The following is a 72,089-nucleotide window of genomic DNA, read 5'->3' on the forward strand; positions in this document are numbered from 1 at the left end:
TGTAGACGACAAATCATAGGTAGGGTAAACTGGGTACGGTTGTGCCAGGGTACGGTAGTGACAGTCGCAGTTGTAACGAAACTATACGTAAAACGGGGGAGGTTGTGAGGGAGAAAGACGTGGCTCACAAGCCTAAACACGTTCCCCAGTATTGCGTTAGCCGGCGCACGACGTTGACGTAAGCAGGAGCCCACATTGCTTTTCAACAATCAAAAGTAAGTATTTTTGTTCGATTTCGTTTCCTAATTACTGTTATTTTTATACAGATAGATTATCTTGTTATTTTTTTCTTTAAAAGTTGAATATTAATATTTAATTACAAGTGATTTCTTTTTACGTAAAGTATTTGGCAAAATCATGGCGATTTTTTGTTTTCAAAATGATGCGTTGGGTACGGTTGTGTCAATTTTTTTGGGTACGGTTGTGACGAATATCTTTACATATAATAAATCTCATATTATTGTTTTTTGCTTTTAGATGTCCAGGATACGTTTGCGGAAGACCGAAAGAGCGCAGTGTGATATCAAAAAATAAAAAGATGCCGATGAAGAAGTGAAACAAGGGATTTCGTACGTGTAGCTCAAGCTACAAGCCTTTCTACAGCTACAAGTTTGAACAGAGCAAATGTTGTTTTGTTGATTGTTATAGTAAGTTCAACTCAGTCTTGCGCGCGGCCTTATGTGTGGGTAACCCTTGTACATACACAGTGACTTTGTGTGCGTGACAAGAGGTACAGTCGGGTACAAATACAGTTATTTAGGGGTTACGGCTGTTTAAAGAAAAACAGTTATTACGTAATTTAATGTTTATTTATTTATAATGATTCTGAATCGCTACTTGAAAAATCAAATGATGAATTTTCGGATTCGCTACTCTCACCGAGGTAAATTATAAATTTTGACTCCATGTCAAAATGTCTATAGTATTTTTCTTTTGTACATGTCGACAAGTATTACCCAACATCCCATCATCAATATGACTTAAACGTTCATTTATGAGTTTCATTATTTCCGTCTTATTTTGGTCGACATTATGCGAAGCAATATTATTTTTTAAAATTCCTCACACATTTTGTTTACATTATTATACTAGATTATACGTCTTTTTACATTCTTAGTCCACACTTTTATTTATTGTCCGCGTACCCCGAGATCTAGAAAATATGTAAGGAGTATTTAATTCATCTTAGATATTTCACCTCATTTATTTCTTAGATACTGTCAACGTCAATTTGAAAAAACTTATGAGAAAATAATGAAAAACTGTAAAATGTAATAATAAAAAGCTTTGAATGTTGTTTCATTTTTTGAAACGCTACCTGACTCCTTAAACATTTTCTCCGTGAAGAACTAGACATTTTCGTAAACGACTGTACCCATAACAAAAAGCGATAAGAACACGTCATGCTCGGACGACGTCACTGTCACACGAATGAAAGTTGTATATTTACAAGCCGACGCACACATAGGGCCGCGCGCAAATCTGAGTTGAACTATCTATAAAACTATGTTTGTAAGCTTATTATGTTAAACATTTCTACAATAAAAGATATTATAGACCATTTTGATATATGTTTATGCATGTCACAACCGCCCTTGGTATGTGGCCGGTTGTGACACTTTCCCATTTTTTTTTAAATTGATCTTATGAGTAATACATTGTATTAAGGAACAATATATGAGTGTTTTTACGTACACAAATGTACAAATTGCGATACAAGTTCCTTTTCTGCGAGCTAATTAGTCAAATATCAAAATTATTGGTGATCAAACGAAAATTGGCACAACTGTACCCAGTCTACCCTACTAATGCATACATATTTTTAATATTGTAGGTATTATAAGGATATTAATTTAGCTATTCAAACGCTTGCATAATTTCTAAGTTTATCTAACTTTAAACGACTCAAGAATTAAAAAGTCTTGTAATATTTGTACCTAAATGCCGTGTCACTGAAGCAATATTATATTTAACTTGAAATGCCTTTTCCAAAATACATAGTATCTGAAGCACCAGCTTTATTAGTACAATAAACTGCTAACTTCACCAAAACATAGGTAATTCTTCACTAAAATTCCCTTCCGAAATCGAGTCAACGTTTATTTGCCTCCCTACACGCCAATCCTTACAATAGCTGAACACAACTTCAGATCAACCACTGAAATCTACGTAAACAACGAACGAACTTCATTGCATGACATACATTGCGTGTTTACAACTGACATGCTTAGTATACTCCCTTACAAAATACGCAATGTATAGGTTAAAGACGTGACGCCGATCGATCCGTGGCACTATGCCAATAGGGAACAAAATATGTGGGCAAGGTCAGATGACGAATTATTACGTCTGTAGTAGGTATGTTTAATAGAAATTATTTCTATTTGGGCGCTGTTTTTGAGAACAGATTTTTATGGATACTAGTGAATGTCTGTCTAGGTATGTCTTGTTCTTACGTGTTTTGGCAGACAGGTTAAAATGGGTCTCGTATGCAATTTGGACTAACTAAGAAAATTCAACGCAGTTCGGAACGTTCGATCATAAGGTTAAGCAACGCTTGGAACGTTCGGTCCGTGGATGGGTTACCATCTTGTCATGTCGTGTTCCTCCGAGTTATGAAAGGCACGTTTAAATGGTGGCTCTCGCTCGGCTGCCATTTGAACATCTTTGGCAGTCGTAAACGAGTGGTCAGGAGAAAAAAAAGTCTCACTATAATGGGTTTCGGATTTCTTGGGTTACTGGTTGAGGACAGATAGACAGGGCTGCGGGTTGTTGGGCTGCGGGTTGTTCGAAAGAGATACCGCGGCCCTGGTACATAAAAGGCCTATGACGGAACACGACGATTTTAGTCAGTAAAAGTCTGACACTCCCTCACCGCTGCTAACCCACAGCGGGAGGGGTCATTTGATGATTTTACGTCGATAAAAAAAAAAAAAAAAAAAAAAAAAAAAAAAAAAAGGACAGATAGACAGTCGCTACATGGAAAACATTAGTTGGGTACAATACAACTAAATAACAAGACTTGATGTTGTCCTAAATACTTCGCTTAATAGGTCAATCGATGGGCGGTAGACATACAGTCTAGCCACTGTATTTTGACATTACAGTGGGTTATTGCCAAGATTTGGTAATTCCAAGAAAAGTTTGAAGACATCTTAGAAGGCCTTAAACCTTTTTAAACAATATTTTTTCTTCTACTAATCTAATGATTGACGCGAAACAAGTCTTTGTTTGTGTTAACGAGTAAAGCTCAAGAACTACTGAAACGATTTGAAAAATTCTGACAGTTTTAAATAGCTAGTTATAGAAAAGGGCTATGAGCTGGGAGTAGTTCACAAGGATGCGAGTGGAACCTCTGGTAGAAGCTAGTACCTACATCATATCTGACTTCTCCATCTGCCTATACTTTCATTATTTTTTTAAAATAACTTGATAAAAAGACAATTATTAAGTACAATTTTGCATTCGCATTTCCGTGAATTTTACGTCATTTATTTAAATACTAGCTTCTGCCCGCGACTTCGTACGCGGATCCTGTCCCTTATGCCAGCGACTACGGGGTCAGCAAAATCAAATATCTGAATAGTCTAATATTGAATTTTAAGGGCCCGTTGACTTGGAAACAACGGAATACGCATAACCATTAGAAACGTTCCATATATTTAATTTTTATACTTTAACGGCAAAAGCACAGCAGACTAAACAAAACGCTGAGAACTAAACCGCAATATACGTGACAATAGGGATAAAAGTGGTGATTCTAATTAGTCCGCATTTAAGTTGTGAGTGGCAAAAATATTAGGTACACGTATTATTACGTAAAAAAACATTAAATAGATGACAAAGTCGTGGTGACTTAGTGGAAGTCGTGGTGGTTTAGTGGGTAGAGAACCAATCTCTCAAGTATGAGCGTGCGGCTTTGATTCCAGGTCTGGCAAGTGTCTGCCAATGCAACTTTTCTAAGTTCGTATGTACTTTCTACGTATATTTTGGATACCAATGACCGTTTTTTGGAGGGGATGTTAAACTGTAGGTTCCGGCTGTCATTGAACATTCTTGGCAGTCGTTATGGGTAGTCAGAAGCCAGTAAGTCTTACCAAGGGGTGTTGGGTTGAGCGGGTAACCGGGTTGTGGAGGTCAGATAGGCAGTCGCTCCTTGTAAAACACTGGTACTCAGTTGCATCGTGACTGGAAGTCGACCCTAACATAATTGGGACAAAGGCTCTGGAGATAATAACGACAATAATTATGAGATACAGGCACCGCAAGACATCTGAGGCTGATGACGGGGAGTAGCGACCCCGCGGGGCTATATATACTGAGTTCTCCAGGGAGAGTATACTGTCCCCCATCTCCGGCCGGTCGGAGTGAACCATGACGGGGGTAGGTCTCACGCCTCTGGCTTGGCTTGGCCGTCCAGAGTGGAGTCGCTAGAGCAGGATTAGTAGCCCTGCTCGGAGGGTAGGTGCCTCATGGTAAGCACAGGGAGCGCGTAATCAGCGTTTAAAGTCCACCGAGGTATCCTCACCCTACAGCCGCTCATGTACCTGTTGCCCTCTTGTTGCTATTCAGTGACTGGTTCCCGGGGGCCCAGTAAGTGAGGTGGCAAGTCTCCACCTGCTATTTTTACATGTACCTAATACATTGTCATCCACTAACATCCCATCACAATAGCCCAAGTACTTTTCCTCCATAGTTAGCAATAGTTTAGCACAGAACCGGGGATTGTCTTTTTTTAACGACGTCCACCGGGGATTGTCCTTGGGTTCATTTCTATAGTGTATAAAGGGATAATCGTCGGTTTTGTGTCACCATTTCATTAAAGTTGTCTCAAAAGGGCTTCGGCGTGTTGGCTTCGGCTCCACGTTTACCTCCCAAAAATTCGGAACTCTGTAGTCCCGAGGTCTGGAAGAGACATACAAAATAATAATGAGATATAACGCAACAAAGTCGGAGAGTGGGGGATCGTGACGCCACGTCTAGGTATGTAAAATTTGTACTAAGCAGTGACTTAACACAAAATTCAAGCGTGTTGTATCTTCGTTATTATTTGTTTGTGAGAGAGAGAAAAGAAAAATACGTGTCCATTATTTTAGGGTTATCTAAAAGACGGACTAATTACTTTTTTTTGATTCGCCATACCTATTTCATAACATTCATTTCTATACATTTCAAGTGTAGTATTGCTCTTGAAGTTCCACATCAGGTGTTCCAGATCTTCGATGTTTATACGTCAATAGAGAGTGCTTATCAGATTGAACCACTTTTGCTAAAACGTCATATCTTCATATGCTATAGTCTAGCAGGGCCCCTGGAGTTCCACATCAGGTGTTTTAGATCTTCAATTTGTATAAGTCAATAGAAAGTGCTTATCAAATTGAACAACTTTTGCTAAAACATCATACCTGTATATGGTACAGAGAAGCTGGGCTCTTGGGGTTCCACATCAGGTGTTCCAGATCTTCAAATTTATTATCTCAGCTGAAAATGCTTATCACATGAAACAATTTTTGCCATGGCACCATTTTTGTATCTCTTATAGTTTTGTTGGTCTGTTGGAGTTCTGCATCAGGTCTTCAAGTTTCGAAGATAAATTATAGCCTATATGTTGACCAGGCTTAATACTGATACAACAAAGAAAAAATCATTGAAATCCGTTCAGTAGTTCGGAAGATTAGCGTGTACAAACAAACAGACATACAGACATACAGACATACAGACATACAGACATACAGACAGAATTTTTTTTTTTGGATTTGTGCTCCATTACTGTTTCTAAACCCCACCCAATTATTATTTTTTTAATATATTCAATGTACAGACACAGTTTTTTTACAGATTTATTATATGTATAGATAATATAATTGGTATAAGTGCATAATTAAGTTTGACTGACAGGTATTGCGATGGCATTTACTGCATTTTATCTTACTGATCAATCTTTTGTAAGACAGTATTTAATACATACATACACTATATGCATATAATAATATAATTACATTCTCACATTATTAAATTGGTCATTTACCCTTTAGGGCCATCAAAGCATTAAGCATCTAATTTTAGAAAAGTTAAGCAGATTTGAATTCACCAGCCATTTTTACTGTCTCACTGCAGGGCACAGGCCTCTTCTCACGCAGGGAAAGAATGAGTGTTAATCACCACGCTTGCTCAATGCAATTGGTGATTTCAGACTTTTTAAGTCCCGATTGCCTCAAAAGTCTATTATCTTAAGTTTGGGGAACTCGAAATCCGATTTTGGTCATTTAATAAAGTTTAGTGAAATGGCAAGTAATTCAAGGCTAGGCTTTCAAACATAATTTTATGGAATTTTGAAAATTAATTGAATTTCAGATTGCATTCTATTTCATACGTCTGTGCCTATGCGTAATTTGCAGATACGTAGGTGCGCTCCTTTTCTGGTGCCGGCAAAACCTTCAGTAAGATAAAATCAAATTACAAACAAAATATTTGTTTATTTTTAATTAATTACACTGCAATTAACGGATTTAAAAGTTGCTTCCTTTATCTATGGATCGATCTGAAATTATGCCACAAGGATAGGCACTATTCCCTCTCACAAGACAACAGTTTTGCCTATTAGTTCATAAACTATCAATTGTGAACATTAATAACTGTCAAGACAATGATACAACACATGGGGATTAATTAACTTGTTTTTCTTCAGTAATTAAACCTCAGGGGAACTCCTTTCAATTGTTGACTTGTGTTTGTGTTAGCAGAAAGGGTCGTATGTGCCATTCTTTTAATAGCACATCATCTATTTCTTTAGTCGTAACTTTCTTCTATCTACATATATCCATCCACTAGGATAGGTACTCAAGACTGATCGTCAATCCATCATCTCATCACATGCTGATACCAAGACAGCCAATTGCCACGAGTTAGTTATTAAGACAAAATAAGTAATCTATGTGTAGGTATGTACAACAAAATGAGTAGGGTACCTACTGTGCATACCTAAATGCCAATATAGCGATATATAGCGATAAATCAGATATTATGTGGAAGATGAAAAAAATCTAAATATTTGCACGGCAGAAATGCCGAATATAGTGAAACCCTTAGATGTTAAGAACTGATGTTAACTACCTAAGTATATTCTTGCAAATAAATATATCATTCATTCATTAATAAATATGTATGATATAAGTAGGTACCTATCAGGGATAGTTTAAACACTATTGTAATAAATTGTTTATGGAGTTTCTTGCTGATTCTTATACATGAGACCCACTCCTTGGAACCGTGAAACAAGCTTGACATTTCTGATGTGCTTAATTACTCATCATTTTAGAGTTACCTTTGGCATAGGTAGGTAGATACCCATTTGGACGATAAATTCACTTTTTTCGGAGAAGACCCTTCTTAAATACAAGACTACAAATCCATTGAAAAAGGACTCCTGTGAATCTTACGCACTAGCTTGCTTTCTAGCGACTTATTGCCATGACTATTTTGTCAGGCGTTTATAGTTACGAACAGAGGGTAAACGAAACGCCCTGTTCACATTCTGGGTAATCACTTACAATTTACATATTACAAATTAAAACGTTTAATAAGTTGATTAATAAATTAACATGAATGATGAACAAATAATAATGCCATCTTATACTTCTATGTAGGTATATATCGGCCGTTCATTTCGCCCTTCTCAATACCCTATCTATATATTATGCTAACTTGCTGATTAGAGGTAGCTTTTTAATAATCCCCGTACAATAATTCCTAAACCACATGTACTTAGATAGAATATGGGGACGTGATGGAGTGCCTAGATCGGTACTAAATGTTACACGTGTTGGTCATATCAATGAATATAATTACCAACCTACATTTAGAGACAATTAGAGTACATGATACAATGTACAATAGTGATTACTTAATAAATATTGAAGCAACAATGAAATATGGCGAAATCCAATGTATGAATAAATATTTATTTCATTTACAGCCAGTTTCTTCATCAAAAGTTAAAGCCAAAGTAAAAGTCAAAGTAATGTCTTTAGACAGTAGTAGTAGTACGAATGGTAGTAGATAAGTTATGCTAATTCAATTCAGTGTGATAGTACGCCGTATTATATAATAATAAGTACCTGTCTGTCGCGTTAATTCAGAGTTTGAAAATAAAATTACCTAGTATGTACCAAAAAAAGAGTCCTGATTAATAATTTTGTCTTTGCTGCCGCCAACGTCCATACCACGTTGAATACACCGGTTCTCGTCCGATCACCGAAGTTAAGCAACATCGGGCGCGGTCAGTACTTGGATGGGTGACCGCCTGGGAACACCGCGTGACGTTGGCTTTTTGTTGCCCAAACAAATAATTTTAACAGCAATTTTTAAACTGTATCCGTCTTACCACAAAAACTTTTGAACGTCAGTTTATGACTTGTCTAAAAAAATGTCAGATCATGACGTTGACATATGGTTCATTTTGCAGCCACAATTTTTTTAGACAAGTGTATAACAGATGTTTAAGTTTTTGTAGTAAGGCCATATTATGTTTATATACTTGAAAACTAACTTTAAAAAACCGAATCCACGCACACAGCTTTGCCTTTAAAGTCATCTTTTTAGAAGTCGGATTTTTTATTGTAAAATGTTTATTTTTTTATTTTAGTTTTTCAGTGAAAAGTGACAAGCATAGTTGTCACTATCCGCATTATAAAAGTTCTCGTCAATACGAATAATATAAGCCCAAACACAAGATTAGTTAATATTTGCCGAGTTCCCTCGACCTTCCCTCGTCTCCATCACGTTTACGGGTTAGAGATTCTCTTTTGCATTCTAAATAATTCTCATCCATCATCTTCCGAGCCTTTTTCCCAACTATGTTGGGGTCGGCTTCCAGTCTAACCGGATGTAGCTGAGTACCAGTGCTTTACAAGGAGCGACTGCCCTATCTGACCCCCTCAACCCAGTTAGCCGGGCAACCCAATACCCCTTGGTTAGACTGGTGTCAGACTAATTGGCTTCTGACTACCCGTAACCACTGCCAAGGATGTTCAATGACAGCCGGGACCTACAGTTTCACGTGCCATCCGAAACACAGTTGTGGTGACCTACCTCTTTCGCCACTTATTGGTACTGGCCGGCTGGTTTGGCAGCTACGTTCGTAAAAATGAAGACTTGTCAAACCAGTCGGCAGTCGGTTTTTTTTTCTCTTTGGTAGGAAGAAAATGTATATTTTTATTGTCTCAATTTATCTTGTAAATATTATGTAAATATATCGATGTAAATACCAAACCCATTTATATTTCTTTCTACATTTGGTGACCCCGTCTGAGCACGACAACAATGTCGATCAGCAAAGCCGACGTTGACGGTGCTGAGACTAGCAAAGTCGGCATCGACGCTGCGGAGGCATGCCGCGTGGGCGTGCGAGTTCCACCGTTTTACCCTGAGAAGCCGGCGCTTTGGTTCGCGCAGATGGACGCGCAATTCGCGCTGGCGAACATCAAAACCGACGAGACGAAATACTTCTACGTCACGGGTCACCTCGACCCGAAATACGCCGACGTCGTCGAAGACATAATCGCCAACCCGCCCGCCGGCGATAAGTATGAAAAGCTCAAGGCCGAGCTCATCAAGAGGCAGTCAGCTTCACGCGAGGAGAAGGTGAAGCAGCTTCTCATGCACGAGGAGCTCGGCGACCGGAAGCCGTCGCAGTTTTACCGGCACCTCCTCAACCTCGCCGGTCCAGGTGTTCCCGAGGAGTTTCTGCGGACGATGTGGACGAGCCGTCTGCCAGCAGGTACGCAGACCATAGTGGCGTCGCAATCCAAGCTGGACTTGGCCGAGCTGGCCGAGTTAGCGGACCGTATCCACGTCATCACCGGTCCCGCGCAGGTGGCATCAACAGCTGCCGTCGCCACTGCACCGTCGTCGTCCACCAGCGGTCTGCACGCCGAGATCGCCGCGCTAAACCGGCAGATGCAGAAGATGGCGCTCAAGCTCGAGAGGTTATCCCGCAACAGAAGCCGTTCCCGTAGTCGCTCACGTCACCGGTCCAGCTCCAGAAGATCGCAGTGCTGGTACCACCAGCGGTTCGGTGATAACGCTAAGAAGTGTATTAAACCGTGCGACTACACAACGTCGGGAAATGCGCGGGGCAATCTGTGATGGCGGCCGATGATTGTCCGAGCGCTGGTCGCCTCTTCGTCACCGACCAAAGGTTGAAGATACAGTTTTTGGTTGACACCGGCAGCGACCTCAGTGTATACCCCCGGTCGGCGATTCCGCGACGATTAGGAAAAACAGAGTATGAACTGCGTGCAGCAAACGGCACTGTGATAAACACTTACGGTTTTGTGAGCTTAACATTAAACCTAGGGTTGCGCCGCGACTTCGCCTGGCGATTTATTGTTGCAGACGTTACAAGGGCGATAATAGGTGTGGATTTTTTGTCTTATTATAATTTGGTTGTCGATTGCAGGAACCAACGCCTCATCGACAACCATACTACGCTCTCCACCCCGGCGTCGCCTGTCCGCCGCTCTGATGATGTGTCTTCGGTGAGGGTGAGTCTCGGTGATTCCGCGTTTACACACATACTGCGGGAATATCCCGACATCACTCGACCTCGCGGCATACACGACACATCCAAACACAATACAGTACACCACATTCGTACTACGCCAGGGCCACCAGTATCTTCATCCCCACGCAGATTAGCACCGGACAAATTAAAAATTGCGAAGGCTGAGTTTGATGACATGTTGCGGTCCGGTATCTGCCGTTTATCCGAGTCACCGTGGTCGTCGCCTCTTCACCTCGTTCCTAAAAAGGGCAATAGATGGCGCCCTTGTGGCGACTACAGGATGCTGAACGCACGCACTGTCCCGGATCAATACCCTATCCGGCACATCCAGGACTTCGCGCACAGCTTGTCTGGCTGTACCATCTTCTCGCAGATTGACCTAGTTAAGGCTTATAACCAGATTCCAGTGCATCCGGATGACATCCCGAAGACTGCGATCACGACTCCGTTTGGGCTTTTCGAATTTCCGTTCATGACGTTCGGGCTTCGAAATGCCGCACAGACGTTTCAGCGCTTCGTGGATGAGATGCTCAGGGGTTTGGACTTTACATACGCATATCTTGACGATTTTTTGGTGTTCTCGAAAGACCAAAAGGCGCACGAGCTGCACCTGCGTCAGCTGTTCACCAGACTGCGAGAGTATGGTATGGTCATCAACAGTGCTAAGTGCGTCTTTGGTGCGTCGGAGGTTAATTTTTTAGGGTATCACATCTCTTCCAAAGGGACGAGACCGTTGCCTGCCAAAGTTGAGGCTGTCCAGAATTTTCCTGAGCCAAAAACGGTCAGGGAGCTGCGCAGATTCCTCGGGATGCTAAATTTCTACCGCAGGTTCATCCCGAATGCCGCAGCCTGTCAAGCACCTCTCAACAGCCTGCTCTCCGACTCCGTGAAGGGTTCGCACCCTGTCAATTTCACAGCGGACCAACGTGAGGCGTTCCAGGGCTGCAAGGACAGTCTGTGTCGAGCAGCACTGTTGGCGCATCCTGACTGCACCGCCAAGATGGCGCTGGTCACGGATGCGTCTGACAAGGCTATAGGTGCAGTTCTACAGCAGCGTACCGGAGGAGCATGGGAGCCTCTGGCATTCTTTTCCAGGAAGCTGAGCGACGCGCAGGTTAAGTACTCTCCTTACGACCGTGAACTGCTCGCTATTTACGAGAGCGTGAAGTACTTCAGGCATATGCTGGAGGCTCGTGACTTCGTGATCTACACGGACCACAAACCTCTCACATTCGCCTTCACCTCTCGTAAAGAAAACTGTTCCCCACGACAGTTCCGTCACCTGGACCTGATTGCTCAGTTCACTACTGACATCAGGCACATCTCCGGGAAGGATAATGTCGTGGCGGATACCCTTTCGCGGGTTGAGGAGATTACTCAACCTGTGCCCGTCGAGAGGATCGCTGCAGCACAAGAAGATGACCAGGAGCTGCAGCAGCTGCTCGCCGGGGACAACTCACTGCGTCTGCAGTTGGTTAGCGTCCCAGGTTCACAACAGCAGCTGTACTGCGACCTCAGCAGCGGCACGCCTAGACCTTTTGTACCCAAGGAGCTGCGCAGGTCAATTTTTCTCAGCCTGCACTCCTTGAGTCACCCTGGTACTAAGGCGTCTGCCAGGCTGATTGCAGCCCGCTATGTGTGGCCTGGGGTTAGGAAGGACTGTCGTAACTGGGCTCAGAGTTGTCTGGCTTGCCAGCGCTCTAAAACCACACGGCACGTCTCTGCACCACTGCAGACCTTTAAGTTGCCCCAGGCGAGATTTGCCTTCATCCACATTGACCTCATAGGACCTTTGCCGCTGTGTCAAGGTTTCCGGTATTGTCTCACCGCCGTCGATCGCTTTACGCGATGGCCTGAGGCAATACCCCTGGCAGACATCACTGCAGAAACCGTGGCAAAGGCCTTACTGGGTGGATGGATTGCCCGATTCGGCTGCCCATCGGATATCGTTACCGATAGAGGTAGGCAGTTCGAATCGGCCCTCTTTAAGTGCCTATCCGGCATTGCTGGCTTTCAGCATCGTAGGACCACTGCCTACCATCCAGCCTGCAACGGACTGGTGGAGCGATTCCACCGTCAACTGAAGGCTGCAATCACCTGCCACGCAGGCAGCAGTTGGGTGGAATCTCTTCCACTTGTGCTGTTAGGAGTGCGCAGTGCCTTCAAGGAAGACGTACAGGCTTCCGCTGCCGAGTTAGTGTTCGGCCAGCCACTGCGCCTTCCAGGCGAGTTCTTCGACCCGCGGGTCGAGGAAACGGTCGACATGACCGATTACCTTTCTAGGCTTCGGAGTATTGTCCGGAGTTTGCAGCCAGCACCAGCAGTCAGACACAACAGCCGCTTCAAGACATTTGTCTTCAAGGAGCTGGCTACAGCCACGCACGTGTTCCTTAGGGACTGCACTGCTGGTGGTGGTCTGAAACCGGCATACTCTGGACCTCACAAGGTGCTCGAACGAGGTGACAAGGTGTTCAAACTACTGGTGAACGGTAAACAGGTCACAGTATCGATAGACCGCATCAAGCCGGCCTTCATACTGCGTGACCCTGACACCACAGCACACTCACCACACAACACTATCGCACATAACTCACCACAGTCACCACTCGACAATAACACTCATCACTACTCACCTGACGCGGATAACCGAGGCTTACCTTCGGCTGACGATGGCGTCATCAGAACGACGCGGTCAGGACGTCGCGTCCACTTCCCAGCTTATTATCGCCCTTGAAGGTCTCTGGGGGGGGGTGATGTGGTGACCTACCTCTTTCGCCACTTATTGGTACTGGCCGGCTGGTTTGGCAGCTACGTTCGTAAAAATGAAGACTTGTCAAACCAGTCGGCAGTCGGTTTTTTTTTCTCTTTGGTAGGAAGAAAATGTATATTTTTATTGTCTCAATTTATCTTGTAAATATTATGTAAATATATCGATGTAAATACCAAACCCATTTATATTTCTTCCTACACAGTCAATGGTGACTATAATAAGATATACTTAGAATATTATGCGCCGTATGAATATTAGCTATCTGTCGAGTTTATTAGAGTTTGAGAATAGTGTACCAAAAAAAAGAGTTGTGATTAATAATTTTGTCTTCACAGTGGCCAACGTCCATACCACGTTGAATACACCGGTTCTCGTCCGATCACTGAAGTTAAGCAACATCGGGCGCGGTCAGTACTTGGATGGGTGACCGCCTGGGAACACCGCGTGACGTTGGCTTTTTATTGCTGAACTAAATAATTATTATTTAACTCTGCTTAATTAAACTAGACAATTGTTGATTACATTCCCATCAATCAATTACTAAAGAAAATAAATTATCGCATTCTTGGAGCAAATAGTTATAAGGTTTAAAACAAAAACCACTTTAACTTTTCAGTTGAAAGTCCTTTTCTCATTTATTTGCAGTATCAAATGGAAAAACTGACATTCGGTTGTAAACTTAACTTTGCAAAAATAATAATCATTTTTAAGGAAAATTATATAATTACCATTTCTCTGTAATTTTAACTCTGTCGGTCAACTTTTTTACTAGTTACAAATTCTCTTTCACATTTTACATCATTCTATCAATTTTATATGAATTTTAAAATTATATTTCCACATTTCGTTCACTCTCTCGCCAACGTCCATACCACGTTGAATACGTCGGTTCTCGTCCGATCACCGAAGTTAAGCAACATCGGGCGCGGTCAGTACTTGGATGGGTGACCGCCTGGGAACACCGCGTGACGTTGGCTTTTTGCTGCTTCAAACCAATTATTTTTCTTTATTACATTTAAAACAGCTATATGTACCTATTTATGATCATTAGGTATCTATTTAGAAATCGGTAAAATTGGTTTTAAGTATATTTATTAGAAACCAAAAAAACATGGTGACAGTGTGGGATTCATCAATATTAAACCAGAAATGTGTACTTAAAAGCAAGGTAAACTTTATTGACCTATTTGTACTCTAATATTAGTTAAATATTGTTTAAAATGGTGCAACATGGCGAAATCAAAGATAAGTTCAATGATCTATTTAAGTTAGTAACAATAATTAATTATGTGTACCTACTTAAACGAATTTGATAAGCTCTAATCTTAATTTTTCAATTGCTGTCTTCGTGCGCTGACTCACGATATGAACTTGTAGGGAGGTCTTACAATCTTCCTCATGGAGAACAAAATGACTAGCGGAGATAGCATAATGCAATATCTCCTAAGAAAGAAGCTCGCCAAAATGCGAGTGTTCGGGGGACGAGAAACGTCACTAACTTCGCCCTCATACGCCTTATTTCGAACCCGCCCATTATTTGTTAACCAAAAATGATTGACAGATGCCAAAATCAAAGCCAAAGTCAAAATCGTTCATTAAAGTAGGCTAACTTGTAGATTAGCACTTTTTAAAACCAATGTTAGAAAAAGAGCAGCACCCCAAAAACCTTTCACCACTTGCTAGTGTCTCCAAAACCCGAACACTTATTTCGTTCACTCGTACCTAACTCAGCGGTTCCCAAATGGGGTTCCGCGGAACCCTGAGGTTCCGTGACAGGCCCTCAGGGGTTCCGTGGAAAATTCAAGATTTCCATATGGTAAATCGTTTCACTTTTAACAATATTAATTATAATTCATTTTCAATTAAATTGTTTTAAATATTGCATTCCAAAATTCCATTTAGGCATCATGTAGGTGGGTACCACTCGGGAGTGTAAGTACGCGTCAAGTGGCGGGGGAAGTCCACGGCAGCAGATAATTTAATTCCGTTTTTTACAAATTGTAGATTAACTTAATAACTCCAGGTCTTCGGCAATCGGCAAAAATAGGTAGCGAGTCGGCCAAAAATCACCGCATTTTTTGGGCTTATTTCATCGCCAGGATTATACGTTTTCATTCATTTGATAGGACGTGAAATGACACGGCATACGAGTATTTCCAGTGGTTATTTTTACCATGAATCAAAAAGTGACATTATTTCGAATTTTTGCACCTCCGCGAATCCGGAAATTTCGCGCTCGCTTCGCTCGCGACTCCATGTTACATGTGATGCTTTTATGTTCGTTTAATTGCTCAAGTATCCAACACCGAAAAAATTTCGCGCTCTTCCGTTGAGGTTTCCTTTGATGTTTATTTTTTATACCTCTGGTTCAGAAAAAGCAATAGCGCTTCTTATTCATTTGCATTTGCTTTTTTGTGTGGATATTGTACTTTTTGAGACCTTATTAGTTTACAGTGGTTTTGTTTATTTTGTGTAGGTACTTAAACTAAAAAAAAATCGCGCTCGCTTCGCTCGCGATATCGGCTGCCACTAAATGCCTTTCAATGCCAGCGGGTGTTTAGAACTTCTTCTTTTAGTTAAAAAAAATCGCACTCGCTCGCCTCACACCTGTACAAACCTAATCTATTTTTTTTTGCGTTTAATTTGTCAGTCTTCAAACTGAAAACTATTCGCATAATGCACAAAGTCAAGGGCGGCTAAATTGTTTTCTGGCCCGTGTGGTAGATAGCCATGCTATGCCTGAGTATACTGAATATGTCTCTAACCATGTAACCATTTGGTGCGCTACCACACGCTACAAGCCGTACCTAAGTGTCTTTACGTCTTTAGTTTACTTCTTACTTAAGCTAAGGTTCCGCCGAAAAATGGTGAAACGAAAAGGGTTCCGAAGCCAAAAGAATTCGGGAACCGCTGACCTAACTGACCGTTTTGATCATGCCCACCGTATGTATTTGACCTAGAAGGAGGCGACTGACCTACCTGCATAATGTCATCTCCACCTCTGCTCATATTTCCTTACTCAGTGATCTTTCTATAGCAGAAAAGTCAATGAGCCCAATTTCTTTACAATCAAGTTCCGCTACTAAATAGTAGGCAAGTACTATTATTTTTTAATAGGAACTTCCTCTAAAAAGATTGATTAAGTACTTCGACCTGTATGCCAAGATTATTTCCTTAGAATTAGGAAGCTATTAGTTAGATCATTGATTAGTCACTTTTTGGGTGGGCATAGCATAACTCTATAGTCTGTTTTTTAATCTCGTAGACTAAATTGACACTTGCAAAATGTCAAACTTCCAAATAATTTTGCTAGCTCTGTGGTGCAGTGTTGTACTTACGATACCGGTACGTTGAATCGTAACTTTTTACAATAAGTCATCCTGAAATAATGGGCTTATCCTTGATGATTACGCATGGCTTTGCGTGGTCAGATATCCCTGGCAGTTTGTAGCACGTCGTACAGCCATGTGTACGTACGTGAATTTTAAATATAAAACTTTGAATGAATATTAAATTCGTCTATTATAGATAAAAAGTTACGATTCAACGAACCGGTATCGTAAGTACAACACTGCACCACAGAGCTAGCAAAATTATTAGAAAGTTTGACATTTTGCAAGTGTCAATTTAGTCTACGAGATTAAAAAACAGACTATAAGTGGGCATTTTTTTTTTACCTAGTGGTAATAAATGGTAAAAAAATAACCGTACAACACAGTTCAATGAATCTGAAACTGCTACGTCATTCCTATCCACTGTTTGAACAAAAGTCATTTTTGTTTATTTTGGTACTGTTGACGCCAACGTCCATACCACGTTGAATACACCGGTTCTCGTCCAATCACCGAAGTTAAGCAACATCGGGCGCGGTCAGTACTTGGATGGGTGACCGCCTGGGAACACCGCGTGACGTTGGCTTTTTATTGCCCAGAAAAATAATTTTGACAGCATTTCTTAAACTATCCATATTTTTATACGATCGTTAAAATCAAATCATTTATTTTTCTATCCTTAAGGAGAGAATTACTGAATGAAAAGTAGTTGAGATTAAATAAGAATTAAAAAAAATGGTTCAGTTAGGACTACAAAAAGCCAACGTCACGCGGTGTTCCCAGGCGGTCACCCATCCAAGTACTGACCGCGCCCGATGTTGCTTAACTTCGGTGATCGGACGAGAACCGGTGTATTCAACGTGGTATGGACGTTGGCGAAAGATAAGACGAAATGTAGAAACACAATCTTTGTGGAAATAGAAATTTTTATATAAAAAAATTCATACAGAACAAGAAAAATCATACAGAACTTACCTACATACGCCTGACGTTCCAGTAATAAAATGATGTGGCCTTGAATTTTACAAATAAAACTACATAATATTACCTACCAATTGCTTAGGTAAATAAAAATAATTTGTAAGCATAGAAACCACGTTGTTATCAATTTAAACATGCCGTTACTCAATGAAAGAAACTCGAACCTCTTAATCGCACTTTCCTTGAATACAAATTATCCGCGAAGTGAATCATCATTATCTACCTAGAGCTAGCCCTTTCCATACTATGTTGGGGTCGGCTTCCAGTCTAACCGAATGCAGCTGAGTACCAGTGTTTTACAAGGAGCAATTGCCTATCTGACCTCCTCACCCGGTTACCCGGGCAACCGAAGATGTAGGTACAATTACAGCCGAGACCTACAGTTTATCTTGCCATAGTGGATAAGGAAACTTTACAATTACCTACATAATAGACATGTTTCTAATTTTATCAAACAAAATGTTGTATGTTATTTCCTTGTGGGTAACTAAATATTTGCCTTGTGACTTAATAGAAACTGACTTCACAAAACACGGATAGGGACAAAGTAAAACTTTGAAAAGGAGTCGGAGGCAAATTAATCACAGTCGACAGACATAGTGCGACAGATCTGCAGACACCGACTTCTAAAGCCATGTGAAAAGTTTTATTTTGTCTCTTGCAGTGTTTTATGAAGTCGGTTCCTGTCATCATCTCCCGAGCCTTTTCCCAACTATGTTGTTTTACAAGTGAGTCGAGCGTGAAGTTACAGTTAAAAATATATCATATCTTCACCGTCGTGAAGTCACGCGCGTTTTTTTTCTAAGGCCGGCAATTCACGGACCGCTTGATGCAGTCAGGGGCGACAGCTTCAATCATCCCAAGCCTGAATTCAGTCCGAATCATTTGCAACTGCTCGAGCGTGAACTCTGCAGTTCACTGTGCAGTCGACAGCTTGAAGCTATCGCCCCTGACTGTTTCTAGCGGTCCGTGTATTGACGGCCTAAACCTACATAATAGGAACTAGCTCCAGCTAGAAATACAATAGGTAGGTATGCAGTTATAGGAAGGGTGCTTTTGTCGTAAGTTAATATGCAAACAATGCATCGAAAGTGTAAATTTAAATCATGATTAAATGCAAGATTAACCAGTTAATTTATTTATAGTCAGAATTTCAAGGGTATTAGAGTATTGACACGGCATAAGCATTGCATATGAACCAGAATTAGTTTCCTTGTTCACTTATTAATCATTTATCTACTGCTTAGCTTATTTATTTGTGTTTATTTTTAGCTTGATAAATTGATGAAATCTTCATAAAAATGCAAGATTCTAAACATTAATTTAAATAAATTGACTATATAAAACACTATTTAACAAAGTTTACATTTCAGATTTCATAGTACAAAGATATTTAAAAAAATACCAGGAAGAGCAGCAAAAAGCCAAACGCGGTGTTCCCAGGCGGTCACCCATCCAAGTACTGACCGCGCCCGATGTTGCTTAACTTCGGTGATCGGACGAGAACCGGTGTATTCAACGTGGTATGGACGTTGGCGATAGTGGACTCGAAATGTACAAACATTATTTTGGTTCGAACAATGGATAGAATGGGAATGACGTAGCGTACAATACGGTGCACTTTACGACACGTTCGACACGTGCACGTTCAGACAGACCGGCTCGGAGAGCAGAGCAAATTCTTAACACGTTGAAAATTGAGTACTTAGTATTTGAAGTAACGTTTATTTTTGCATGCGCACTGCTTTTGCGCCTCGACGGCGCAATGGTCATCATGCCGGACTGCCGAACCTGAGGTCCCGGGTTCGATTCCCGGTTCGGTCGACATTTGTGTGATGAGCATGCTTGTTGGCCATGGTCTGGGTGTTATAATTTGTATTCATAAATAAGTATATATGTAGCTATATGTAGTTTATCAGTTGTGTTAGCACCCATAACACAAGTTAATTAATAACTTACCATGGGGCTAGCCGACCGTGTGTGAAAAGTGTCCCGACATTATTTATTTATTTATTTTATTTATTTTATTTTGTCATTGAGTATGCTCGAATGCGCTCGGTGTGAAATAATAAGAGGAGCCGACCGGCTCCGATCGTGTATTTTTTCTTGACGTTTGGCTCCGCTTGCATGCTCTTTAATGCTCGCGCAGCCGATCGACTCCGGTCTGTGTGAAAAGAAAAATGCGCGCCGATGCTCTCCGACCCGGTCTATCTGAAATTCTGAACGGACCCTAGCTATGTTATCCACTTCAAACACACGACCGACAGTTTTAAATTCTCAATGTTTTTTTTATGTGTCTTTTCCAATTGAGAAAATCTGAAGAGCAATAGTTTTCACAACCGAAAGGAGAATGGGCGAAATGTTTGGATGTTGGTCTACCCCCCCTCTAGTAATGAGTCATACATCATTTGAAAGGTCTTTTCAAGCGTTATATTTTGTACTAACATACTACTTATCAAATCTTAGTACTTTAGATGTTAGAACATGTTTAAGGTTTCCTTTTTATCGATACGGGCTTTCGAGATAGTTCTTAGATTCCTTCTCTAGTAATGAATTATTATATATCACTGGAAAGGCCTTTTTAAATAGAACATTTTGTATGAACATACCTCAAACGAATTACAAGTACTTTAGAAGCTAGAGCTTATTTTAGATAATATTATCGATAGTTAGTTTCAAGTTCTTAGATTCCTTCTCTAGTAATGAATCATATATCACTGGAAAGGCCTTTTTAAATAGAACATTTTGTATGAACATACCTATAACGAATTATAAGTACTTTAGAAGCTAGAGCTTATTTTGGATTATATTATCGATAGTTAGTTTCAAGTTCTTAGATTTCTTCTCTATTAATGAATTATATATCACTGGAAAGGCCTTTTTAAATAGAACATTTCGTACTAAAATACCTCTAACAAATTGTCAGTACTTTAGAAGCTACAGCAGATTTTAGACATAGTTATTATTTCACTAAACACGTTCTAACTCCCTAAATACTAACAAATGACAATCGCCGCCATACAAGAAAATACTCTACATAACACAAGCTTTCTATTGAAATATCACTTAATGCTAGAGGAGAGGTAGACCAAAACGCTCATTGTCCTTTACTTTTACTATAACTATTGCAAAGGAAAAGTGACTTTTGGCTGCAAAGTCTGTTTTGTTATCTGTTTGTTTGTAGTTTAATTCCTAATGCAAGTCATGAGTTTACTTAGTTCCGAAAAAAAAATTGTTTAGTTGGGCAACAAAAAGCCAACGTCACGCGGTGTTCCCAGGCGGTCACCCATCCAAGTACTGACCGCGCCCGATGTTGCTTAACTTCGGTGATCGGACGAGAACCGGTGAATTCAACGTGGTATGGACGTTGGCGACAGCTGAATCGAAATAATCAGCAATCTTTTTATTATAATTAAATAAATGATTGTTCTAAAAAAAACAAGGCTATTACAAATACTTAGGTAAACATCCTTTCAGTCTTTGTCGGCGAGTAGATGGGCTATCATGCAATAATCAGGCACTTGTCACTCTAATGTTTTGCTAAGGGGCGCCGCCGATGTGTAGGAACTTACTGTAGTTTCATTTTTATAATATTTACTTAGAGATGATGTTACCAAGAAGAGGTGGAGTCAGACAAAATGAGTATTATTTTTGATTCTATGTAATAAAAAATGCAAAGATTCTAATAAAAAAATGCAACAATAAGGAAAAGGTGTCTGAACTGTGTGAAGAATAAATCAGTACCATAATATCATTTTTCATCAGCTTTGAAGGTAAAAAACTTCTACTACAAACTTTTTGAAGATTTTTTTTACGGCACTAGTTAGTAGTAATAAACACCTATGAATCCATTTCTAGAACCTACCTAATTGTTTTGTTCTTTAATTAGAATTATGGCAGTTTAACCTTGACCGCTAAAAATAAACCTTCTAGCCACGCAAATGGGTTTTAAAATACTCCGCGTTTTAATTCCATTTGAATATATAATTAATAGGTACTGCAGAAAGGAACTAATAATTTCGTCCTGCCCATCGCCAACGTCCATACCACGTTGAATACACCGGTTCTCGTCCGATCACCGAAGTTAAGCAACATCGGGCGCGGTCAGTACTTGGATGGGTGACCGCCTGGGAACACCGCGTGACGTTGGCTTTTTGTTGCCAAACGAAATGATTTTATTTTTTTTAAACATATTTTGTGAAGACAAGTTACAGAAAAAAGTCGAATACAAAAACCAACATAGCAGTTCAAAGTCATTTTTATCTTCTGGTTTTGCAAGCGAAACAGTGACTTTCAGTTGCAAATGTTAAGTTTGTAATTTCAAATTAGTAAACTTATGTCTATAATGCCTTGGAAGATGGGAAGGTCTTTGGTGTGGGACGCAACCTGCGTCGACACTCTTGCACCTTCCCACCTTCCCAGAACCGCGAGCTGTGTCGGTGCAGCTGCTGCAGCCGCGGAAAACCTCAAACCTCGCAAATATGTAAACCTCACCGGCAATTACCTTCATGTTTGAGCCGTTGGAGACCTGAAACCTTAGGACCGTGACCACCGTGGGGCCCAAGCGCCCATAAAAGAAATTCGCATGTGATTAGTGGAGTTCACCCTGGACAAAAGGCTGGCCTATATGTACTTCGGTCAAAGAATTTGCATTGCCATTCAGCGTGGCATTCAGCATCTTTACAATTATTCAGAACATTATGTAAGTAATATCAATAATTAATTAACAATTGACAGATCATCATGACGCCAACACATCTGTTATGAAGTGGCATATTGCGCGATGATGATAATACTCTTATCAGTTCGATGTGACCTGAAATGATAACCTCGTCCAGTTTTTATGCTCCTAAATCACGGACATTGTGATTTGCTTAGCTTAACAATTGTTTGCGAAAATTGTCTTTTGGATATGGACCCATTTTAATTGCGGCCCGGTGTAATTTAAGGGTTATTTCGCTTTTAAAATATGTCAACTAAGTACCAAGGGTTTCGGAAGACACTTTGAATTGGTGGGCACCCTTGTAATCTCAGACTTTCGTTACTAGCCAGTGACCAACTGACTACTCAGTAAGAAGCTGATAGGCCAACAAGCAGTCTTATCAAGCGTAATCGGGTTGTCTGGGTAACTGGGATTTGGTGTTCAGATGGGCGGTCATTTCATGTAAAAGACACTGCTACTCAGCTGCAACATAGTTGCGAAAATGCTGGGCAGATATACCTATAATAAAAAAACAGATGACCTCAACTAAAAAGAAAAAATTAAATTATAAATTTAAAAAAACCCCCGACCCAAAAAAGTACGCAATTAGTATGACAAAAGGTTAAAAACGCTAAACCCTATAAAAAGCAAAAAATAACTTTTAACTCTACGTAAGTACCAACTAAAGCATGTCAGACTAAACTAAATTTTGTCGTGTCGGGGGACCGCTCTAATTTATTAGCCTAACGTTAGAAGTAATTAAGTATATACTACTTATAACTGTGTATATAATTTTGTTTTATACGAATGTTGTAATTAGGTAGGTATCATTTGATTTATGTAAGTATTTTTGAAGGTAAAAAGCGGTCCCCCGACACGTCAAAATTTAGTTTAGTCTGACATGCTTTAGTTGGTACTTACGTAGAGTTAAAAGTTATTTTTTGCTTTTTATAGGGTTTAGCGTTTTTAACCTTTTGTCATACTAATTGCGTACTTTTTTGGGTCGGGGTTTTTTTAAATTTATAATTTTATTTTATTTCATGCTTTTTGAAGGAGCTCCTTAATTTTTCCTTCTTTCAGTTAATTTCTTTTATTTTAAGATGGGGTCGCTCTATGCGATCTCGGCCAAAGGATGCTGTTTAACAATCCTCATAACATACTGGCTCTGGGAGAATTGCACAGATTGAGGAAACATACACCTTTGGTCATTCTAGATTTTCAGCGAAGATATAAATCGGTTTATCCGTTTCATTCCGGCATTCCAGGGTTTCATCCGCCACATCCCATTTCCAGTATCAGGTTCTCGTCAATTGAAGAGAACTAGTCAAGACAAATTCAACGAGCTCAAACTCGATGGGTTTACTAAAAGGCGGTTCAGGGTTACGTCTCCTACCTTCGTGCCCTAACAGCAGACCAGCTCAGTGGTTCCAGAAGACATTAGTGTTTCAAATTTCAGATCCCACACATGCTTGCAAGTAAACTGAGCGTGTAACATTCCTCTCACACCTAACAAACGAGCTGATGACCTTGAAGACCTGAACCGATTTCCACCAAACATAGCTAAGAACACTCCCGAATGACACTCCTTTTAAACAAAAAAAAACGCATTACAATCGGATCATCCGTTTGGGAGCTACGATGCTACATACACACACACACACACACACACACACACAGACACGTCAAACTTATAACACCCCGTCGTTTTTGCGTCGGGGGTTAAAAAGATAAAAAATATACCTACTAAAGATTCTCAAAATTCCTAAAAATAAACATTGCACATGCTGAAGGGCAAAATAAGGAAAAATTCGAAACAGTTTTGTAAACAGTCTGCGTTCACGTCGTGAGCGTCATTGGCATGTAAATGATCGTCTACAACCCATACTTTTTCCAATATCACTAAATGAATGGTATTGCCTGATAGTACGAGCTATATCTTATCATTTTTAGGGTTCCGTACCTCGAAAGGAAAAAACGGAACCCTTATAGGATCACTTTGTTGTCCGTCTGTCTGTCTGTCTGTCTGTCTGTCTGTCTGTCAAGACCCTTTATCTTAAGAACGCGTGAACGTATCAAGCTGAAATTCACATGGAATACTCGGGTCTATTGTCCCTTTAAGTTGTGAAAATATCAAACTTCTAAGCCAAGCCAATCAAAAGATACAACCGATTATGTCGATATTTTCAACAAATTTTCGACACTCGCAAAGGAATCAAAACCTACAGGGTACTTCCCGTAAACTCAGAATCTTGAAATTTGGCATGAAGCATTGTCATATAATGCAAATATAGGAAAAATTGCGAAAATCACATTTTTTTTGTTATATAATATAATAAAAATATTTTAATAAAATGAAACTTACTACCTTATTTCTCACGAACGAATAAAGGTACCAAATTGAAATTTATACCAAATACCTAGGTCTATTGTCCCTTTAAGCAATGAAAAAATCAAACTTCTAAGTTAACGCGATCAAAAGATACAGCAGTTTTACCTACACCTTAGACGAATTTCCGTCACACGCTAGGGAATCAAAACCTACAAGGTACTTCCCGTGAACTCAGAATCTTGAAATTCGGCACGAAGCAACGTTATATAGTACAGATAAAGGAAAAATTACGAAAATGATAAATTTGAAGTTACATAAAATATTAAAATAATATTATTTTTGCTTACATGACATAAAATATTTTTTTAATAATTATAAACTTACTACTTACCCTTTTTCACATGAACGCGTAGAGATATTAAAGTTTTGATAAAAAGTGAAATTCATATCAAACACTTCTTAAATATAATGGCCTCTAAACTGTGAAAATTTTTAAATCATTCAAAGGTCATTGGGCACCTTAGTATGGAAACCATACCCACGGCGGATACGAACGAAATATAGCACAGTATAATGATAAAGGCTCTGATTTACTATGGCATTAGTCGCATCAATGTGAACCATGGGAATCTAGAGAAAATCAGGTGTAAAAATCAAATATTTTCCTCATTTCAATGGGGAATTTAAACGACCACGTTTGACGGATTTGAGAAATCATTTCTTTGTAGTGAAAGAGTATACTCGCCGTTTATTTCCATTGTCATCAGGTCAGGATCTGATGATGGAAATCCTGAGAAATCGAGGGCAACTATCAGAAATTGTAGGCATGCATAGGATTTAAACTTGATTCTCAGATGTATGTCTGGTGATACTATCAAACAGTGAAGGTTTAGAGCTTACCTGATGATGGAGACGTGAGAAAGTCGAGAGAACTCCTTAACGGTATGTTTTTAGTTACGTCGTGTTTATATTATTCGTATTGACGAGAACTTTTCACAAAAGTTAAAAATAAAAACTTTTTACAAAAAAAAAAAACAACTTCTAAAAACAACAAGAAAACTGTTTATATGCATTGGTCTAGATCTCGGTGGTTAAATAAATATAGATGCATCCTCTAGACACCGACTTCTAGACCAATGCACCTAACATCTTTTTAATTTCTTTCTTGCTTTTGTTTTCTTGTTGCTTTTTTATGTTTGAAGTTGGATTTGTTTGTAAAATGCTACAAAATAAAGCCGACTTTATAAAACAAAGAAAGGGACAGAATACTTTTGTCAAGGCTCTAGAAACGTTAAGCCAGCAGCCCCGAATCCTACTCTCTAGAGGTCGTTGTTACAATTCGACAGCTACAAGTCGTCAGGCGGTTTCGAAAAAAACCTGAAACTGGGGTTCGTTAGGTGATTAATCCCTCAAAAATAAAAGATCCCATTCCTGCAATGGCTGCTTTAACCCAAGTTAGTAGTGAATTCTCGTCACCTAAAATAAAATAAGCTCCAACACAAGGTTACGTTATAAATTGTAAAGGAGTTCCGATAACTATATCTGATCTTTGCTATCGATCCCACAATGGCAGTCAAACCTATCTATGTGGAAAGTCTTCGCCAATACGAATAAAATAAACCCAAACACGTGGTAGTTGCAACATACCGTTCAGGAGTTCCCTCGACTCTCTGTAGTCTCCATAATCAAATCAGCTCCAAACCTTCACTGTTAGCCAGTACCCTCAAAAATACACTCACATGTCTGGTTATGACTCGATGCGTGCCTACAATATTCAAGAGTTGCCCTCGATTTCTCAGGGTTTCCAGATCCTCATCAGATCCTGGTCATCCGAATTGGCATCTTCCTTCTTTATGAAAATTCTTTAACAATAAAAATTAGCATTGCAACCTGTACAATCCTCTGAAACTGCTTGTCTTTTATATTTTTCAAACGATCCTGGACATTCGTCTCCATGGAATTTTAATAAAATATTATATTCAAAGAAACGTCATACCATTCTCCACGATTTAAAACTACTTTGATTCATGTCCGCCACTTTTCACAAAGCGGGTCAGATATGCCCAATGACCTTTAAGACAATGACTTAATCAAATTTCTGAATGATGACTATAACATGTTGTATATAAATAACTTTAATAAAATAACTTTTACAAGGTACTGGCCTACTATTTTAGTTATATTATAAAATAAAAAATATTAACTATTTTTGACTCTCACGAAATTACCATAACTAAGATTGTTCTAAACTTAACGGTTGGCGCGAAACTCACTTTTTATCTATACAGGATTTGTACGGAACCCTCGCTGCGCGAGTCCGACTCGCACTTGGCCGGTTTTATTTATTATGTAACATAACCAATACAAATACATTATTAATATTTACACCACCAAACTCTCTCTCTCTTTCATTGTTATTCTTTTGTTTTAACTAGGTCCTTTTTCAAAAATATTTTCTTTCTTCGATAACCCAAATCCAGACTTAAAATAAGCATAATTAAGCAACAAAATACTTCAGAATGACCTGCCAGCTCTATATAAATACCGCAATGCGTTTGCGCAGCTCCCGTGCCTAATTTTAGTCAGTAGTTCATTCAGTACAGCAGTAACCGTGGTCGGGGAAGGTCGCGTTTTGTGCTCCCATTTATAACCATAAAACGTGGTTTACTGAATTAAAATGTGTTATCTATAAGTTTATAGTTATTTTTTTGTTGTTTTAAGTTAAAGTTTGATGTGATAAAGCTGTGGTAGTTAGTTTAACTTTGCAGTCATATGTTCGTTTATAAGTGCAGTTAAGTTGTTTGGTTTGGGCCGCGTGTTGTGTGAGTAAACTTTCATTTATTCGTTACTTAACTACGGCTTAACAGTAACTGTATTTTGAACTTATTATTTAACTGTTACCTGACTTACCTGTTTATTTGTTATGCTATTGTGATGTATTGATAATGCGGCATTTTTTTGTGAAGGAATATTATTATTATTCATGTTAGTACGTATGTAGGTGTTTTCGCATATGCTAACATCATGGAGTGATATGAACCAAGGTCTAATTGTAACTTAGGTTTAGATATGCGCATTTATATGGATGATGTAAGTCTAACATACGTTTTCATAGTAAATCAATATTATTATTCTCATGTAGGTAGACTGGAGGACTGGTGTACATCGTTTTTTATCAGGCACATTGTTACACATGTTTAAATGTTTTGATTGTTGATGATGATGATTTAGAATGTTTTTTTTAATAATAATAAAAAAAAACGGATAGTGTTGTGACAGTCAGAATGTGTACACTTGTACTTAATCAGAATAGTTCATGAATTAGGAATCAAATGGCTGAAACTTAAGAACGGAACAGTTAATTGCCAAGAGCTGTATAATTTTTATTCGTTCCTTGAAACATCGTGAAGGCACTACTAGCCATTTTCAAAGTTGCAAAGTTTCTTTACGAAGATTTTCAAGCTTCACATAGGTACGTTTTTAGGTTCTTAACTGCATGAATATTTGCAGTATCATTATGTACCTAATTATTATTTACACAGCGTCTATGTTTGTAACATTAAACTCTTTAAACAGCTTTCTTATCAAATCTCTCACTATATGACGTCATTCAGTATTTAAATAACTACCCACTTATTTATTTTGCGATACGTTTTTGTCGACCCATCTTTTTTTGTTTGCATTCCTTCTTGCTTAACTTCCTGATGATAAGCAACGAAATGAAGAGTGAGTTGGCTCATTTAACTGTTACGATGAAAAGCTAGAACCAGCCATATAGAGGTACTCGGACCGCCCATTCGTCATATTGGCGATTTGACTATTATTAATTTGCAATTATCGTATAGATAAGTTAAAAAGTGCAACTCACCACAAATTTTACGATTTTCCCGTAAGCAATAGATGATTCTTCATGCCTTCTGGACGGTAAATTTTTATGGGGCTTTTGTCAAACCTCAACCATCCGTGAGCAATACGAAAGGTTTCTTTTTCATAGTTTACCGCATGTGGATTGGTTAGCTACCTATCAATGTTACCTTGCCTTATAAACTTGGCCTACTTTCTAGCCTAATCCCGTTTAGCTAGAACATGTTTCATACAAGCCCTGGAAATGTTTTCAGTAAGCATCTATCTTCTTAATCCGGCCCTACCTAGGTTTATGGTAGGTACTAGAAACGGCTACACTTGGACAATTAGGTACCTGGGTTTCTGCTCAGACTAAATGGGTACCTAGGTATTTGGAGGAAATTGAAAATGTCAAAAATCTCTGAATTTTGGTCAGGTAGGTACCTAATTTCTTTACTGGCTTTCATTTCTTCTTTATTTTTGATACCTGTCAGGCCTTAGAGCTGCTTTGAACCTCAAGTTGACTCAAGTTGATCCTACTAATGCGTCAAAATCATCCCTGAAATTAATTCACAAAATTCTTCTCTAAAATATTTAAACTAGTCTTTGTTTAATTTCATTATCAAGTATAAGCCCATCATAAAATTATCATGACAATACAATGTAGCCACGTCTGCCAAGCGATATTCAACCTTATCTCTTCACATTACTGTCTAGATGTCAACATGACTGTATCTTGACTCATATTGATAATAATATGAGTGCAAAATGTAGGTTACTACGTAAATACGTAAAGGTCGATCACCTTTTTAGCATGTACAGTCAGCAGCAACAGTTTAACAAAATACTTGAAAAACAATTGTCCGTCATTAACTGAAAAAATAACTTTCTGTAGAAGAAACAGTTAATAATTTTTAAAAGGCAGAGCCAATTTTGAAAAACTAGCTTTCATCGCTAAAAGAAACCACAGCCAATCTGTTTAAAAGCTACCACAAACAGACATACATGGCGGTCAAACTTTTAATACTCCTCCAAGAAGAACAAAATGACTAGCTTAGAAGTCATAAGGCAAAATCTCCTAAAAAACTGGTTCCTAGTTAAGTACTAGCTCCGCCCTTGCGCGCCTTCTATGGAAACCGCCTATTATTTTCAAAATAAAATCACTAATCCGAACAATCTTTGACAGATTGGTTTTGAATTGAAAGGGTAAGGAAAAACGAACCTCTCGTAAGTATAGTCTAGTCACTGAACACGCTTACCGTACGTTGCTTGACCTACAAGAAGGCGCCTGACCTACCTTCCTAATAGCATCTCCGCTATCTTTCCTTCCTCAGTGTTCCTCTTTTTGCGTTGGTGATTTATTACTTTGCTTTTGCGATTTTGGTATTTTGAAAATTTCGATTTTGTTAATGGTCTCCTGTTCCTAACTGTATCTACCACTATGTAAAGTTAGCTGATTAACATAGGTTGTGAACTAAACGGTGAACGGCATAGTTTAGAGTCAGGTTTTATGTTAACCAAGGTTAGTTTACGTGATGAATGACCGGTTTCTGACCCCCTTTTACCGGTGATTTACTCATTCATTTCTAAGATAAATATCATACAAAAGATGCTCCTGACCCCTTTATTATAATTTACTGATTAATTTAAAAGATATAAATCACCTAAATAGGTGCTCCGAAAGGAAAGGTGACGTAGAAGAAAGATCTGTATTGTATGTATTCATTTACAATGGGTGCCATATCAAATGGCCTGTTGGAAGTATGTAAAGTAAAGGGGATCTGACTTGAACCCTCGAAATTTGGATCCAATAAAATACGGGACTGAGCCAGATCAAAAGAGTAGACCATTACTTTGAATTTCATATACAAAACATAAGTTTATTAAATAGGTACGCCGTTTCTCGTGTCCAAAAAAATACATTGGTATTTAACCTGATAGGAACAAATTTAAAAAATCATCCTATCTTCAAAATGGCATTTAACACACATTCAAAGAATCTGGATAGCACACTAGAAAACCAGAAAGGTGTGCGTCAGAGTTGTTCAACCCCTTACAAGAGTCAAGTTACATTTTGATACTCCTAAATACATATATTTTTTGAGAACTGATTTGAAGCGTACACTAATACATTCTTTGTTATTTCGAAGAACAGCGTCACAAAACCAGTTTGTCCATTGCGTGACGTTGTATCTTCGTTAGTGCTTTATCAGTATTTACGCAAAACCATAGAACTATGGTTTTGCGTAAATACTGATAAAGCACTGGGTTTGTTATTATAATGTTGTTTCTGCGTAGTTTTTCTTGAACTTTCTATGGTTCGGAGAATTTGTTGTGTGTGTCTCTGTGCCTTGGTCAATAACAAACCTGTTTATTTGTCATTTGGCTTGAGACTAATTTTCCAGTCAAGCACTCTTTATTTCTCATATCGCACTAGTTTTGGAAGGGAAGGAACAGACAGTGAAATTATGCTGTAGGAAGTTCTATAGGTATTTCATTTCATGCGCATTTGATTATCTGCTCTTTAAAAGTAGCAAAATTTTAATCAAATTGCAGATACCTATACTCTAAACTTACTTTACTGACTTTTCTTATTATCACAAAAATATATTTAGGTACCTATCCTGGACTCAAAATCTAAGACTTAGATAGATCATACTATTTACTAAGCCCCCATCAGACCTTGACTGGAAGCAATGACCTGCCGTTCTAATCCAAGGCAACCACTTGAGTTATGCGTTTACATTTGACCTCAATATACTTGCATATAAAACAATAATAACTATGTATACCTAGTTCTAAGAATTGAGTAGCTTTTTGCCATCAAATATAATGAAAAAACCATGTACCTTTAATCATTATCCTCCGAGCCTTTTTCCCAACCATGTTGGGGTCGGCTTCCAGTCTAACCGGATTCAGCTGAGTACCAGTGCTTTACAAGAAGCGACTGCCTATCTGACCTCCTCAACCTAGTTACCCGGGCAACCCGATACCCCTTGGTTAGACTGGTGTCAGACTAACTGGCTTCTGACTACCCGTAACGACTGCCAAGGATGTTCAATGACAGTCGCGACCTACAGTTTAACGTGCCATCTGAAACACAGTCAATGGTGTCTAAGATATACTTAGAAAGTTTAAGTTTAAGTTTTGTAGTTTGTACATACAAACTTGTACCTTTAATAAATGCATCAAAATCAAGTGGCAAGGAATCATTTTTTTGTTTGTACCCTAGATGCTCCGAAAAATTCTTTCATTGTTTCAAAGCTGCACTCTTCCCAAGTAACATATTCTATATTTTATTCCAGTACGGGTAGTAGTTCCCACGGGAAGCTCGCGAAACCGCGGGAAAATGGCTAGTCTGTTACACTTTCTTTATGAAAAACAGCCCCGGATCTAAAGGGGGGGGGGGGGGCAAGCCGGGGCCCATGCCCCGGGCGGCAAATTCAGGGAGCGGCAAAATCAGGCGGCTGCCTGATTTTAAATCCTACATCACAGATTACCATAATAGTTACCTACAGGGCCGTCTTAACCTATGGTGCAGGGTGTGCGAATAACCCGGGCGCCTCGGTCTCAGGGGGCGCCACGGGACGCCCCACCACCAGAAAATTTCGATGAAATTACACCCGTTTGATAAGGAAGTTCCATTGTATCATGATACTGACAAGCAAAGTTTCAAAAAAAGTCGCCTTCGCTATGTTTAATTGATCATTTTGATTATTTTTCATAACATCCTCCAACTAAGTGAAAAAATTCTCGCTCGCTACGCTCGCGGCTAAATTACCGTTTCTGTTCTGTTTTTCTGATGGTTTATTATTTTTATTGACGCACCCAATCAACGAACACAAATAGCACTCGCTCTAATCACGGTTTCTTTTTATTTGTACATGATTCCCAGTTTAATTTGTGAGTCTTCAAACAAATAACTTAAAAAAGTTCGCGCTCGCTGCGCTCGCGGCTACTTGTTGCTTGACAATGTAGGTACTTTTGTATCGTAGACTCAAAAAATTTAGCGCTCGCGGCTACTTGTTGCTTGACAATGTAGGTACTTCTGTGTCGTAGACTCAAAAAATTTAGCGCTCGCTTCGCTCGCGCAATGTTACACAGGCATTGCCTTGTTGGCTTCATTAGTTTAATCCGCGCTATCTTACCTTTTATAAGTCAAATGTAGCAAAAAAAAATATTTATGGAGTCCTCAAAAACAAAAAAGTTTGCGCTTCCGACTGCTTGCTACTTTACAGCGCTTTTTACCTATCTACTTATTAACTTTTTGTGTTCATTAATCTGTCTCGACTTTCATAACTTAAACCTGGCGAACAGTTTGAGCCTACAATGATTTGGACACATTTTTTTAAGTCTTTTACCTACCAAAAAAGTGACTTTCGTTGGTGAAAATAAACATAAGTACGTAGATAGGCGGGGCGGCATTTTTCAGTTTTTGCCCCGCCTAAAAAAAATTGAAGATCCGGGGCTGATGAAAAAAAAACAAGTTTTCGAGCCTTGAAGCGATAAGTAATTACTTATGTAATTTCTGAAAGTAATTAGCATTGTTGATTCAAGTATAAGGGTGTTGACATACTGATTGTGAATAACTAATTACTTACTTGATAAATGAGTAGCTGAAACAATTTAAGGCGTGAGATAAAATAACGAAGGATTTTGTAGTCACGTCCCTTTATTATAACTTTCTTCCCGTAATATTATTAGAGCTAAGTATAAGCTATGTATAAAGAAAAAACCGGCCAAGTAGAGGCGGAATCGCGCACAAAGGGTTCCGTACCATTATTTAGAAAATGAGCAAAACAATCACGTTTGTTGTATGGGCCCCCCAAAATATTTATTGTATTCTAGTTTTCAGTTAGTATTTGTTGTTATAGCGGCAACAGAAATACATCATCTGTGAAAATTTCAAATCTCTTACTATCACGGTTCATGAGATACAGCCTGGTGACGGACGGACGGACACAGACAGAGGAGTGAAAACAATAGGGTCCCGTTTTACCCTTTGGGTACGGAACCCTAAAAAGGTCTACTTTTAACTTACTTATGTATTAACGTATCTTTTTTACAGATATGAATAGTTCTTCCCACCGTCTCATCACATTTCTAGCAACGGAGAAAAAAGTAAAGAAGTATCCTGATATACAAAAGAAGAGAAGAGTGATGTCAAGTTAGTAAGAGAAAAGCAGAGAAATAAAACTTGAAGTACAATGACAGATAAGAATAAATATATTAAGGATGGGGACGCTGAGAGTGCTGAGAAACTTAATCCAGTTAGCGAACACAGTTTTGAAGATGCCTTTGAACAAACAGGTAAATATTACAAAAAGTATAAGTACAGTGAAAGCATGACGGTATTTTTAAGTTTTTCATCATCATTTTCTTATGGTGCGCTCACATTGGATCGAAAAAATTGCGAGAGCTGAAAGACAAACTCGCGATTTTTTTTGTTACATTTTTGACTACGTTTTTAAAATTAGTAGCACTAGGTTATGTTTTCCAAACTGAATTGTAGATTGGTGAGAGATGTCGATTTGTCGAAGTCTATTTAACGGTTCAAGTTAAAAAATAATTTATTTATTGAAGTACTTACTTAGTCTGAAAGTCAGCACTTTTTGAATGTTAATTATTTTCTTTGGGATGAAGTATAGGATAATAAGAATGAATGAGTACGAAGCATGAGGATCAAAGTCCATATTAACACAGTCTGTCTGTATGTCTTAAAGAACCGGTTCAACACAAAAGTAGCACACAAACTAAAATTACCATTCGATATACTTAGACATTTGCATGACAATAGAGAAACGATGCAACCTTCATCAAAATTATAATGCGAATAAAAGCGACCGGGATTTTCTTAGAGTATCACTACAAACTTTTGGTCGGTCGATAGTTTATTTGTGCTCGTAAATCAGTATGAAGTACAAAGATCAGGTATTTAGCCAGTCTCCAGTCGGGTGAACCATCCTCCGACTGTTTACTTTACGTCACCTGTTTTGTAGAAATTAAAAAAAGCTTCAAAATAAAACACAACTCTATTTTCAATGTCAACATATCTACTCATTTAATGCCATGCACCTTACATCGCGTGCCTGCTATCCGCCAAGCCTGATACCCAATTTTGCCAAGCAAAATCTTCTATGCTTCTTAAATTTATCGCTTAAAAGAAGATTCCTAATAAATTATTACTTTTCCAATTCCTTCTCAGGCCATGGGAAACTCAACCACCTAGTACTGTTCACCAGCGGGCTGATAATGCTAAACGTCTCCATGGAGTCTGTCGGCATGAGCTACGCCATCACAGCCGCTGAGTGTGAACTGAAGCTCACCAGCAAGGATAAGGGGCTTGTTAATGCTGCTGCTTTTATTGGTAAGATTTGTTAGACACCTTTTGTTTTCTCGATTTCTTGTTGTGTATCTTTGAGTCTTTTTGACACTTATTAAGCACAAAGCTTAATAAATGTTTTATCTATCTATCTAATCATCATCATCATATCAGCTTATTGCCGTCCACTGCTGTACGTGAGCTTCTTGTAATGAGCGTTAATCTTCGTAGTCCTGGGCAGCCTTGTCCATCTATTGCTCCACTCCTACGGATAGCAGTTTTAAGATATAAGAAAGGCATGTTTTAAAAAGTTAATACTATATGTTAATGAGGAATTATTTCTTACTAGTTGTTTCCCGTGGTTTCATCCACGTCCAGCCAAACCATTTAAACATTGAATAAAAGCAGCCTACCTATGTAAGGATATGTAAAGAGAAAGGTCTAGGCTCTTGACTTTCTGTATATCAAAATTTAATGTGAATTGGATCCAATCAGTTGTTTTGGCGTATAAGCCCGAAGTATAAGAATGTAGACAATGCAATCTAAAGCTAGAGGATTAGGTATCAGAAATGGCCGGAAACATGACAATCATTGATGAAAGGAAAGAAGTTTACGACAAAAAAAAATATTGTGAAATTTTTTATCTTTAGCACAGACCAAAGTGATATCAAAACGTGTATGACATAATAGTTTTAGCATAGATATTTGTAACTGTATTGTAATAATATCAATTGTTCGTGAACAGAACATTTATGACATAGATAAGCTTTCGTCTGTAATAAATTAGGTTTTTGTAACAATGTCTGGTACAAAATGATTATGATTTTATCACCACGAGTTGTAACTATACCGGTTTGAAGCTAATTTAATAATAAATTGGATTAGTTAAATGATTTATGAATATAACTTTAAGATTAGAAGCAATTTAAATATAAAAGAATAAAAAAGAAGATAAAAATGAAACCGGTATGTTTTTATGATATACTTATAGAGATAATATGATTGATACTCGATTTGACAAGATTACTAACGAAAGTAAGCCTATCAAAAAGTAAGTAGTTGCATATTTTAACGATAACATTAATGATTGCGACGAAAACCAATCTAGTAATAAAAAAACTAACTTCAAATCGGAACATTTTGCAAAATACAAAGTACAAAAAAAAACTCACAAATCGCGCGTTTTCCTTGTGTGAACACGGTCTTACAAAAAAATCTTTTCACCAGGTATAATCAGCACCTCATTCCTATGGGGCTACTTGGGAGACAGGATCGGCCGCCGTGCAGTGATGCTGCCAGCCATCCTCCTGTCTGCAGTCTTCTCCATCATTTCTTCATTCTCCACCAACGTGTGGATGCTGCTAGTCTTCAGATTCCTTACTGGATGCTTGTGAGTTCTAGTCAAGATCATCCTAGCCTATCCTTTTCCGTGGGGTTCGGTTTCCAGTCTAACCGATTGCAGCTGAGTCAGTTTTTTTAGTTTTACAAGAAGCGAGTGCCTACAGACCTTGTCAACTATTATAGGGAACCCGATATTACTGGGTACACTGGTTGTCATATTTTCTGGATTCTGACGACCCGTAACAGTTTTCACGAGCTCCATTAAGATAAACAAGTATAACAGGGAGAAGTGATTGAGGTTCTCAGAAAGGATTTCTCTTTTTGCACTGCACACAGTGTAAATAAGTAAAGTAAATAGTGTTTGTGTAATAGTTCAAAAAAACTCTTTTCAATTGAAAGGCAAGACCGTTCAGAAGGGGTTAAAAAAGGACAATAATTAAGACAGCGCAGGTAACAAACAGAGACGAAACAGCAATGAACGATTAGAACCAGTCGCAAAGATTTCGACAATAAGGAACATCCCTTCAAGGAGTTTGGTGCTAAAGCCATTCTAACTAATGAACCGGTTTAAATGATACCTACACCAAAAGCCTGTGAATAAACTTTTTATCTGGGTGCCGTAAGAAATTCCTCCGGGGAACCGCAAGGAACATACTTAAGCATATTTACCACACCAGGTTTATCATTATTAAAATTATGTCAGTCGACTTTTTAAAGATAACAGTAGTGATTAATTGTATTTTGAAATATGCAACTAAGTATTTAGATTATTAAAGCATTATATTTATCTCTCAAGGCAAGCCGTAATCTGAAGAACTGTGCCAAATAAACCCAATTTGATGAAAACAAACAAATTATTCGGGTATTATATACCTAACATGAATAAATATTATAAATCTTAGAATTGTGTTGCTGGGGAGTTCGTTCCACCATTTCTTCTTCCCAGCAATAACACATAGGGAGTGGTGAAGGGTGGGCGTTTTGAGGGCTGTCTTTTGTAAACTTGACTTTCCAAAAGGGCAGGTTTTCAGCCTACTTCAAATAAATGAGTTTTTATCTTTTTCATCTTATCTTTAAGTAGTGGGTCAATGACCCAAGTTTAATGTCCTAGACGTAATAATCCATGAAGTATTCTTTATTTATTGCAATAATTATGATAAGTTAATCATATTTTTTATTGTTGTTTACATTCTGCGATTTTGCGTTTAATTAGCAAGCAATTATAAATCTATTGGTTTTCCCTTACTTTTTAGGGTTTTTATATCCATCATAAAAAGCAATAATTGCTATCTACCTTTAAAATTGCAAGGTTATCAAAAGAACACGAAAATCGCGATTTCTCTACTTTGATTTCTTCCTTGTAAAGATGTGAAAAAGGGTCCTCACTTTTTTGTGCTGAGAAATGATCAGTTGATGACCAAGCAGGAGGGAGTATCTTACTGACTATATATAAAACCCCATATGTTTCGTCCGGAGCCATTTGTATGCCAGGACCGCGGTAACTCTTTCGAACAATCCCGCAGCTCCACAAGTTTTTAGTCCTCTTTATTGCTGTTTTCTGATAATAAAATTATACTTAAGTTATTCTTCTTTTGTCATTTTCAGAATATCAGCGTCCAGTGCAACAGTGTATGCGTATTTAGGAGAAATGCATGCGAACTCCAAGCGTGCGGCAGCCATTGCGTGGAGTTCGGCTTTCATATCCTTCTCTTTTATTATATTACCAGGTTTGTATTACAATTAACTTACATACTTATCTTGAGTAGCTAATATACAGATGGTTGTTCTTCGATCTAAAAATTTTATTGAATTAGTTGATGTACCTACCTTATAGCTCAACTAGGAAGTGGTTCATCTCGCTTTTCAGAATTAAAAAAAAACAATGTTTCTTCAATAAATCAGCAGACAGCCCTCAAATGCCCACCCTTAAACACTTCCCATGCCTTTGCTGAAAAGAAGTGATGCAGTCTTCATCAATTCATAGATATGATATGAATACTTCGTCTCCGTCTTTTATAAGCTTTCTACAGTTTCACTGTCCCCCAAACATCGTTCTTCTCACCAGGGATGATCCTTTTATCCGCTTTGCAAAAATACAATACAAGTAGAATTAGGCAGTAAAGCAAATAACTGACAGAAACCTTATCGAAGTGGGTCTGTTCTTCGCCAAGGCAAACATGCATATAAATTCTAATTAAGCAATTAGCATTAAGTTATCTAAGTTAATAACTTGCGTTAACTTGAACTTATATTTATCAATGAACTAATAACTATTATTGCCTTATATAGGGTAAATTATATTGGATATACAATAACTAGCTGTTTTCCCGCGGTTTCACTTGTGTTCCGTGGGAGCTTCATAACAGTGTTAGATTTTTTCAAACCATGCAGTAGTTTGGAAGCCTTTGGAGTACATACTAACAAAAAAGTATTCCTCTTTATTATATTAGTTACCTAGTCTGTATACATGGAACCAAAATAAGATGCACAAAGTAGGTATCTGTGTCAAGCATAACCAAGTTTCAATATCTCATCATCTGCCTAGCCTTTCCTCACTATGTTGGATTCGTCTTCCAGTCTAACCAGAAACAGCTGAGTAGGTACCAGACTAACCATAAGCAGCTGAATACCTCCCACATTCAGCACACTACTAAACTATAACTTCCTTCAATTTCCAGGTCTCGCCTGGCTAATAATCCCCGGCAAATGGTCCTTCACGTTTGCCTACATGACCATCGTACCCTGGAGAGCATTCGTGTGGCTCTGGTGTGCCCCTGGGCTGGTGGCTGCAGCTATCCTGCTGTTCTTGCCAGAAAGCCCTCGGTATCTGCTGGCGGCGAAGGGTCCTGATGCAGCTTTGCCGGTTCTGGCAATGATGTACGCGTGGAATAGTGGTACCAGTGCTGATAATTTTGCTGTGAGTATTTTGTATGTGTTTTTATGACTGAAAGGAAATTATAAGTTTGATGGTTGATCGAATCGAAGATTTGCATTTTTTTATTAACTCCCACTACACGTTCTCTAACAGTCATCAGCCTTTAAATTGAGGTTGCAGAGCACGACAGGCCTCGATGCCATGATCTTTAATCAATTTGCTTCCTCGAGGCAGCTTGGCCATATCAGACTTCTAGGTCCATAGGTTTCCTCAAGATGTTTTCCTTCACCCTTATTTTCTTTGGTATTCCAGATATATTAGAAACGTTACAGGGACCCGATATCGTCCCAGCAAAAGGGTCCAGTGGGCAAAACCGGTTTATGTGTCTTGTCGTAACAGAGTATCTCTCAAAACAATGACGATGATCACAATATTTACTGATCTACTTTGTATAAGGAGGTCACACATGCTATGAGATAGATAAATATGATAGGTAATACAGATATTAAATGGATTTTTAATGAACAATAAACATCATTAACTATTTATTGCACCATAATTCCCAAGGGTTAAAGTTCTAATGCTAATTAGCAGTAATTAATGACTAAATAGTACTTTCAGATATAATGATGTGAAAGACCAGAAATAGCTTATTATGATTGCATTTATTTATTTTCACAATCACAGTACTGTCCACTACTTTCATTGGATGTGTATTGATTTTAGTTCTATTAATGTAGAATACTTTTTATACCATCTATTAAAACTTGATTAAGCTGAAGAGTTTGTTTGTTTGAACTTTGAATCCACTTAACTTAGCAACCCTGGTTTTGTATCACTGAAAAAAAAAATTCAGTTTAGATATCCCATTTATCGAGGAAGGCTATAGGCTTTTTCTCACGGGAAGACGGGTGACACCATTGACTTGTCACTATAAAGAATATAAAATAGTCTTTAATCGTTAAATGATACATACTTACAAACTACGACATTGGATACTGGTCTGAGAGGATTTCTTAGATAAAATATTTTGCTACTTACTTTATAATAATTTTAATTATTTTTCAGGTAACGAAACTAATAACAGGCAGTGAAGAGATCAAAACAGGTGGTTTTGCCGGCGCAGTCAAGAATGTGGGGCTGATGTTCAGAGTACCACTCCTGCGCTGTGTCTTCATATCGCATATATCCATGTTCGCTGTGTTTATGGTGTAAGTTTTAAGATTAATGGTGTAAAATTTTGATAAGTAATTAGTTGTTGTTGGTGCGGTATAAAAAGAAAGTAAAATTAGGTATCCGAGTATTGTGTTTGATGTAAATTGGTTCGTATTTGTAAAAGAATAAAAGATAAAAAAGTTTATTTTGGGTTGGGATTTGGGTGAGGAATTTAGTTACGGAAAATACCAAGTTTTGCGACAACTGTGACTAAGTTTGGATCCAGGGTTTGGTATAGTTCAAAAGCGAGTCTCGAGCGAATTCAATGCAAGAATTTTGAGTCTTGAACGTATATATTGATCCTGGCCGATTTCGGCCACAGCGACTTGGATCTGCGCTTAATTTTGAGAGCTTCGCTGGTGTGCTCTCCAGTGACTGACAAAGCCAATTTTTGCAGTGAATGTCCGTCCACATTCACTGCAAGTCAGCACTCCTCCGATATAGGTGTATTGGATGGCCGCGGGTGGTCGGGCCTTCAGCTCATCTCGCCTAGCGTCGAGCTGTTCTCTCCGCCGGCTCTCAAACTCGCACACCTTGTCCTTAATAGTCCGCCTCCATTTGGTCCTATCTGCCGCCATAGCCTCCCAGTGTGACGGATCTAAGTCACATCTCTTCATGTGGCGTTTCAGCACATCTTTGTACCGCAGACGTTGACCACCCTGCTTACGCTTGCCAGTCTCCAGCTCTGAGTAGAAGACGCGCTTTGCTACTCGGGCATCTGACATCCGGGAGACATGACCAGCCCAGAGCAGCTGTCGACGCATTAGATAGGCCTCAATACCGCTGACATTAGCGCGTCTAAGTACTTCCGTGTTACGAACACGGTCCGACCACTGGATGCACATAATGTCACGTAGGCATTTTAGATGGAATCTATCTAATGTCCGAATATGCTCGCGGTATAGACACCAAGTCTCAGAGGCATATAGGAGATTTGGCAGAACTATTGCCATGTACACAGCTACTTTTGTAGAGAGCTTTATGTCATGTGAGCGGAACACCTTGGCACGAAGTCTACCAAAAGCTGCAGCAGCTGCTCCTATTCGGCTGTTGACTTCGTTATCAAGGAGACACCTGGATGTTATGGTGCTGCCAAGATATTTGAATTGGTTTACTTGCTTAAGCGAGACATCTCCGAGTCTAATGTCAACTGGGGCACTGTTCACAGTATCAAGTGCCATGACTTCGGTTTTCTTGACATTTATCTTCAGGCCAAATCTGCTGCATGCCTGCAGTAGTCTCGACATAAGTCTCTGCAGCCCATCTGGGGATTCCGCCACAAAACATAAGTCATCTGCATACATCATCTCAGTGATAGTCGCGTGAGACACTCTTGTGCGAGCCTTGAGTCTATTTAGGTTGAAGACACCACCGCCATCGGTACGAAAACAAATACGGATACCTTCGGACAGAGTCTGCAAGGCTTCCCGAACGACAACTGCAAAGTACAGGGCAAAGAGAGTTGGAGCGAGCACGCAGCCCTGTTTCACACCGCAGCTCACTTTAAAGAACTCCGAGTCCTCACCCTGCACACTGACACAACAGCGCATGTCATCATGCAGAAGTCGTATCATTCTTATAAACTTATCCGTGCATCCAAGTTTCGCTAGTACCACCCATAAGGCTTTGCGCGGCACCGAGTCGAAAGCTTTCTCCAAGTCAACAAAGCAAAGAAACAATGGTTGACTCTGCTCACGACTCTTCTCTAGAAGTTGACGGATAGAGAAGATGGCTTCACACGTACCTCGATTCGGCCGGAAGCCAAATTGGGTTTCAGGCAGTATGTCTTCAGACAAGGGCATCAAGCGGTTCAGTAAAATTCGTGCAAAGGTTTTGCCTGGAGAGGTCAGGAGAGAGATACCTCTATAGGAGTTGCAGTCAGATTTGTCGCCTTTGTTCTTGTACAAGGAGCACACCCGAGAGACTCGAAACTCATCAGGTACTCGCTCCTCGTTCCACATCTTTGCAAAGAGTTTCCAAATGGTCTCATGCAACTCCGCACCCCCATATTTCAGCAACTCTCCAGGAACATTATCAATGCCGACCGCTTTTTTGTTCTGTTGTTGTTGAACGGCAACGATGACCTCACGCAGGGTCAGTGGATCGTCTAGCTGCTTGACAGTGGGCAGTGATGCCATCGAGCAGATAAACGACATGTCCACAGCTCTATCGACATTGAGCAAGTCGTTGAAATGCTCTGCCCATCTCTTAAGTACGTCCTGCTTGTTGGTCATTAGCTGTGTGCCGTCATGAGATCTTAAGGGTACTCTTGTACGACTGGTTTTACCGACCAGTTTGCGAACCTCATCATAAAACGCACCTAGCTGTTTCGTGTCAGAGAGCCACTGCATACGTTCGGCCTTTTGACGCCACCACTTGTCTTTTATTTCCCGTACATATCTCCGCAACTCGGCTCCACTTTGCTTAACACGCTCCGCTTGTTGATCGTCCCTAAATTGACGTAGTATGGAGCCGTGATTCTGGATAGCTTTTGTTAGTATTTTATCATTTTCATCAAACCAGTCTTCGTGTCTGCCAGGTTTGACACCCAGTGTCTGCGAAGCACTAGCGATTAATCCGGTCGAGAGGGTATGCCAGTTAGCTACAGAATCACCATGCTCAACGTCTATTAGCTGGATCGCATCACTAATTGCCTGTATATAGTTGTCGCGTACCTCCAGACTTTGAAATTTTTCCAAATCTAGGCACTTAGGCTTCACTCCATGAGATCTGCGAGGAGGATATAAACGAAGCTTCATCTTGGTGACAACAAGACGGTGGTCCGTGGAGCACATTGCATTAGCATCACGCATAACACGTGTAATCTGTACTTGGGAAATGTCTCTTTGCCGAACGATTATGAAATCAATCAGGTGCCAATGCTTTGATCTCGGATGCATCCAGGTAGTTTTATACTTAGCCGGGAGTCTGAACATGGTGTTGGTGATGGCCAGTTCGAATTCGGCACAGAGAGATAGCAGGAGTTGTCCATTACTATTCATGTTACCGACACCATGTCTTCCCAAGACCTTTGGCCAAGCTTCAAAGTCACGTCCGACTCGCGAATTGAAGTCACCCATCAGAAGTATCTGTTCCCTTTGGGGAATTTTTGATAGGGTTTGCGTAACTTCTTCGTAAAACTTGGCCTTGGTTTCATCATCCTTGTCGAGCGTTGGTGCATAAACACTGATGATATTAAGGTGATTGCCATTATCGAGGTGTAGGCGCAGCGTGGTGACGCGGTCCGAGATGTGGATAGGATACTCCTCTAATTTAGCTGCTATATGGTTGCTGATCGCGAATCCAACCCCGGATCTTCTAGGCTCTGAGGACGGAGTACCTTTCCAAAAGAAAGTATATCCGCCCAAGCGCTCCAATCTCTCCCCCTCGTCTGCCAAGTGAGTCTCACTAAGAGCAGCGATGTGCACACCGTAGCGTCGGAGTTCTCTCGATACGAGAGCGGTTTTACGAGGAGGACACAGGCTACTTTCGCGATCAAGGAGGGTTCGCACATTCCACGCTGCAAAGGTCATATTATTAATTTTAACGGGTTTCCGTCTGAGATTATTATGTATCTTTCGACCACGAGTTATTGATGCAGAGACAGCCGTGGTTACTCTCTCTTTTTATACAGGGTTAAGCCTTTTTTAGGACACCTTTTCTAGTCCCCTCCCCGGATTGGGGGAAGCAGGGCCTCTCTAAATAGAGCTGCTTCGTCACCCAGGGAGCTGCCGAATTGCACTGTTAACCCAATGCAGTGCAAAGCGACCATCTACCCTAGGTCGCCTGCGTGTAGACATCAGACAAAGCCAAGTTGGCATCACAACCGGACCTCTCTACCTCTGCCCATCGCCGCAGGGCTAAATCGGAGTCCATTTGGCAGACCAAGTCAATTGCGCAGGAGATATTAAAGTGCACGAAACGTAGCAACGACAGTGTGTGCGCATACACAGGTGCACTCTTATCTCTACCTCCCTGTATCCAATGGAACAGTAGACCGCCACAATTGGAGAAAGGTAGAGACGTCCCTAGGCGTTAGCATGGCCTCTAACGCGAACCATGAGCCATGAGAAGGGCTGTGCCTGGCCGGGATCGCCAGTGGATCTTAGCAGGAGGCATCTGCTTGGGATTTGAGATTGAGGGAGAGGAGGGTAGGATACTGCTGCCACGGAACGGAGAGGAGTGTGACAACAGAAGCTCGAGTAGTCGGGGTCGGGGCGGTGACCGCCGCTCTACTGACGGCGCTCGCCGCCGTGCTCGACACTGTGCACGACACTGTGGCGCCCTCCAGCGGACACGCCAGGTACTGTGGAGAGCCTGCTCTCGCACACGTCCGGCACCGGCGGTGACCGCCGCGCTACTGACTGCGCTCGCCGCCGTGCTCGACACTGTGCACGACACTGTGGCGCCCTCCAGCGGACACGCCAGGTACTGTGGAGAGCCTGCTCTCGCACACGTCCGGCACCGGCGGTGACCGCCGCGCGTCTTGAACGTATACTAATGCTGATTCATAATTTATTTTGTTCTTGTTTCAGGTCGAGTGGTTTGTACGTTTGGGTACCAGATATACTGAACAGTATTTTAGGAAGTAACGCAAATAGGAGCATTACAATATGTCAAATTATTCGTGATAAATTCATTAATGCAAGCGTAAGTAACACAAGATTTACCTATCTAACTAAATAATGATTATAGACCTGAGCAGGGTTTAAAACATTTTGAGTCCGCCTTGATTGGTCTTCTCTTGGAGACTAAAATCTTTCTGATCTTTGTTGGCGTTTTATTATTATTTATTAACTTGCGATAAAGGTGCTCAGGAATCAGGTTAAGTTACCATGATGACAAAACCTTCCTTGAGGTGGGTAACTTGGCTCTGAAAGTTTAAAAATGCATTAAAATACTATAAGTATTAACTGCACTGAAAACAGCCCTTTTCGAACACCCGACCTTCATTCACCACTATATACCTACGTGTTATTGCTGGGAAGAAGAAGTAGCGCAATAAACTTCCCACCAACTCATATATGCCTGTCAGATTTGAAGAATAGAGCGTAATACAGCGTTCTCTTCGTATCTTTCCAGCTGTCTTCAGAGCTGGCAGCGTGTCAGTCGGAAGTGTCAGTGGCGGTGTTCCCCATATCCATGTCCATGGGTGCAGTGTTTGCGCTCACGTATTTAGCCATAGGGTTCCTCATCAACAAAGTGGGACGGAAAACGTTATACTGTGAGTTGACAAATATTTTAATGATTTTTAGCTGATGTGGATGTTATTATGAGGAGTGACAGAGAGGAATGGAAGCGGAAAACATATTGGGAATAGGGCAGGAGAAAATGAGGTTTCAGTATGTGACTAAGCGAACCAAAGTATAATGTATATGTAAATAAAATTAAGGAAATCCTAACTAAAAAGGCATAGGTACTATACAATCAACAATACATGAACGACAAAATAAATATTAGTCATACATAAACAATATACACACTACAATAAGTACACTAAAATAGCTAATATCTAAATAATTTCCTAATATATATTTATAAAAATATAAAGAAATATATAATTTTAATTGTAAATTAACTATTCCTATTATACCTAATGTTTAAAACTTGCCATAATAATTTAGAATTAGTTTTAAGTATTTTAAATGTACTGGCATTAAATGCCAATGTTGCTGTGCCCTAACAGGGTCCACAAATGTACGTAGCTGTAAGCTTATTGTAACAACACGTGCAACTTGTGGAACGCAATAAATGATATGAATATGAATAAGCTGTGAGAATGATCATAGCAAGCTAACTACTAGCCTACCATAATTTGTGCAAAATCCAAATTAAAACCGAATTTAGCCGATTGGCAGAAGCTAATTTCATGTACCTTGAGTTATTTTGAAACTATACTTTACGCACTTTGTAGTTCAACCAACACGCTTATCAAACTAAAGTTTAGGAAGTATACACTTTATTTTAAACCTTATTCCCTAAAAAATTGACTTCAATTTGATTCGTATGGAGAGACAGGAAGTGCTGCGATAGATACAGGGATACATTTTTGTCACGGCATGTGAGGAAATTGTAACATGCAAATATGGCTTTTTGTTTTTTTGGAAATTCAAAAGTATTTTTAATACATTTTTTCACGTCTACATAGGTCTATTAAGTAATCTGTGTTTACATTAAAAGTAGATCATTTGAAAAGCGGTATTTATTTAAAGTGCAAAAACACTACTTTTAGGTGCCCGCTCTAAAACAAAATAAAACTTTATCAGAAATGCAAGCAATTCATTTAGGAATGATAATGCTTTTATGAAAACTGTAATTTACAAATAAAAAACAAAAAGCCAACGTCACGCGGTGTTCCCAGGCGGTCACCCATCCAAGTACTGACCGCGCCCGATGTTGCTTAACTTCGGTGATCGGACGAGAACCGGTGTATTCAACGTGGTATGGACGTTGGCGATTGCTACGTTGGAATTATTCATTAATATCGATAGATAAACGATGACGTCAAAAAAGTGTCGCAGTGATTTGATACTTCGGTAGTCTCGCGTTGAAGTAACTTTTTTGCAAGATTGTACTTTAATGTTTTTTATTTATTTTCCAGGTGGTATAATGTTTATCTGTGGAATAGCAACAGTTGGAGCTGCCTTCGTACCCGAAGGTATAGCAGCGACGGTGCTGCTCATCATATCTCTGTGCTCCGGTTGTGCTGCCTCCATTCTCGCGGCCATTGCTGTTGATGTGTTCCCTACACAACTTAGGTAGGTAACTTTTAGAAGATAAAAAATATTGCTTACAATTGACTAAGTACTGAAACTAATACCTTCCTTTCTTCTGCGGCAGACCTACTTTTAAGTAAGTAGAACTTAAGTTAAGTTGAGTATTTCGAAACAGCTAAGTAGATGTTTCACGGATTAGCTACTTAGGTACCTACCACCTACGCTTTCAAGATGAACTTCATCTAGAAACTTAGTGGGTAAGTAGGAAGGTACCTATTTATTTAGTACCTAATACCTGACTTTCTTCATAATTCATTAAACGTTCTTTTCTCAGGGGTACTTACAGCCTTACCTACTTATAAACGTGAATTAAATAATAAGTAATACTTAAGGGTTGTTTAAAAAAATTCTTACTTATAAACGTTGCTTAAATATGTCTTAGAGGGTGATCAGAGATTTTTATAAGTAAGGGGGTTAGACTTTAAAACCAAATTAAGAATAATACCTTCTAATAAATACTTTATTATATTTCCAGGGCCATGGCAATGTGTGTGATGTACATGGTGGGTCGTACTGGTGCGGCGGTGGGCTCCAACTTCCTCGGAGCCACGCTGGATCTGCACTGCCATGAAGCCTTCACCGTCTTCGGGGTTTTTACTGCTGGTAAGACATTTGATTGCACCTACAAAAAATAATAGGGAAAAGTACTGAATTGAAATTGCTAAATAAGTATAAGTACTTGAGAAATTAAAAATAACTGCTATATTTAAAAATCATGATAAACAATTAAGCACTTTCCTCAGATTAGGAATTATATATATAAAAAAAACCAAGTATGTACCTCCTAGATAACTAAGCAGTTATAAGTAAACTGTCTATTATATGTATGGGTACTTACAAAAAGTTTAACATCTATAGGCAGTAGGTACAGTACAATGATAATATTTTAGGTACCTATTGTAGCGACATGAAACGCATACAACCTTCTTTGACTTGCAACCTTCAATACTCATGAAGAAAATAGCAATTAGGATTAAACGTCAAATTCAAAATTTTGAAATTTCAAAAGCAGATTTTCGCTGCCGCAGGCGTGCAGATATAAATAGGGCGCCGCCGGTCTGAATAAAAGCCAGTCGACAGAAATTTCTAGTGTTTTAATTATCTCCTAAATTGGTGACCCCGACGTGATACACAAACTCCCCAGCTAGGCTGTGTCGAATGTGAGTGGATTTAGAGCAGAGTGCTTAGTGCGAGTTTTCGTGAATTTTTTTACGGACTCACATGAGAGCGCGTATACTAAGATTTGTATGGAACAAAAACAGCTCCACCTAGTGTCAAAAATTGGAACCTGTTTTTGTTCCATACAAACAGTGTTGCCAACAGTTGTAGAAGCTTACCACCAGAGTCAACTTTTAAAACCACCAGAAAACCACTAACAAAAATTTATCCCACACTTAAAATCACCAAATTCACCACTAAAAAAATATTGTTTATATTTTATTGTAACCTAAAACAATTTAATCATCCAAAGATGTAACTCGGCAACGATAGAAAATTAAAACAGACAAAGCATTACATCTGTTTAGCAATTCATCCGACCCGATCCGAATCCTTCACAAATTATAATCGGCGTAGTAGTTTCACAAATTGTTTAGTTACGCATTTGACCAATGAATGAGTACTTAATATAATTATATAGTAGTCGTTCACCTTTTTGTTTTGTAGATGCTTTTTTGACATTCCGTGAGACTTCAAATCTCCATAGTAACTCCTTAAAGTTGTACCACAAAACTTACATTTCGCTACTTGACCCGCAGTACTTTCAACATTTCGCCACTAAATAGGGGACTTAAACCACCAGTATTAGTGGAAAATCCACTAAGTTGGCAACACTGCATACAAATCTTAGTATACGCGCTCTCATGTGAGTCCGTAAAAAAATTCACGAAAACTCGCACTAAGCACTCAGATCCACCCCGAGTACTACCTTACTGCGTAGAAACGGACTCCCCAGAATTTAGGAGATGATTAAACTATCTATTCACAATAATTATTATTATGTTTCCAGGTTCAACCATATTGATGGTGTTCTGGCCAAACCCACAAAGCGTTCGGGATGAAATGGAAGCAAAAGGCTTCACCTACTAATTCTATGTTGTCATAGAATAACTTCCAAAAAGAGACTGATAGAAGACAGTTTATGCATTTGTAATATTATGAGGCATTTAGATTATTATTTTATTTAATAAATGAATTTAGAAAATCACGGTACTAGTTTTGTTTAATTTTACCAATGCGCCATCTATTGAAAAGTTTTGTAAGTGGCACACAACAGACATGGAAAATTTTTGAATACAGCGACATCTATCGCAGCTTTGCTGGACTATTTACGTTGATGGAAGTGTAAAGCTATACTAAGAGCCCAAGGCGTAGTTCCTCAAAAATTCAATAGATGTCGTAAGTTGTCACTTGAAAAATTCGGCTGCAAAGACATGCTGTTGCGAGTTCGATTTTTTGTTGTCCTATAGTAAGTATGTACCTAGTACCTATAGCATACCATATTTACTTAGACATAAAAGCAGATAAAAATATTTTAATATGAATAACCGATAAAAAAAAAATATATAATTTACCTACTCATAACTATAGTAGCAGGTCCTATGCTTACCGTTCCTATGTAATGTGCCCACATGCTAATGAACAAACAAACTCTTTAGTTCTGTAAAACCATATTTTATTAGGCGACCAAAACCATTACACTGAATTCCAACTTTGCGAGCAATCATATCTGACCCAATTTTAATGTCTTCGCGTAATTATCAAAAACCAAAGATTACAATCCACACTCAAAGGGTGACAAAAGGGTGAAGTGACAAATGTAGCATCATTATATTCCGATTTAGCTAATGTTTATCCGTTAGCCTATCATCATAATCGGCGTCTGCGCAACCCGTTGACACGTTTTTGTCACATCTAGTTAAGGGTTCACAAAAAAATAAAGTGGAGCGTGAAATGACCCCGGCTTTCTTTGGCGCCTGACGTGGTCTGCAAAATAGCTTGTTATAGTTTTTTTTTTCAATATAAAAGAGGTCTTTCGAGGAAGAGGAATCCGAGCTTTTTAAGAACCTGAGGTGCAGTAAGTTGTCCTTCTTACCTTATGCATTTGCTAACCGTGTCCCGGAAGAATTTCTTGCCGCTCTCAGTAATACCTAAGTAGCTTAATGTCTATGTATTTTTTCAGGCTGTAGAGTCTAGTCTATTGGTGTACCTTTCATTAACATAAACCGGTTCAATAGTTCTAGCTTAAAAGCCGGACTGGTAGATGCGCTGAGTTCATTAAGTTTTACTGACAGAAAACATCTGAACTCCACGAACTAGGTATAATCCTAAAAGCAATTTTTAAATTTTTAAGCGGAAAACATATTGGGAATAGGGCAGGAGAAAATGAGGTTTCAGTATGTGACTAAGCGAACCAAAGTATAATGTATATGTAAATAAAATTAAGGAAATCCTAACTAAAAAGGCATAGGTACTATACAATCAACAATACATGAACGACAAAATAAATATTAGTCATACATAAACAATATACACACTACAATAAGTACACTAAAATAGCTAATATCTAAATAATTTCCTAATATATATTTATAAAAATATAAAGAAATATATAATTTTAATTGTAAATTAACTATTCCTATTATACCTAATGTTTAAAACTTGCCATAATAATTTAGAATTAGTTTTAAGTATTTTAAATGTACTGGCATTAAATGCCAATGTTGCTGTGCCCTAACAGGGTCCACAAATGTACGTAGCTGTAAGCTTATTGTAACAACACGTGCAACTTGTGGAACGCAATAAATGATATGAATATGAATAAGCTGTGAGAATGATCATAGCAAGCTAACTACTAGCCTACCATAATTTGTGCAAAATCCAAATTAAAACCGAATTTAGCCGATTGGCAGAAGCTAATTTCATGTACCTTGAGTTATTTTGAAACTATACTTTACGCACTTTGTAGTTCAACCAACACGCTTATCAAACTAAAGTTTAGGAAGTATACACTTTATTTTAAACCTTATTCCCTAAAAAATTGACTTCAATTTGATTCGTATGGAGAGACAGGAAGTGCTGCGATAGATACAGGGATACATTTTTGTCACGGCATGTGAGGAAATTGTAACATGCAAATATGGCTTTTTGTTTTTTTGGAAATTCAAAAGTATTTTTAATACATTTTTTCACGTCTACATAGGTCTATTAAGTAATCTGTGTTTACATTAAAAGTAGATCATTTGAAAAGCGGTATTTATTTAAAGTGCAAAAACACTACTTTTAGGTGCCCGCTCTAAAACAAAATAAAACTTTATCAGAAATGCAAGCAATTCATTTAGGAATGATAATGCTTTTATGAAAACTGTAATTTACAAATAAAAAACAAAAAGCCAACGTCACGCGGTGTTCCCAGGCGGTCACCCATCCAAGTACTGACCGCGCCCGATGTTGCTTAACTTCGGTGATCGGACGAGAACCGGTGTATTCAACGTGGTATGGACGTTGGCGATTGCTACGTTGGAATTATTCATTAATATCGATAGATAAACGATGACGTCAAAAAAGTGTCGCAGTGATTTGATACTTCGGTAGTCTCGCGTTGAAGTAACTTTTTTGCAAGATTGTACTTTAATGTTTTTTATTTATTTTCCAGGTGGTATAATGTTTATCTGTGGAATAGCAACAGTTGGAGCTGCCTTCGTACCCGAAGGTATAGCAGCGACGGTGCTGCTCATCATATCTCTGTGCTCCGGTTGTGCTGCCTCCATTCTCGCGGCCATTGCTGTTGATGTGTTCCCTACACAACTTAGGTAGGTAACTTTTAGAAGATAAAAAATATTGCTTACAATTGACTAAGTACTGAAACTAATACCTTCCTTTCTTCTGCGGCAGACCTACTTTTAAGTAAGTAGAACTTAAGTTAAGTTGAGTATTTCGAAACAGCTAAGTAGATGTTTCACGGATTAGCTACTTAGGTACCTACCACCTACGCTTTCAAGATGAACTTCATCTAGAAACTTAGTGGGTAAGTAGGAAGGTACCTATTTATTTAGTACCTAATACCTGACTTTCTTCATAATTCATTAAACGTTCTTTTCTCAGGGGTACTTACAGCCTTACCTACTTATAAACGTGAATTAAATAATAAGTAATACTTAAGGGTTGTTTAAAAAAATTCTTACTTATAAACGTTGCTTAAATATGTCTTAGAGGGTGATCAGAGATTTTTATAAGTAAGGGGGTTAGACTTTAAAACCAAATTAAGAATAATACCTTCTAATAAATACTTTATTATATTTCCAGGGCCATGGCAATGTGTGTGATGTACATGGTGGGTCGTACTGGTGCGGCGGTGGGCTCCAACTTCCTCGGAGCCACGCTGGATCTGCACTGCCATGAAGCCTTCACCGTCTTCGGGGTTTTTACTGCTGGTAAGACATTTGATTGCACCTACAAAAAATAATAGGGAAAAGTACTGAATTGAAATTGCTAAATAAGTATAAGTACTTGAGAAATTAAAAATAACTGCTATATTTAAAAATCATGATAAACAATTAAGCACTTTCCTCAGATTAGGAATTATATATATAAAAAAAACCAAGTATGTACCTCCTAGATAACTAAGCAGTTATAAGTAAACTGTCTATTATATGTATGGGTACTTACAAAAAGTTTAACATCTATAGGCAGTAGGTACAGTACAATGATAATATTTTAGGTACCTATTGTAGCGACATGAAACGCATACAACCTTCTTTGACTTGCAACCTTCAATACTCATGAAGAAAATAGCAATTAGGATTAAACGTCAAATTCAAAATTTTGAAATTTCAAAAGCAGATTTTCGCTGCCGCAGGCGTGCAGATATAAATAGGGCGCCGCCGGTCTGAATAAAAGCCAGTCGACAGAAATTTCTAGTGTTTTAATTATCTCCTAAATTGGTGACCCCGACGTGATACACAAACTCCCCAGCTAGGCTGTGTCGAATGTGAGTGGATTTAGAGCAGAGTGCTTAGTGCGAGTTTTCGTGAATTTTTTTACGGACTCACATGAGAGCGCGTATACTAAGATTTGTATGGAACAAAAACAGCTCCACCTAGTGTCAAAAATTGGAACCTGTTTTTGTTCCATACAAACAGTGTTGCCAACAGTTGTAGAAGCTTACCACCAGAGTCAACTTTTAAAACCACCAGAAAACCACTAACAAAAATTTATCCCACACTTAAAATCACCAAATTCACCACTAAAAAAATATTGTTTATATTTTATTGTAACCTAAAACAATTTAATCATCCAAAGATGTAACTCGGCAACGATAGAAAATTAAAACAGACAAAGCATTACATCTGTTTAGCAATTCATCCGACCCGATCCGAATCCTTCACAAATTATAATCGGCGTAGTAGTTTCACAAATTGTTTAGTTACGCATTTGACCAATGAATGAGTACTTAATATAATTATATAGTAGTCGTTCACCTTTTTGTTTTGTAGATGCTTTTTTGACATTCCGTGAGACTTCAAATCTCCATAGTAACTCCTTAAAGTTGTACCACAAAACTTACATTTCGCTACTTGACCCGCAGTACTTTCAACATTTCGCCACTAAATAGGGGACTTAAACCACCAGTATTAGTGGAAAATCCACTAAGTTGGCAACACTGCATACAAATCTTAGTATACGCGCTCTCATGTGAGTCCGTAAAAAAATTCACGAAAACTCGCACTAAGCACTCAGATCCACCCCGAGTACTACCTTACTGCGTAGAAACGGACTCCCCAGAATTTAGGAGATGATTAAACTATCTATTCACAATAATTATTATTATGTTTCCAGGTTCAACCATATTGATGGTGTTCTGGCCAAACCCACAAAGCGTTCGGGATGAAATGGAAGCAAAAGGCTTCACCTACTAATTCTATGTTGTCATAGAATAACTTCCAAAAAGAGACTGATAGAAGACAGTTTATGCATTTGTAATATTATGAGGCATTTAGATTATTATTTTATTTAATAAATGAATTTAGAAAATCACGGTACTAGTTTTGTTTAATTTTACCAATGCGCCATCTATTGAAAAGTTTTGTAAGTGGCACACAACAGACATGGAAAATTTTTGAATACAGCGACATCTATCGCAGCTTTGCTGGACTATTTACGTTGATGGAAGTGTAAAGCTATACTAAGAGCCCAAGGCGTAGTTCCTCAAAAATTCAATAGATGTCGTAAGTTGTCACTTGAAAAATTCGGCTGCAAAGACATGCTGTTGCGAGTTCGATTTTTTGTTGTCCTATAGTAAGTATGTACCTAGTACCTATAGCATACCATATTTACTTAGACATAAAAGCAGATAAAAATATTTTAATATGAATAACCGATAAAAAAAAAATATATAATTTACCTACTCATAACTATAGTAGCAGGTCCTATGCTTACCGTTCCTATGTAATGTGCCCACATGCTAATGAACAAACAAACTCTTTAGTTCTGTAAAACCATATTTTATTAGGCGACCAAAACCATTACACTGAATTCCAACTTTGCGAGCAATCATATCTGACCCAATTTTAATGTCTTCGCGTAATTATCAAAAACCAAAGATTACAATCCACACTCAAAGGGTGACAAAAGGGTGAAGTGACAAATGTAGCATCATTATATTCCGATTTAGCTAATGTTTATCCGTTAGCCTATCATCATAATCGGCGTCTGCGCAACCCGTTGACACGTTTTTGTCACATCTAGTTAAGGGTTCACAAAAAAATAAAGTGGAGCGTGAAATGACCCCGGCTTTCTTTGGCGCCTGACGTGGTCTGCAAAATAGCTTGTTATAGTTTTTTTTTTCAATATAAAAGAGGTCTTTCGAGGAAGAGGAATCCGAGCTTTTTAAGAACCTGAGGTGCAGTAAGTTGTCCTTCTTACCTTATGCATTTGCTAACCGTGTCCCGGAAGAATTTCTTGCCGCTCTCAGTAATACCTAAGTAGCTTAATGTCTATGTATTTTTTCAGGCTGTAGAGTCTAGTCTATTGGTGTACCTTTCATTAACATAAACCGGTTCAATAGTTCTAGCTTAAAAGCCGGACTGGTAGATGCGCTGAGTTCATTAAGTTTTACTGACAGAAAACATCTGAACTCCACGAACTAGGTATAATCCTAAAAGCAATTTTTAAATTTTTTACACATTTACCTACACATTCCCACTGATGTGAGCACTTGACATTGCAATGGGTGATGAGGTTTAAGGACATTGAAAGTTACTCCAAAATTAACATAGCTTCAAATTCTTCAAAAAAATAAACATACTATTTCCCAACAAAATACCAAATGCAAATAGCTACACTGTAATCAACCCGTGTCGGCTTGCTATTTTCAAAAAAACGCTAGCCCAATCACCCGAATCCGTCTTGTAGCCCCAAAAATGTTTTGATAGAGTATTTTATGACGAAATAATAGCCGAAATATCACTGCTTTTGGAAAAAAAATGGACGAATTACTGTGAAAAAAGTTCGGAGCTCAGGTAGTGATGAAATCTTTGTGTTTCTACGGAATTTTGTACCGTGCTGATGAGGTTAGAGACTTTAAGACTTTAAGACTTTGCGGGTTTCCTATCGTACGTTAAGCCTAAGATCTAGACTAATCTAGACAGAGGAAATAGGTATACTTAAATACTACCAAATTCTTTAGTTATATATGTAGTTTTTGATGGTTGGGGCGCGCTAAGCAATCAATTTTTATTTGAATTGAAAACTATCATACATATACAAACTGAATTTCTAAAACTAGGTCTAGCCTAGCCGACGACCCGATCGCAACCCGAGGAAATTACGTCGCTTACTCATGATTTTATCTCTTTCTCCAAACAGAAGGGTTGGCGAAATAAAGAATATCTTTTCGCACTACATATTTTTTATGGAAACATCACAATCGGAGTTTTGATTTAGGTGTGTCCTCTTACTTACTGACTAAAGCCCATCATGTTCCTTCTTAAGCCCTTTATATACCAGGGCCGCGGTAACTATCGAACAATTCCGCAGCACTGGCAGAAGTTAGGAGTTAGATAGGTCCTTATACATATATAAGTATATAAGTAAATTAAAACGCAATAATTTTCAAATCACTCGGTACAACCCCACAGACCAAACAAACGAAACTGCAAACAATAAAAATATCAATAACAAGCAAAAACAATAATTTCTATCGTACTCACCATAGTTATTTGCACCCCATAGAACATTCCATAAGCCACATATGTTGCTAACGGTTGCTCTTCGGTTGGCTAATTAAAATTACTGTACATGGGGTGACTTACTTTCCCCTGCTATTGACCCTGAATTTATTCAGTTTAACCCTCCCTGTTCAATTATACTGTGTTTTGTTGCTGACTTTCACCCTCTTGATGGGTATAAATGTTAAATGAATGAGTACGTACTTATGATGTTTAAGAGCTTGGCTGATGAAGACGAATATAATTTCCTACATTTGCTTAAAAGTTATATATTTTAAAATAATCTAGTAGGTACATGAAAACATAGACCTTTACCGCTGCCAGCGTAGGTATGTCCGGTTCCACAAAAACTACTGCACGAATTTTCTTGTGGCTTTTCAACATCAATAATGTAATTTAGGTATGAGACGAATTTCTTCCTTCGAAGACTTTGGTACACATGAATATACCACTGGTTTTATAGGTACAAAGAAGGTTTGCAATATAGGTACTTACTCCCTCCTTACCTTGCTCTTTTGTTCATCATTTTATACTTATCAAAGGAAAACTCACAAAAAAATCACACTAAGTTCCCAATATTTGCTCCCCCACCCGACCCAATCAAGGTTACAACCGACTGGTTGCCACAACCCCAGCTTCCAATGATTAGGTTGATATTGGTTACAAACAACCCGTGGGTAGCACGTGCAGGCTCAGGTGGGCGCCACGTGGTAACTGCCGCGCCATATGTCACAGGTTCGACTCCCAGACGGTTCACGGGTTTCGGGAGTATTGTCTGTTTGATTGGTTGGAATTAGTGTTTTTTTATGGAGATTTGGAGAAAGTAAGTTGTTGATTTGACTAGTACTGACTACGATTGACTACTGAGCTGATTAAAATTTAGTAAAATGTTTCATGTAGATACCTAAAAGTGCCTTTGAGCACGGTTTGAAAATTGACTTATTTTAGATCTAGAAATATTACGTAGAAATGTAATTAATTAATGCATATTTTTAGCGAAAAAGATGAGACCCTGTTATGATAAAGTACCTTAAGCTGTGATAAATCTAAATAATAATAATAATATATGCCCCGCAGGGCATCTGAGGCGGATGACGGGGAGTAGCGACCCCGCGGGGCTATATATCCGAGTGCTCCAGGGAGAGTCCTATACTGTCCCCCATCTCCGGCCTGCCGGAGTGAAGCATGACGGGGGATATGTCTCCCGCCTCTTGGCTTGCCTTCATCGGCCGGTCAGAGTGGAGTCGCCAGAGCAGGGTTAGCAGCTCTGCTCGGAGGGTAGGTGCCTCGTGGTAAGTGCCGAGGTATCCTCACCCTTCAGCCCCTCATGTACCTGTTGCCCTCTTTTTGCGATTTAGCGACTGATTCCCGGGGGGCCAGTAAGTGAGGTGGCGAGTCTCCACCTGCCATTTCTACATGTATTTAATACATTGTCCCGTAATTTCCCCATTCCTAGTCCATTAGCATCCCATCACAATAGCCCAAGTATTTTCATCCATAATTAGCAATAGTTTAGCACAGAACCGGGGATTGTCCTTGGGTACATTTCTATAGTGTATACAGGGATAATCGTCGGTTTTGTGTCACCATTTCATTAAAGTTGTCTCAAAAGGGCTTCAGCGTGTTGGCTTCGGCCCCACGTTCGCCTCCCAAAAATCCGGGACTCCATAGTCCCGAGGTCTGGAAGAGACATACATTTAAATAATAATATTGGGTAAGAAATAATAGAATGCGGCAATCGGCTTCTCAAAACAGAGGAGTTTTCTTCAGCCAGTTAGCGATTAATTTCTGATTAGAAAACCGAATAAAATTTTGATTACCTACCAATAAAGTACTTTACCCCTTTTTTTTTAACGACGTCAAAAATCATCAAATGACCCCTCCCGCAGTGGGTTAGCAGCGGAGAGGGAGTGTCAGACTCTTACTGACTAAAAAACCGTCGTGTTCCGTCATAGGCCTTTTATGTACCAGGGCCGCGGTATCTCTTTCTAACAACCCGCAGCAAGTACTTTACCCCTCCAATCAAAAGAGAAGATTCATAAGTATCAGTGTGTTGATAGCTACACTAGACAATCATCACAATTAAAATCATTACGCCACATGTCACTGATGCTATCACACTATAACCCGGTAATGCACATCGTATGAATTGTACCGTGACGCATTAACATATCAACGGCATTGGGTTATAGCGTGGGGTATATGGCTATTTCAGTGTTAAGTGTGAGAATTTATATAAAAGGAATTAAACTTAGAGTGAGAGTTTTTTTAAGTGTCATCAGCTTCAAAGTTCAAAAGTTAAGGTCAAAGGTTAACTTTCAGCTGTAAGATGTAGGATTTTAGTGAAAGAGTTTTCGTTTAGATTGCTAAGATTATGGTTATCGGGCAGCCTGAAAAATATTTCTAATACTTAATTGACGACGACGACGTATCTTGGCGAGTATGAAGTAGGCTCTTTGGATGAGCTTTTAAAAAAATAAACTAAGTAGTCACTGCGCAGTTTATCGCCTATATTCAAACTAAGTAGTCACTGCGCAGTTTATCGCCTATATTCAAACTAAGTAGTCACTGCGCAGTTTATTGCCTATATTCAAACTAAGTAGTCATTGCGCAGTTTATCGCCTATATTCAAACTAAGTAGTCACTGCGCAGTTTATCGCCTATATTCAAACTAAGTAGTCACTGCGCAGTTTATTGCCTATATTCAAACTACGTAGTCACTGCGCAGTTTATCGCCTATATTCAAACTAAGTAGTCACTGCGCAGTTTATCGCCTATATTCAAACTAAGTAGTCACTGCGCAGTTTATCGCCTATATTCAAACTAAGTAGTCACTGCGCCGTTTATCGCCTATATTCAAACTCCTTAAGATCTCTCATATGACGTGGATCTACAAGTAAATGTTGCACTAGTTACTGCCAAGCCCTTGCAATAAAGCCGCCATCACACCATTTTTACGAAAACATTGGTTTCCATAATTAGTAGTGCTACATACTGTGTCACTTTACACTAAATACCTTAAACTTCCCCACGTACCCTTTAAATTATAAAGTCAAGTACAGACACGCAATTCCCACGGTAGGAACGAAGCACGAGGCCACCTGTTGGCCATCTTCAGCCACTTTCCCATAAGGCACGCTCAGACACCGTGAACTTACCCGTATTCTATGGCATGACCCGTGGTTTCAACCGTATCCTAGGAGAACTACTAAACGCACCGGGATAAAACGTAATCTTTCTTGGATTTTGATGTAGGTATAAGTAGGTATTGCTAAATATGCATTTTTTTTTAAAATCAGGTCTGTAGTTTTTGCTTGGAAGCTTAACAGACATCTAAACAGAGTTTCTCCTTTAAATATCTAAAGGCGAATTTTTGTTTAAGTACTCGTGTAAAGCGCACTAAAAGCCCCCTAAACCTACAATAACATTGCGAATTCTATGCAAATATTTTGCTAAAAATCATTGCTCAATCTTCAATATTAACTCTAAACGTCAATTTTGCATAATATTGTAGCCGTAGATATAATTAAACCAACTGGAGACGCCAAAGTTTTTCACACTGGGATTTGTGACCGTGGCAGGCTTAGATGGTTCTTTGATCTAAGCATGTAGCCCATCAGCTGTTTGTAAGGCGAGAAATATAGGTTACCTATATGGGAATTGTCACCTGCAATTTTTTTCGGGTTATATGTAGGTGGTCCAGAAAATCTGGTGTTGAGGAATGTCATGTCTGCCGTATGTCTTGTGAAAATACCGATCATGAACCTGTGTTGATAGTTTGAGTTTGCTTTTGCCGTATCAAGGGTGAGTAAAAGAACTAGTCAGTGTGCTATACCCAGTTAGGCCTTTAACTAAACGTGAATTCTAGGAGTAAATATTAAAAGTGTCCAGTCAGTAAATAGACAGTTAATTATACCGAAAATTCCCGGTTTCTCTGATTGTAATCAAGTCTTCTCAAAGTCATCTGTGATATATAAATAATTAGACTCTAGAAATCTCTGCTCACATTCTTACATAAAGATCTACCTACATCAACAGCGGATGCACCATTTCTTACACATTAAAACCCACTACACATGACAGTCTCCAAAAACAACGAAGCTATAAAATCAACACCCATACCGATTGACCCATTTATCGATTCCAAAAAAAAACCTCTCAAAAAAGGCCTTTCCTGCAGAAAGGCGCAATCAAGCGTCAGAGGCGCTACCGTCATAATCATAAAGGTACTTAATCGATTAAACAAACATCCGTTCTGCTTTGCCATAAATCATTCATTGATTGGATGTGCACGACAAAGAGTAGGGGTAAAAGTGGGTGTTAGGTTTTATGCCTAAGTTTGTGTTGCCTCTGTGAGGACTACACATTCGCGTACGTACTACTTGTGCCAAAAGTTGTGTTGTTTAATTACAAAAACAAAATTTTTAGCTGTGGTTTTCGTTTCAACTGGCGTTTATAATTCCACAAAGACATCTTAGTGCACTGGCATGTAGTTATAAATAAATTTTACATCCCAAAGTTTGGTTAAACATTTTAGTAGATAGATAAACTACCTATCTGTAATGCTTCACCCTTTTCTTAACTTTTTCGACCACAATTCACAAACTTGTCCTATCTACAAAATCTTTGATCTATGACGGTCTGCGCGCGCGCCGCTCTCAGTTTCGCCAACCCAATTAAACGGTCCCCACGATCGGTGCTATATCGTATCAGCCCAGTGTTGCCAGCTTTATAGCTACTCATTTAACTTAATAATGTGCCTGGTTTTGTTTAAAGGTTCTAAAATTATTGGTTGGTGATATTCTGGTAGTGATGGAATTATAAAAGTGCCGAGTGTGAAAATCTTAACGAAACTATGTGAAGTTTAGTAGATTATTTACACTCTTAAGTATAATAGATGTCTTGTCAAATTGTAAATCATGGTATGGTTACAATTCCTGGAAGAAAATTCAGAGCTGTAGAGATTGGTAGGTGCGAAATTTAAGAAGAAAACATTTCATTTACTTATATAGTGAGAAAGTTTCAAAGCACAAAATGAAATCTACTACATATTCAGTAGTGTTAAATCAAGATGATAAAGGCAACCGTTCAAATAGCCATAACCAATTTACTAAGACAATCACCACATAAGCAGTAGTGCACCAAAATTATTTACAACCTAGTAATTTCGCAGAAAAACCTATGATTACAGAAAACAGCAGTCAATATTGACCGAAAACAAGCAATAAAAATAACCAATAAAACATTTTTTTTCAAGATGGCGGCTACAATAGCGCGGCAAAGCGATATTTGGCGCCGTTTTTTTATATTTGTATTTTTCTAACGAGGAGATTAAGTAATATTGTAAAACCAACAGTGGGCGTAAAATCCTTTGTTTTTTGATAAAAAAATGTGTTTGGCGCCTTCTAAGGTTAGCATTAAGTCATTATGGGCTGTTAGGTCAGGTCAGTTACGTTGAAATTTTGAGAAAATTAGTTTTTGATAATGAAGGCGAGAGGGAAGGTATTGACCAGCTCCATCTAGTTTATGAATATTGAGGGTTATGTGACCGAGTAAGGCGAATCATAAAAAAACAATTACCCATAATATTACATTTGCTACCTATTTCCATGTGCTTAGAACTTGTAATATTTGTGAATAGGTAGGCACCATTTATTTTTGCTAATATTTAGTCCGTAAGTGGGGCAAGTTCTCATAAACTAGTACTTACTTTTTCTTTGTGAGTTCTGATTGTTCTGAAGTTTCAAGATTATGATTGGTGATTTTTTCCCGACCAATTCCGTTCTTCTGGATCTTTAGTTTTTTATCCTTTGTGTATAAGAGTAGGTAGGTACCCATCTCCTACCGATTTAAGATTAATAAGGCGATAAGTGCAGACTAGAATTTTTTATACAAACAAAAAACCAATTTGAGGAAAAACAAACAAACCGACAAACTATAATTCATTATTACACGCCAAAACTATATTGCTAACCGCTAAATTCTTACTGAAAAATATCTATAATCGGGAATCGAACCCGCACCCAATAATCAGGCTTAATCACGAGCTTGTTTGCTCAAATCGTGTTAAACACAAAAAATATTTTGGTGCAGTTTTTATCATGTTTGTTTATTGAGCTTCTGCCTAGCCTTTTCTTAACTATCTTGGGGTCGGCTTCTTGTCTGACCGGATGCAGATGAGTACCTTTGTTTTACAGGGAGCGACTGCCTATCATTGGACTGCAAAAGCAATGCAAAGTTTCATATTAGGCCCTTACAGAATTGAGAATAAGCAAGGCATAAGATGATAAACTACAATAATTACCTATGTAGGTATAGCATTGAATTCGATACTTACTAAATAGTTTTTGCAGCATTGAATACTTGCGTAAACTATGTCAATAAGATTAATAATAGTTTATCCTTGTATGACGTAAAATACTTTTGAAGGAGACAACAATTATTTTGATCCACTCGACAAAAATTTCTGCATAGAAAAAAGTCGCTAATTTTCTAAACTAATATCCCGTACATAATTATCGAAAATACAAACCCAAACTTTTACAAAACAAATATTACACTAATATTAGTTATTAAAAGCAATATTTTCTAATAACTGTAAAAACTATTCTAATTTGTTTTTTTTTTCTACTCTATGACAAATTATTGTTTGCTTTATGAAGCGTTATAATTATCTGTGATTTTGCTAAGTTACCTTTGCATGTTGTTAACCCTTAAGACTGAGAATATAAAGCTCATTATCGAATGTGCAATCAATCTTAAAATTGTCAGCAGATTTCGCACAGAGATTTGAAATTTTTTGGTGCTGTACAAAATTAAACTTTATGCTTAAGCATTTAAGGTGTAATTTTGTTTGTGCTAGTTAAAACAATACCAAAAAAAGTCGTGTTTGCATTACCTTTTTGCGGTTAGCGACAAAGACAAGATTTTTTTTCAGTTTTTTTTTTCCAAATCTGCGGTAGGCTGCAGTTAACTGACTTGCGGTCTATTGTTTGATCTATTTGTCATATTAGCGTGTGCGGTACCTTTTGTCTCGTTTTTTTTTTTTAACTAATAATTATTGCGGTTATGATTTTTGCATAGACAGTTTCCGTGTTGGGGAATCATTATGCGTTCTAGTGGGTTTGGTTAAGCAATGACGGGCTATTTTTGGAAGAAAACTAATATTGTTTGCCGGTGAAGAAGGCCTGAGATATAACAAAGTCTAGCTCTGCTTAAACTAATGTTAATGGGTAACCAACTTCTAAAAATGTGAGGTAATGTTTCTGATCTTAATAGAGCCCCATAGTGCCGGATTGCCAGCCAATCAGACATTGAGAACGAGGGTCTAAAAATTGCACCAGTTTTAACACCAAACTGTCCACCATATTATAGAGAACATCATACATGCAAAAACATCATAATCCCTTCACAAAATTACGCAAAAATTAACCCGTAAACTGCAAAACCTTGCACTCTGAATGCAGTACCATTACTTTTTGTACCACCTTGTCCCATGGTCCAATTTTCCCTTACAAAGTGAGGAAGCCTTTATAAGTCTCTCAAAGGAGGTTGGTACAAAAAACCGATGTTTTTTTGAATTCAAAAGACTTGAGAGATCGCGTGTTTGGTACATCCTTGGGATATAAGTGGTACTATTCATTTTGTATGCTGTTACCTGTGGCAAGGGCAACTGTAATGTTTCTCTTTGTATGCTTGAAGGTGAGGTCAGAGGTGTGGTGTGAAGAGAAGGTAAGGCTGTATGGGATACTGGCTGTTTCATATGGGTTTAACCCGCGAATCGTGGTGATCATGTCCAGGGGAGCCTATTTTACCTGACGATCTCAATAGGAGCTTCTTAACAGAGAAAGATTTTAGTAAGTAGTTCCGGATCTTTTTATTAGACAACAAAAATATTTAAAGGAGATTAGAGCAGGCGTTTCTTGTTTGTCGACAACTTTGTTGACAACTTTTATCTTGCTTAATAGAGTTTGGGGTATTCATTTTGCTTGAGCTGGGTTTACAATCCTGACATCATGCTTAGGCACTATATTATCATGAACCTCTTTATTGTCCTACTGCAGGGCTTCGAACTCTTTTCGTACAGAGAAGGAATGAGCTTTATTCACTCAACTATTGACGATTGCTTCTGGCTTCATGAGATTATCATCAAGTCATTGTCAACGAAAATATATAGTTTCTGAAAGAAATCTGATTGGCGTACCTAAACTTTACGCAGAAACTTATTTACTTTATTTGCGTGACTACTGAATAAATACAGAAATGTAAAACCCTTGTTTGTATGAATTTAAAATTATTTTAATCTGGCTCCCGTGTTGAAAATAAGTTCATATAAAAATTCACTTAAAATTAGTCCATTTATCTTTCAGCAACTGGCAAAACTTCTTACTCAGTAATTTCAAAAGGCCTTTCGATAAGTTTTCTAACGATTTCCATAGAGATTTGTAGGAGGTTGGAACGTAAACGTGACGTATGTTCTCGCGTTTCGTTAGACCGAGGTGTGAATTGTCCCCGCAGGGTAAAATCAACACTTTTGTTATAAAAACATAATTGTGACGAATCAAACTGATTTTGTATTATTAAAATAATCGATAACCAAATGTTTATCTTGTATTTTGGTAGTTTGTTTTTCGAAGGAAATGCTGCAGGCTATTTTTTTATTTTATCAATAGAATATTTTTTTGGTTAGGGTATGATTGAATTTAATAGGATTATAATAAAAACTACGAATTCAATATTCTTTGAAAAGTAATTTTGATGATTACAAACTTTAATACGGAACCACGTGACCGGATTTTTCAGTAGACTCAAAGAGTACACATTTGTTGACTCACCTACTTAGAAATATAGGGAAAGAGCATCCCGCCCGGCTTTTAGGACAAAAGTACTGAACCACAAGACTACTTTTTATCTTGGTATGTGAAAAAGTTCTCGCAGGTCGCGTGTGACTCCGCTGGTAGGAGCGATATTCACTAAATTAAGAACCAAAGTAATTCAGGTCACAAACCTTTCATAACCTTTTTTCATAACTTCAACCCAGAAAATGAAGATTAAACTGACCCCCATAAACAAAAAAATTCGTGACGAAATTAAACCTTGGTTGCAAAAGTCCCAAAAAGAGTCGTGTGGGATTTAACCTTACACTCCGTAATATTTGGCCAGGTGATACAAAAGAGTGCTCTCATTTCGTTCATGGGATCCCATTCAGGTCTGTGAAAAGGGTTGCACCAAATACTATGGGTTGGACACTTGTAATGACTTCGGGTAAGAACTTGGCAATGGTAGAAGCGATTGGAGTGAAAAGGATTTTTCCAGACATGCGTTTGACTAATAAAAACGGTGGAGAGCCTGATGGAAAGTGTTTTTTTATGATTTAAAAAGAACCTTATCTTAGAAAACTTTATTCTTTTTTACGTATCTATGTAACTGTAGTTCAGGAAGTCTGAGATTCGATTTTTAAGCTAATCACGAAGTAGGAGCCAGCTGGAGTTTTTTATACATATATTCTTGCTCAACAAATCATGTGAAAAATGGTCTGCTAATACATTTCCATTACTGTCTTTTGTAGCTTCATATTACATATGAGAACTTTGGTCTCAAAAATCATTTGACTTGATCCATAATCGCTATAAGTGTAGGTATTCTCCCCTGACCTCCAAAAACGGGACCACTATCAACCCTACACAACCAAATATCAACCTTACTCCGAGCACATAGAAGTTTATTTCAAGTAGCAACACAAAACCTAATTACCGTTAATGATGGAAAATTATTTTTCATACTTTTCTTCTGTGCAACGTTCAACATTGTAAGGTAATTGTGTCAGACCTGCATTATGAAACAGATGGTTCTTGCAAGGCGCGTGTCTGTCTGTATGTCTGTTCGCCTGTTCATATTCATAATGTAATCAATTGTTTGTATTCAGTATTGTGTAGTTTCTGAAGTTTGTAAGCCTTGAGGTGGGTGTCTGCTGTCGCAGTGGTAGAAGTCATTTGGTTTCCAAATTTTGTCAGCGGTTGCAGTGTAAAATGAGGATGAATTTAAAAAGCTCAAAACAAATGAGAATCTATAAATTGTCAGACTCTTACTGATGTCGAAGGAACATGATGGTTTTATGCACCAGGGCCGCGGTAACTCTTTCGAACAAACCTGCAGCCCCGGCAGGCCTTGGCCCTGCTGGGAAGGTGGACAATTTCTACGAGAAAACGTTACGTTTTTGGTAGAAGTAGCTAAAAATATGGTTTCTTATGCGTCAATGTTAATTTTTAACCGACTTCCCAAAAAGGAGGAGGTTCTCAATTCGGCCGGTATGTTTTTTTTTTTTTTTCTATGTATGTACATCGATTACTCCGAGGTTTATAGACCGATTTACGTGATTCTTTTTTTGTTCGACGCAGAATAGCTGCCAGTTGGTCCCGTAGTCATCAGGTCAGGATCTGATGATGGAAACCCTGAGAAATCGAGGGCAACCTTCAAAAGTTGTAGGCATACATAGGGTAAAAACTTGACACTCAGGTGTATACCTGAAAGCACTTTTCATCAGTGAAGGTTTGGAGCTGACCTGATGATGGAGACCAGAGAGGGTCGAGGGAACTCGACAACTGAATATGTAAACTACCTCGTGTTTGGGCTTATATTATTTGTATTGACGAGACCTTTGCAACAGTGAAGGTTTGGAGCTGACCTGATGATGGAGACCAGAGAAGGTCGAGGGAACTCGACAACTGATTATGTAAAATACCTCGTATTTGGGCTTATATTCTTTGTATTGATGAGAACTTTTCACTTATATAGGTAGTGACAACTATTTATTCGTATCACTGAAAAGCTGTAAATAAAAAACTTTTTTACAAAAAAATTAAACCGACTTCCAAAAACACTAAAAAGTAAAAAAAGAAATCTAATTAGGTGCATCGGCCTACAAGTCGGTGGCAAAATTAACTTAGTAACATCCATTAGACACCGACTTCTAGGCCGATGCACCTAATTAGGTATCAATCATCTTATCCCTTCGATTTCTTGTACGTTAAAAAAAATCTACCGTTATAACCAACATAACCAATATAAAATCCTCAGCCATTTGCTACCGTTAGCAACAATTTGTCGCATCTAGTCCACAATGGCATTCCTAAGAAATTACCGGTCGTTGTTCACAATCACTGACCGGCCACCGTGACGTTTCGCTAATGCTATCGGTACTTCTGATAATATGGATAATGTCTGGAACTACTATAGTATTAATAATAATAATAATAAATCATTTATTTCGGATTCATCCTAAAATTACATCCATATTTGTTAGTAAAATTACAAGCTTATAAACTAGTGTTAGTAACTACTAATACCTAAAACATTTAAATCACAATAAATAATGAACTGGCAGGTTCGGTTGGACAGCTAGACGATTGCATGCAACCGTATCCAGCGTGCCAGTATCGGAGAGTCCCACCGATCCACCAGCGCGCGCAGAATGCTGTTGGGACTGTCGCGCGTGCGGCGCATGATAGAAGCGCACCGCTTGCGCATAATGGCAGCAAAGCCGTCTGTGCCAGCCGCCGCAAACATCGCGGAGGCGCTGCAGTGGCGCGGCAGCCCCATCAGCACCCGGAACGCGTTATTGTATTGAACGCGCAGATCGCTGTACGTCCGCTGCGTATAGTTAACCCACAGGGTACAGGTGTAAAAGGACTGACAGTATGCTTTAAAAAGCGCAACTTTGACAGTCCCTGTGCACCGTGAAAACCTGCGGGCCAACATGTTACAACGGACGGACAGCGCTCTGCGCTCCCTTTCAATATCCTCACTGTCCTTAAGATCCTCGGTGACCCAGTGGCCCAAATACTTAAATTTTTCAACTTTATTTAGAGCTGTTCCACTTAGAGTGAACTTCGGAACGAATGTGTATCGCTTGTTGTCCGGTCTGAAAATCATTATTTCACTCTTTTTTGCGTTATATTTGAGCCCATGAGCCACCGCATAGGACTCACAAATTTTTAGGAGCTTTCGTAAGGCACCAATCGATGGACTCAGCAGCACCATATCGTCTGCGTAGCTGATGTTATTCACGCATACTCCATCTATATGACACCCTATGCCGGTGCTGCTGAGCTCATCGATCAGCCCATTGACGTACAGGCTGAACAACGTGGGAGAGGTCAGCCCCCCCTGCCTCACCCCGCAATCCAGCCTATATTCCTCCGAAAGAGAGCCTGCCCATCTTACACAATTCTTTTGCTTATTATACCAATACATAAATAATAGCACAAATTCCCTAGGTAAACAAGTTTCGTCCTTTAATTTATCCCATAGAATATCGTACGATACTAGATCGAATGCTTTCGATAAATCTAGGTAGCATGCATAGACTGGGGTCTTTCTACTCGTGTAGTATTGTACAGTCTGCTTGAGGCACAGGATAGCACTCTCGGTGGAAAGCCCAGGCCTGAATCCAAACTGCGCGTCATTTAGCGAGACGTGTTTATCCAGGTGCTGACCAAGCAGACTGTCCAACACTTTGGCTATCACTGTGGCTAGTGAGATCGGTCTATAGTTGTTTACATCCGATGTATCACCAGTTTTATTTTTAATGACAGGTACAACTATAGTGCGCATTAGATTATCAGGCAGATGAGCGTGGCCTAAACACAGAGTAAAAAACATAGCAAGCACTCTGGGTAAGTGTACACCTGCGTGCTGCAGGTGCTCGATGCTGAGGCTGTCGTGACCCGGGGATTTACCCCTCACCATGCCTTTGATCACCGAACGCACTTCCTTCGCAGTAAAATAAACACTACGTTCACCACCTTCCTCAGCATCGGGCTCCTGCCGCGCTGGCCCCAGAGGCGAGACCACTCTGAAATGGTGGGAGAACATAGTGGCGATCTCACTAGGCTCGTGCATTCCCGCCACGCTGACGGGGAGGCCCGGCTTATGATTCATTTTATTGGTATTTTTCCAGAACTGACCGAATTTTTTATTTGAGTGAAGTTCGGCAATAATATCCATTTTTATCTGTTCTTGGTTCTTTTGACACCACTTTAATTTTGATTTAAAAGCGCGCCTTGTTGCACACATATCATCATAAAGACGTCCCGCCTCAGGCTTACCCCCATACAGCCAAGCCAGAAAACATATCCGAGCCCTCTCATGAGCGCCTCGGACATGCCTATTCCACCCAGTAATGTGTTTACCTCTACGCTTTTCAGTAACATTATAACTACTTAAAGCGGCCTCCGACATTATACAAATAATCTCGTCATACATGTTATCTAACAGGATTTTATGACTTTTGTTACAACACATATTATCTGAGCAACTTCTTAATTCTGAGGGAAAATCAATTTCACGAAGTCTAGAGTGACATACACTATTATATTTCGCTATTTGAGTCGAGTCACGTTCGCCCCAGACTATTCTATTTATACAAACAGTGGGTATACAAATCTTAGGCTTAATCAAATTAAAATTACAACGTATAGATATGGGGTAATGATCAGACCAATAAGTATTATATAACACGCAGGCTGCGGACACGGACTGCCGCGCATCACCTGTCACAAGACAGTGATCGAGCCAGCGCCGACAACCGTGCGCATCACTGACAAACGTATGACTGTCCGACGGCATAAGTTCTAGGTCTACACAGTACCACGATTGTTCTGCACAAAAAGATAAAAGTTCGGTAGCAAATGACTCACCGGGGTGCGCATTGTAGTCCCCTAACATGAACACTGACTGTACATTGTGACTGTCAATTATAGCTGTCATTTCACTAAGACACTCTGTGAATTCCACTAAGTTATCATTGGATTCGGTAGGCATATACACAGAAAATATTAAGATGGAACGATCACTGAGCTCGATTTTTATCGCGGCGAGACGCACACTATCGCACTTTACTACGGTTACCGTCGGAAACGCAACCTTTCTCCACAGTAGGGCAACTCCGCCATAGGGCCTGCCGCGTAACACTCCTGCCGCTGTATCCACTGCAGAGGTACCCGTGCAGGCGAAGTCGTTGTCTATCGTGGCCAGGTATCCAAGGTCGTGCGGCATAAGCCACGTCTCCTGCAGCGCCACAACATCTGCCGAGCGACAAAGCTGCCGCACGCATTCCACTGACCTCGTCACATTTTTGCAGTTAAAACTTATCAAGTTGATATTATTCATAAATTATTCGATTTGCCTATATTCTCGCTAGTCACACGGACATTTTCCTTATCACGTTTGATAATGTTAACAAATCGACGATAGGCTACCCCCTTTGGCCAGAAGTCATCATTAAGGAAATTTATTAAGGAATGTTTTGGTACGAATATTTTGTATGATTCGTAATCCTTCGCTAACTTCATGTCCATTTTTTCAATTTTAACATCCATGTTAGTTTTTTTCTTTATGTAGGTATGGATATCACACACAGACACGCCCTTTGCCACATTATAAATGTACATGGGAACCTTAGTTTCCGCTGCCATAAAATTACATCCAGGCTCAGGCTCCGCTTTTCCTCGCTTCCCAACGAAACGGTTTCGAAACCTTTTGTTTTGAACACGAATCCACTGTTCACTCGGGGCCTGTGTCTTCCAATTCCCTTCTTTAACAATCTCCGCTAAGGATTTAGGCGCCATAGGGCTGGATCCATTTCTATCGACTGGTGGTGGTAGCGGCGCAGTACTGGTGGCCGGACTAGATAATGTCGGCAGCTGAGCGGGGGACAGGGGACCGCGGCCGCCGGTCGCCGCGGGGGACGGCGTCAGGGGCCATGCCCCAGCGACCGCCTCGCGCACCGGCGCGGGCGGTGGAACGGGCGCCGACTGCGCGTGCGGAGCCGCAAGCGACTCGATCAGCTGACCAGCGACATGCGTCATCGTAGCCGTTGCTCGTCGTTCGACGGTAGACTCGCCTTGATGACTTTGACTATTACCCTCCAATATTTTATTATCGATAATAACGGTTTTTAATGCTGATTCCAACGTAGATTGTTGTTGATAACATTCACTACTGCCTTCATTGCACTCTGGCGGCAACCCGATGGGACCACTATCGCACTCAAAGTTTGCAAGTCTTGCGACATTTGCACCTCTTTTGGTGTTTACATTGCGCCATCCTGATGAAAGATTTTGCACCTCAGTTCTCAACTGGTTCATCTGTTTAACTGTAGCATAATCTTCTTTCATCATGTCGAGATCCTGCCGCAGCTTAACAATATCTTTCAGTAGCCTCGTCACGTCAACATGATCGAACAGAACCGGGGGTAACTTCTCAAGATCGCGGGCCACGAAGACGGGGATATCCTCGGAGTCGGTATCGCGAATAACACAGATGATGTCGTCTATGTTTCGAACACTTTTACCGGCCTTCCTCCTCGTTATCTTACGTTTCTTTGTCGGCAACGATTCGAACAACAGATTCTTCGCCGCTACTATTTCACTCTCAGAGAAAGCGCTCACACAGATTCTGCTAATACTTTCATCGTCCATAACAGCAATCTTATTATGGACGAAGGCCAAAACTTCGTTGATCACTACATTGCAGTTTGCACATTTAACCACAGAGGACATTTTTAAATCCGTAATACCACACCGTCACGCACAATATCCAACCGTACGCATACGCGCGCGCGGCGTGACTCCGACTCCGACGTGTATTAACAAACAGGTAAAATTAAACCGAAGGAAGGAAAAAATCTGAAATCACCAACCTGCATTGAGCAAGAGTCTGTGTGCGAGGAGGCCTGTGCCCAGCAGTGGGACGATAAAAAGGCTGATGATGATAAAGAGTACCTATGTTATTGTTAAATAGTTTAAATCTGA

General features: G+C 39.2%; 2 protein-coding genes, 9 non-coding genes and 1 pseudogene across 11 annotated transcripts; 7 read left to right on the plus strand and 5 right to left on the minus strand.

Moving 5' to 3' along the window:
* The first annotated feature begins 8,208 nt into the window (after nucleotides 1-8,208).
* LOC124634797 lies at nucleotides 8,209-8,327 on the plus strand. The gene has a single exon (XR_006984931.1). It is a non-coding gene; the product is annotated as a 5S ribosomal RNA (ribosomal RNA).
* Nucleotides 8,328-13,671: 5,344 nt separating this feature from the next.
* Nucleotides 13,672-13,790, plus strand: LOC124634783. Its single transcript, XR_006984918.1, has one exon. It is a non-coding gene; the product is annotated as a 5S ribosomal RNA (ribosomal RNA).
* Nucleotides 13,791-14,192: 402 nt separating this feature from the next.
* Nucleotides 14,193-14,311, plus strand: LOC124634785. Its single transcript, XR_006984920.1, has one exon. It is a non-coding gene; the product is annotated as a 5S ribosomal RNA (ribosomal RNA).
* A 2,822-nt stretch (nucleotides 14,312-17,133) lies between these two features.
* Nucleotides 17,134-17,252, plus strand: LOC124634786. The gene has a single exon (XR_006984921.1). It is a non-coding gene; the product is annotated as a 5S ribosomal RNA (ribosomal RNA).
* Nucleotides 17,253-17,424: 172 nt separating this feature from the next.
* LOC124634798 lies at nucleotides 17,425-17,543 on the minus strand. Its single transcript, XR_006984932.1, has one exon. It is a non-coding gene; the product is annotated as a 5S ribosomal RNA (ribosomal RNA).
* Nucleotides 17,544-19,069: 1,526 nt separating this feature from the next.
* On the minus strand, nucleotides 19,070-19,184 carry LOC124634789 (annotated as a pseudogene).
* A 1,716-nt stretch (nucleotides 19,185-20,900) lies between these two features.
* Nucleotides 20,901-21,019, minus strand: LOC124634782. The gene has a single exon (XR_006984917.1). It is a non-coding gene; the product is annotated as a 5S ribosomal RNA (ribosomal RNA).
* A 661-nt stretch (nucleotides 21,020-21,680) lies between these two features.
* LOC124634778 lies at nucleotides 21,681-21,799 on the plus strand. The gene has a single exon (XR_006984913.1). It is a non-coding gene; the product is annotated as a 5S ribosomal RNA (ribosomal RNA).
* Nucleotides 21,800-27,264: 5,465 nt separating this feature from the next.
* Nucleotides 27,265-49,261, plus strand: LOC124634553 (synaptic vesicle glycoprotein 2B-like). The gene is made up of 12 exons (XM_047170170.1): nucleotides 27,265-27,500; nucleotides 33,590-33,831; nucleotides 34,727-34,888; nucleotides 36,071-36,233; nucleotides 37,790-37,911; nucleotides 38,863-39,101; nucleotides 40,128-40,270; nucleotides 44,810-44,924; nucleotides 45,357-45,498; nucleotides 46,876-47,032; nucleotides 47,526-47,653; nucleotides 49,059-49,261. The coding sequence occupies exons 2-12, from the start codon at nucleotides 33,729-33,731 to the stop codon at nucleotides 49,136-49,138; spliced, it is 1,554 nt and encodes a 517-aa protein (XP_047026126.1). The 5' UTR covers nucleotides 27,265-27,500; nucleotides 33,590-33,728; the 3' UTR covers nucleotides 49,139-49,261.
* On the minus strand, nucleotides 46,611-46,729 carry LOC124634779. The gene has a single exon (XR_006984914.1). It is a non-coding gene; the product is annotated as a 5S ribosomal RNA (ribosomal RNA).
* Nucleotides 49,262-51,439: 2,178 nt separating the features above from the next.
* Nucleotides 51,440-51,558, minus strand: LOC124634780. The gene has a single exon (XR_006984915.1). It is a non-coding gene; the product is annotated as a 5S ribosomal RNA (ribosomal RNA).
* A 128-nt stretch (nucleotides 51,559-51,686) lies between these two features.
* Nucleotides 51,687-54,090, plus strand: LOC124634434. The gene is made up of 3 exons (XM_047170014.1): nucleotides 51,687-51,861; nucleotides 52,355-52,482; nucleotides 53,888-54,090. The coding sequence occupies exons 1-3, from the start codon at nucleotides 51,713-51,715 to the stop codon at nucleotides 53,965-53,967; spliced, it is 357 nt and encodes a 118-aa protein (XP_047025970.1). The 5' UTR covers nucleotides 51,687-51,712; the 3' UTR covers nucleotides 53,968-54,090.
* Nucleotides 54,091-72,089: the final 17,999 nt, after the last annotated feature.

This window comes from Helicoverpa zea, chromosome 11 (genome assembly GCF_022581195.2).
Source record: "Helicoverpa zea isolate HzStark_Cry1AcR chromosome 11, ilHelZeax1.1, whole genome shotgun sequence".
Taxonomy (NCBI): Eukaryota; Metazoa; Arthropoda; class Insecta; order Lepidoptera; family Noctuidae; genus Helicoverpa; species Helicoverpa zea.

Excerpts from the sequence above, each read along its gene's own strand:
- LOC124634553 (XM_047170170.1), top strand. The coding sequence starts at position 33,729 with ATGACAGATAAGAATAAATATATTAAGGATGGGGACGCTGAGAGTGCT. Across the intron at positions 36,234-37,789 it reads AGATTCCTTACTGGATGCTT|AATATCAGCGTCCAGTGCAA; the intron begins GTGAGTTCTAGT and ends TGTCATTTTCAG. Across the intron at positions 44,925-45,356 it reads ATAAATTCATTAATGCAAGC|CTGTCTTCAGAGCTGGCAGC; the intron begins GTAAGTAACACA and ends GTATCTTTCCAG.
- LOC124634434 (XM_047170014.1), top strand. The coding sequence starts at position 51,713 with ATGTTTATCTGTGGAATAGCAACAGTTGGAGCTGCCTTCGTACCCGAA. Across the intron at positions 51,862-52,354 it reads GTGTTCCCTACACAACTTAG|GGCCATGGCAATGTGTGTGA; the intron begins GTAGGTAACTTT and ends TTATATTTCCAG. Across the intron at positions 52,483-53,887 it reads CTTCGGGGTTTTTACTGCTG|GTTCAACCATATTGATGGTG; the intron begins GTAAGACATTTG and ends TTATGTTTCCAG.